This window comes from Thrips palmi, unplaced genomic scaffold (genome assembly GCF_012932325.1).
Source record: "Thrips palmi isolate BJ-2018 unplaced genomic scaffold, TpBJ-2018v1 HiC_scaffold_2, whole genome shotgun sequence".
Classification (NCBI taxonomy): domain Eukaryota; kingdom Metazoa; phylum Arthropoda; class Insecta; order Thysanoptera; family Thripidae; genus Thrips; species Thrips palmi.
In genome coordinates this window covers 2,617,239-2,683,757 of record NW_023144629.1, presented here as the reverse complement: position 1 = coordinate 2,683,757, position 66,519 = coordinate 2,617,239, and the positions used below count along the sequence as shown (strand labels likewise).

General features: G+C 54.9%; 6 protein-coding genes and 1 long non-coding RNA gene across 16 annotated transcripts; 2 read left to right on the top strand and 5 right to left on the bottom strand.

Moving 5' to 3' along the window:
• Positions 1–7,376: 7,376 nt before the first annotated feature.
• LOC117647099 (rho guanine nucleotide exchange factor 9) lies at positions 7,377–20,850 on the bottom strand. 3 transcript variants are annotated; one of them, XM_034388618.1, is made up of 18 exons: positions 20,788–20,850; positions 20,620–20,673; positions 20,137–20,182; positions 19,881–20,026; positions 19,719–19,771; positions 18,207–18,363; positions 16,350–16,426; positions 15,998–16,245; positions 15,345–15,626; positions 14,815–14,900; positions 14,029–14,489; positions 13,400–13,717; positions 13,097–13,318; positions 12,742–12,882; positions 12,371–12,514; positions 12,150–12,246; positions 10,428–10,664; positions 7,377–10,330 (listed from the first exon to the last, which is right to left on the bottom strand). In XM_034388618.1, the coding sequence occupies exons 6-18, from the start codon at positions 18,280–18,282 to the stop codon at positions 10,212–10,214; spliced, it is 2,508 nt and encodes an 835-aa protein (XP_034244509.1). In that variant the 5' UTR covers positions 18,283–18,363; positions 19,719–19,771; positions 19,881–20,026; positions 20,137–20,182; positions 20,620–20,673; positions 20,788–20,850; the 3' UTR covers positions 7,377–10,211. The 3 variants fall into 3 exon arrangements, with proteins under 3 accessions (XP_034244509.1, XP_034244510.1, XP_034244511.1); XM_034388619.1 differs by having other exon boundaries at positions 18,244–18,363; XM_034388620.1 differs by lacking the exon at positions 18,207–18,363 and having other exon boundaries at positions 20,788–20,844.
• Positions 20,851–21,860: 1,010 nt separating this feature from the next.
• LOC117647354 (chromatin modification-related protein eaf-1-like) lies at positions 21,861–32,668 on the bottom strand. The gene is made up of 14 exons (XM_034389074.1): positions 32,512–32,668; positions 30,108–30,179; positions 29,735–29,808; positions 29,411–29,476; positions 29,005–29,126; positions 28,114–28,254; positions 25,477–25,588; positions 25,096–25,281; positions 24,815–24,861; positions 24,633–24,716; positions 24,274–24,499; positions 23,230–23,468; positions 22,824–22,925; positions 21,861–22,533 (listed from the first exon to the last, which is right to left on the bottom strand). Exons 2-14 carry the CDS (start codon positions 30,160–30,162, stop codon positions 21,861–21,863), a joined length of 2,127 nt encoding a protein of 708 aa, XP_034244965.1. The 5' UTR covers positions 30,163–30,179; positions 32,512–32,668.
• Positions 32,669–35,684: 3,016 nt separating this feature from the next.
• Positions 35,685–36,867, bottom strand: LOC117646907 (low molecular weight phosphotyrosine protein phosphatase 1-like). The gene is made up of 4 exons (XM_034388225.1): positions 36,683–36,867; positions 36,174–36,361; positions 35,934–36,095; positions 35,685–35,856 (listed from the first exon to the last, which is right to left on the bottom strand). Exons 1-4 carry the CDS (start codon positions 36,714–36,716, stop codon positions 35,773–35,775), a joined length of 468 nt encoding a protein of 155 aa, XP_034244116.1. The 5' UTR covers positions 36,717–36,867; the 3' UTR covers positions 35,685–35,772.
• Positions 36,868–37,678: 811 nt separating this feature from the next.
• Positions 37,679–42,462, top strand: LOC117646906. The gene is made up of 2 exons (XR_004587812.1): positions 37,679–37,885; positions 42,152–42,462. It is a non-coding gene; the product is annotated as an uncharacterized LOC117646906 (long non-coding RNA).
• Positions 42,463–42,616: 154 nt separating this feature from the next.
• Positions 42,617–47,355, bottom strand: LOC117646742. The gene is made up of 15 exons (XM_034387897.1): positions 47,222–47,355; positions 46,731–46,783; positions 46,575–46,641; positions 46,410–46,498; positions 46,139–46,330; positions 45,930–46,065; positions 45,724–45,863; positions 44,764–45,641; positions 44,608–44,683; positions 44,408–44,528; positions 44,216–44,326; positions 43,576–44,128; positions 43,264–43,494; positions 43,011–43,178; positions 42,617–42,932 (listed from the first exon to the last, which is right to left on the bottom strand). Exons 2-15 carry the CDS (start codon positions 46,751–46,753, stop codon positions 42,790–42,792), a joined length of 2,928 nt encoding a protein of 975 aa, XP_034243788.1. The 5' UTR covers positions 46,754–46,783; positions 47,222–47,355; the 3' UTR covers positions 42,617–42,789.
• Positions 47,356–48,804: 1,449 nt separating this feature from the next.
• On the top strand, positions 48,805–53,592 carry LOC117646743. Of its 5 annotated transcripts, none has more exons than XM_034387902.1 (6): positions 48,805–48,882; positions 51,262–51,358; positions 51,707–51,821; positions 52,083–52,168; positions 52,396–52,531; positions 52,628–52,767. In XM_034387902.1, exons 2-6 carry the CDS (start codon positions 51,284–51,286, stop codon positions 52,726–52,728), a joined length of 513 nt encoding a protein of 170 aa, XP_034243793.1. In that variant the 5' UTR covers positions 48,805–48,882; positions 51,262–51,283; the 3' UTR covers positions 52,729–52,767. The 5 variants fall into 5 exon arrangements, with proteins under 5 accessions (XP_034243793.1, XP_034243792.1, XP_034243790.1 ...); XM_034387901.1 differs by lacking the exon at positions 48,805–48,882 and adding an exon at positions 49,518–49,584; XM_034387898.1 differs by lacking the exon at positions 48,805–48,882 and adding an exon at positions 50,070–51,148 and having other exon boundaries at positions 52,628–53,592.
• Positions 52,967–60,939, bottom strand: LOC117646740 (phosphoribosylformylglycinamidine synthase). 4 transcript variants are annotated; one of them, XM_034387894.1, is made up of 22 exons: positions 60,790–60,939; positions 59,485–59,769; positions 59,193–59,343; positions 58,955–59,105; positions 58,729–58,865; positions 58,527–58,639; positions 58,277–58,417; positions 58,060–58,172; positions 57,719–57,979; positions 57,558–57,631; positions 57,326–57,482; positions 57,020–57,243; positions 56,552–56,908; positions 56,345–56,470; positions 55,808–56,234; positions 55,441–55,712; positions 55,113–55,329; positions 54,856–55,032; positions 54,602–54,766; positions 54,355–54,510; positions 54,145–54,273; positions 53,854–54,035 (listed from the first exon to the last, which is right to left on the bottom strand). In XM_034387894.1, exons 2-22 carry the CDS (start codon positions 59,757–59,759, stop codon positions 53,854–53,856), a joined length of 4,005 nt encoding a protein of 1,334 aa, XP_034243785.1. In that variant the 5' UTR covers positions 59,760–59,769; positions 60,790–60,939. The 4 variants fall into 4 exon arrangements, with proteins under 4 accessions (XP_034243784.1, XP_034243785.1, XP_034243786.1 ...); XM_034387895.1 differs by lacking the exon at positions 60,790–60,939 and adding an exon at positions 60,612–60,726; XM_034387896.1 differs by lacking the exon at positions 60,790–60,939 and adding an exon at positions 59,863–59,881.
• Between the last annotated feature and the right edge of the window lie 5,580 nt (positions 60,940–66,519).

Genomic DNA, 66,519 nt, shown 5'->3' with positions numbered 1-66,519 from the left:
CGGTCGTCGTTGGGAATGAGGCGGCAGGCAGACGGAGTGATGACGGATATCTGGGCGTCGCAGCGCGGGCCGGGCGGGCCGCGGCCCTTTGCATACGGCATCTGATATATGGAGCCATTGGCACTACGCCGCGCCGCGCCGCGCCAACCCGATGCATCTCCAGGGCGTAGCTATCTTTCGGGGCCGCAAGCATCGATGGCCAAACTGCTCCTCCCTTCCCGTGGGCGCGTGCGCCGTGCCGCGCCGTGCCGTGCCGCGCCGTGCCGCGCCGTGCCGCAGACGCCCTCCCTCCCCGGTTTATCTCCCATCCTCGTTTCGCCGCTCAATTTTTCTCTATGGCCGTTCCACAGGGTCAGTGGAATGGTACCGTTTGTCATGCGAAACGGCCTTACGAGTCTACCCCACCCCCTGCCCTGCCCCCACCCCGACCCGCATCCGCGCACCCTCGGCCAGCCCAGGGCCTGGCCAGGGCCTGGGCAGGGCCAGCCAGCGGAGCAGGGGGCTAAGCGACAAGCACACACGCCGCCCTGTCCGGCCGTAGGGCCTCACTCACACTCACACACACACAACCACACACACACACACACACACACACACACAGCGCGGCCGCGGCGGTGCGGCCCCATTCAAATGCACGGGGAGACCCGTAATTCACGACCGGTGAAATATATGCAATTTTCGGCCGGAGTCGTCCCTTTTGTTTTGCCGTGGTTTCCATAACCCCGGGCAGGCGGGGGGGCAGGCAGGCAGGCGGGCGGGCAGGCGGGCGGGCAGGCGGGCGGGCAGGCGGGCAGGGGGGGGGCGGGCGGCGGCAGGGGGGGGCGGGGGCAGGCGGGCGGGCAGGCGGGCAGGCCGGGCAGGGGGCAGGCGGGCGGGCGGCGGCGGGCAGGCAGGCGGGCGGGCAGGCGGGCGGGCAGGGGGGCAGCGCGGCGGGCAGGCGGGCGGGCGGCGGGGGGGCAGGGGGCGGGCAGGGCAGGCGGGCGGGCAGGCGGGCAGGGGGGGGGAGGCAGCGCGTCGCGCAGCATTTCAACCTATCTGCGTGTGGCGTCCCTGCCATTATATGTAAAGGCATCGGAGGGAGAGAGAGAGAACGCGTTGCCGCGTCGATGCCGGGGAGGCTGGGGAGTTCGGGGACAGAGAGGGGCGCACGACCAACACGACCGTGCCTGGAGGCGCCTGCGGGGCGGCCGGCAGCCGGGCGGACCGAGCTGGCGGCACCCTGGCCGCGGAAAGCCGGGAAAGCTTGACGATTGGGCGCTCGACGCGCAGCGCGCACCTTGCCGTCGACAAGCGGGCCGTGTGTTCGCTTGCTTCGCTCCTACAACACAATAATGCGAAATTGAAAACAAGCATCGTGTTTGGTGTCACGCCTCGCACCCCCTTACACACACGTGCACTGACACACACACTACGCACACACACACACACACACACACACACACACACACACAGACTGGCGCACGCTTTCTCCTCCCCGATCCCCTAGAGAGACGTCACTTCTTCCTCGCCGCCGTCATGCTATCCGTTTTATCGGTTCCACTGTGTTCCACTGGGTGGAATAAAGACACGCCACCTTTTAGCGGGAGCGGGCCTTCCGACAGCATCCTCCCCCCCCCCCTCACACCCACACTGTGACGCGTGGCCGCGACACACACACACACACACAGTGGCCGCCGCGCCCCGCTGCACTCCCAAACGCAGTCTCCTTATCCGACTGGATGGGAAAATATGAATCATTTTCGGCCGTCATAAGCGATACTTGCCCTATGTGGGTGTGTGGGTGCGCGGGCGAGCGTCTGTGTGGGGCTGCAATCGCGTGAGTGTGATTGTGTGTGTGTGAGAGAGGGCCTAAAGGGGTGTGTGTGTGTGTGTGAGAGGGAGGCGCTCCGCTCGCTCCGTTCCAAATTGTCGTATGTTGGGCGATAAAGGCCCCGCAGAGTCTCAACGGCCTGGGCTATACCCGCCCCGCCCCGCCCCGCCCCGCCCCGCCCCGCCCCGCCACGCCGCCCCCGCAGTGCGCGATCAAACGACTGCAATATGCCCGCCATTCTGGCCTGCCTCGCCCGAAAAGGGCGTAGTGGGGCGGGGCGGGCGGGCGGGGCGGGGCGGGGCGGGGCGTGCCTCTCGGGCTGGCTGCGCCGGGCTGCGCCGTTGGCTTGTTGTCTAATGTCGTCGCGCCACCCCTTATTTTTATTCGAAACGTTCCGCAAAATAGCTGCATTACGCCCGTTGTTACCACTGCACTGCACACAAACTCACAGCGAACGCACAGCACAGCACACAGCGCCGAGAGGCACACAGACCCATGCAGTACACTTCCACTGTACTGTACGTGCGACGTACTGTACTGCGCGCGCGCACGCACACACACACACAGTCGCAGACAAGCACACGCAGCAGTCGCGGCCACACACGCGCGTGCGATTAGCTGCGCGCTTGTGTTAGTGTCCAGGAGCCCACCAAAGTCGAAGTCCCCGGGGTCTGCTTTGTGACTGGGCAATTTCAGGATCGGAATTGAGGGGACAAGGCTGCTGCGCTGTGCTGCGCCAACGCCGGGGCGCCACATCGCCCACACGTGGGGAACGTGGGGAGGGGCGATTTACAGTGCGGGGAAAGGAGTGAGAATGGTTTCCTGTGCAGTTCATATAATGCATGGTGCTCGGGGCCCTTCCTCCGGGTTGAGGGGTCGAAGGTCGCGGGATCGGATCGGGGATTCCGGGGGTTATTGGCACTTCGGAGTGGCTTCGGCGGGATTCAGGGGAGCAGAGAGAGAGAGAGAGAGAGAGAGAGAGAGAGAGAGAGAGAGAGAGACCGGGAGGGAAGCCCGAAAGGCCCGAAAGACCCAAAAGGACCGCAAGGCCCAAAAGGTCCGAAAAGCCCGAAAGGCCAAAAGGGCCAAAAGGGCCTCTAGGCCCGCGAGGCGCGGCGCAAGGGCATCCCTGGGCATCCTCTGGCAGCGACAGGCGACTAATAGGCCGAGGGGAAGAGGGACGGAGAGGGATGCACGCTGTGGGATGCGCGGTGTGGTTTAGCGCTCTCTCTCTCTCCCGCACCGCCTTCCTTTCCTCGGCTCACTTTTTCTCGGCACCCGGCCGCGTCAACTGCACCATCACTTGGCCGTCACATCTGAAGGGATTAATCAATTAGGAAGCCAGCAGGGCTAGGCCCCCCACAAGGCCGAGGATTTGGCGGGGCGGGGCGGGGCGTGGCGTGGCGGGGCGTGGCGGGGCGTGGCGGGGCGTGGCGGGGCGTGGTGGGGCGGCAGAGTGATCCGAGCAGCGGGGCGCGGGGCGTACACGCGGTTTTCACGCCACTGCCAGCTGTTCAGGTCGACCACATCAAGTTGTCAGGTTTGGGAAAAAATAATTAGTTTTTTTTTTTTGCCCCCGCTTCATCGTTCTTCTTTTTCGTTCTTCATTTTTCTTCCTCCCTTTTTTCAGAAAATAAGGATCCGGGTGGCGCGCGCGTTAGAAAATTGTGGTTTGTTGTTCGGCTGTCTTCGGCGGGCCAAGCGAGCGTCAGGCACTGCTTTTTTTTTTGACGGATGGACACTTCGGGTGTTCCGAGCCGCCGCGCCACGCCACCATCATATTGCATGGCCGACGTCATCAATCACAGCCTATCCCTTACCTTTCCCTCTCTCTCTCTCTCTCTCTCTCTCTTCTGCAGGGAAACAACTTCTTTCTTCTTTCCTCGTCTCCCTTCTACACTTTCCTCTGGCCGCCTCTTTCCCCCCGCCGTTTCTGGGCGGTTCTTCGGCATCCCTACAGCCCTTCATTACTGAGCCTCTCTCTCTCTCTCTCTCTCTCTCTCTCTCTCTCTCTCTCTCTCTCTCTCTCTCTCTCTCTCTCTCTCTCTCTCTCTCTCTCTCTCGCTCTCTCCCGTCCGTCAAGAAGACGGAAAAAGTTGCCTCCGCGTCATGTCTCATGTCCTGACGGCCGGAGGGCGAGCCTGGCGCGGCGCTTGGAGGGGCAGGCGTTGTAGGTGGCGCTGCCTGCCTGCCTGCCTGCCTGCCTGCCTGCCTGCCTGCCTGCCTGCGCCGCTGGAGGGAGCCGGGCTGAGTGCAGGCGCGGAGGGGGGCGGCGGCAAGACGAAGAAATATTATGATGATCCGTACTGTGAGACAGCGCTTGTCAAGAAGATTATCTGGAAGGAAGATAGATGAACCTGCGAGGAGAGCGGGGAGAGGGAAGGGCGGGAAAACGGGAGCTGGGCGATCAAATGATGACGGGGGTCTCGGTGTCGATCGTTATCGCGGCCAGGTGTCAATCGGCGAGTCCTCTGTCCGGGACGGTCCGGAGAGGGAGGGGGAGGGGGTGACAGTTGACAAGTGGGCGGATTGCAGCGCCCGAAATGACACGACAAGTCGCGTTGTCGCCGTTTCGCCGCGTTTTCGCGGGCACCGCTCTCCTGCGTCCACGAATCACTGTCTGTCCTCACCACTCTCCTGCCATCGGACACTCGGTGGAGCAGTGTGCTTCTCTGTTTGACTTGACGGGGTCTCCTTTCTTTGCAGTGTCCTGCCTTGCGGTGTAAATGCCCTGTTGAATCCAGCCAGACCGCGCTCGCCGGATGGTGGACCCGTGCCGCGCTCTGGCGGCGGTGGACCCAGGAAACGCGTGGAGTCTCGGCGGACGCGGGGTAGCCACGCGTGCCTCCCGGCCAGCATGGGGTATATACACTGGGAACGACAGAGCCATGGTCAGGTCTGTATTTTGGGTGAGAGAGGGTTAGCCACCCAAATTTTGGTGCGGATTTTTGGGGAGTTGTTCATTTCTCCTACCTAAATGTTCGCCTACCTGTCTATTTCGCCTACCTATATTTCGCCTACCTAATAAAAATATTGAATAAAAATATTCAATAAAATATTGCCATTTTTCGCCTACCTAATAAAAAAATTAAATAAAAATATTCAACAAAAAAAACGAAAAAATCGGCGGCAAAAAGTGGCAATACGAAAGTCTCAAGGAGACCCGCCGATCAGCTTCGGTGTTCTTATGGGAACCGGGCCTTCATCCGACGCTCCCTGCCGCGCAATTCGACAGATTAGTGGGTTCGTATTGGGCTGGCCCACCCGAAGTGCGCGCGGTTTCTGTGGTACAGTGAGAGTCCAGATTCAGAGGCCTTACCTCAGAGGGGTCACATTGGGTATTTGAACCCGCGACCCCGAGTGCCGAGTCTAGTCAACTCCTCTACCCTGACCGCTCAGCCACCGAACCAGCTTGTCGGCGACGATGTCGCAACTCCTCTTGAGCTGCCGTTCGAGAAATCTGGTCCCGAAAAAAGGGTACTTTGAGCGGTCTCGAACCCGGGACCTGCTGCTTCCCACATCATGCTCTTAACCACTGAGCCACCGGGACGCCATGGCACCCGGCCTGCCTGCGCTGGTACCCAATCTTCTCTGGATATACGTCCCCAAGCAATTGGTCGCCGAAAAAATTGTGCATACTACAGTCAGCTCTGGTTAACTGTCCCGAGTTGGCCCCTGGTTAGATGTCCCAGAGACATCCCCACCACCACCGGCCGGCGAGGGATTACCGGCTATCCCGGTCCCGGGTGGGCCCGGGGCCCTACCTACCCGGCCTCTGGTTAGCTGTCCTCGGCGCCTCCCGGTTGTCGGGACAGCTAACCAGAGCTGACTGTACCGGTCCCGAACCCGGGACCTGCCGCTTCCCACCACATGCTCTTAACCACTGAGCCACCGGGACACCATGGCACCCGCCCTGCCTGCGCTGGTACTCAATCCTCTCCAGATAGACCTCGTCAAGAAGTCAGTTGCCTCTGCCGAAAAATATGCTCATGGTACTAGTCTCGAACCCGAGACCTGCCGGTCAGGAACGCAGCACTCTAACCACTGCGCTATTAGGTTGCTACGCACAGCGCTCACCCCATCGCCGAAGTTATTATTTGTCCAGCATCAAGCAAGATGGGTGGCTATTCAAGTTTGGCGCCAGGTCAGTGGCGTGCATAGCAACCTGGTAGCGCCGTGGTTAGAGTGCTGCGTTCCTGACTGGCAGGTCTCGGGTTCGAGACCAGAACCATGAGCATATTTTTCGGCAGAGGCGACCGACTTCTTGACGAAGTCTATCAGGAGAGGATTGAGTACCAGTGCTGGCAGTGCGGCCACCACGATCCTCCGGTAGCTCAGTGGTTAAGAGCACGTTGTGGGAAGCGGCAGGTCCCGGGTTCGGGACCGGTAGTGTATACAATTTTTTCGGCGACCAATTGCTTGGGGACGTATATCCAGAAAAGATTGGGTACCGGCGCAGGCAGGGCGGGTGCCATGGCGTCCCGGTGGCTCAGTGGTTAAGAGCATGTCGTGGGAAGCGGCAGGTCCCGGGTTCGGGACCGGTAGTATACACAATTTTTTCGGCGACCAATTGCTTTGGGAGGTATATCCAGAGAAGATTGAGTACCAGCGCAGGCAGGCCGGGTGCCATGGCGTCCCGGTGGCTCAGTGGTTAAGAGCATGATGTGGGATGCAGCAGGTCCCGGGTTCGAGACCGCTCAAAGTACCATTTTTTCGGGACCAGATTTCTCGAACGGCAGCTCAAGAGGAGTTGCGACATCGCCGCCGACAAGCTGGTTCGGTGGCTGAGCGGTCAGGGTAGAGGAGTTGACTAGACTCGGCACTCGGGGTCGCGGGTTCAAATACCCAATGTGACCCCTCTGAGGTAAGGCCTCTGAATCTGGACTCTCACTGTACCACAGAAACCGCGCGCACTTCGGGTGGGCCAGCCCAATACGAACCCACTAATCTGTCGAATTGCGCGGCAGGGAGCGTCGGATGAAGGCCCGGTTCCCATAAGAACACCGAAGCTGATCGGCGGGTCTCCTTGAGACTTTCGTATTGCCACTTTTTGCCGCCGATTTTTTCGTTTTTTTGTTGAATATTTTTATTTAATTTTTTTATTAGGTAGGCGAACTATAGGTAGGCGAAAAATGGCAATATTTTATTGAATATTTTTATTCAATATTTTTATTAGGTAGGCGAAATATAGGTAGGCGAAATAGACAGGTAGGCGAACATTTAGGTAGGAGAAATGATATAGACTCGATTTTTGTAACAACCAAATTTGGGTAAGGAAGGTTTTGGGCAATGAAAATTTTTTAACCAAAATTTAGTGAGCCCTAGCCCCAAATAAAGTCTTGGGTAAGGGTATAGTTTCATCTTTCAACTTTGGGTGATGATGTATGCATACCACCCAAATATGGGAGAGGAATTTCAAGTTTGGGGAATATATCGATCCCTCAATCAAAATTTTAGTCGTGATAAGGACTGCATCATCAGTGCGGGTGTGCACCGAACTTGACTTGGCAAACGCAATTTCTTTTGTTGTTGTGCAGGATAGAGGGAGAAAATAAAAGCACACTCCTTGTTCTTCAACACCCGTTCCAAAACGAGGTCACTTTTAATTTTGCACACCTCGTTTCTATACATCAAGTATGACTACAGAATCAAAGATACATGACTTTCATAACCAGAATATCTAGAAGGTTGACTAGAATAACACCTATTATATAAGGGGAAGTATATAGGGGTGGTTTGTTTATTAGTGCCTTCAAACGGATTGACGGGAGATTCAAAGCGACCCAAACACAATTGAGAAGAGACCTGACCTTCGAGGAATTGACATTGACTATGATGACGGAAACAGTTTTTACCTCAAGGTATGACATTGAGACTACCATACCAATGAATGAATGAATGAATGAATGGGAGGTTTCTTTGCCGACACGGTCATTTCTTTTGTGGATAGGTCTACTTTGCACCTGTCTGTTTCGCTCTGTCCTCGCGTAAAAACACAGTTAGTTTTTGGACAGTTTTTATCAGCATTCCTAAGCCATTGCACTGTGCAACACGCATTCGTCACAAAGTGCCCAATTTAAGATCCTAATTTTTGGTATCACGCGAACTCGCACTTCGAACTACAGTAATGAATAGTGAGCATTAGTTTCACTTTATCGGTTATTACATCACTAAGAAGAATACACTTAAAAGTTATCACAGTTAATGTTTCATGTTTTGCGCAGTCGTTTGTCCGTGTTCACCGAGCACCTCGCCGTGGAAGTGCGCACCGTGGCTCAGTCGACTAGCTGGTAGGACCAGCATGGCAGATGGATCGGGTTCGATCCCCACCAGAGGAGGGGTCTGCTTTCGGGAGACCCTCGAGTCGTCCAGACTGGGCATTCGAGCGTTAAAAATACGGACGCATTTTACGTAGGCCATTTGAGAGAAACGACTGAAAGGAATACAGCCCCACCTAGACGTCTAAATCGAGGAGAATTGGGTGCGTCCGGTTGGCATGCCTGCATAAACATCTACAACATTGGCCTAACTTCGGCCACCGTCAAACACAGAGACGCCTTGCTAAACGTACAATTTGCTAAGTCGATACAACTATGGATAGAGAAGTGGCAATATACTTTCCCTCGGGGTTAATCATCATAATCTAGGGTAAAATGATCCTGGAGGAGCAACATCGAAAAACCAAAGTATATGGACATCAAGTCGGAGGGGGTAGAAAGGCAGCTTTTGAACGCATCTTACATAAATACATACGTATACTCCACGACAAGAGAACAAGGACATTGAGCGTTTCCTTGTTCGTTTAACAGTTTTGAATGTGAAGGGAGTCTGCTGTATCCAAGTGTGTTCCTTTTCTATCGAAAATTTCTAGCACTTAAGTTTGACATAACTCATTCTTTTCCTTACAAAAACGCACACAACAACCCTCGAAAAACTACGAATATCACTGCAACCAGTTCAGTTCTCAAGACATATTTACACTATACAAAACATTCCCAAATCATATAACACACCTGTGAAGCTGTATATGCCGTTTCCCTTCGACACTCAATTTTGAAGGGACGAAAAGACGATTGGACAAGACAGTGTTTCAAATGAGACCGAAAATTTGAGCAATACAGTAACAAAAATAAGTTGGCTTCCGTCCATAGGCGAAGGAATTTACAAGCGCGAAGTTTGCATGCGAATTAAACGCCCTAAAATCCTTATCTACTTTCCCTAGTTTGATTTTCTCAGTAGTTTTCCAGTTCCCACTTTCCTTATGTTACCAATTAACACGCAAGTGTTAGTAAAAATGTTAGTAATACTTCGTACGACGCAAAATATGGTTTCTTAGAATCACAACGGAAACCTAAACTTAACAATGTTACCACATATTTTTCCATCTCTAGTAAATTATCTTGACATGACTACAGCTACGTTAGTAGGGAATAATATACCTTATAATAGAGACAGAGAAAGACAAGGGAGACAGATAGACACAGAAAGACGGAAAGACACTTTACACGGATATCGTACACTGTACTACAATCTCGCAGGTAGGCGAGTGGGTCGAGCTTGCTTGGTTCACAGCGCCACTTGCAGCGCCACGAATCCACTGCCCCCGTCGCCAGTGACGCCTAGCCCTCACTAGTTGCCATCAAATGAGTACGCAACATTGGACTGCAAACAAGGCAACGAGAACGTGGCCCCGAGCCAGGCGGAGCCGCAGCAACCGAACCTTGGCCGAGGCCGGAGAGGAAAAAAGACGAAATCAAGGAAAGAGACGTCCCTAAACCTAGTGCATATGTACAATTCTGTGAGGTGAGCTTGACGAGGGCTAAACACAGGGGAAGGGTTGGGGACAGTCGCGAACCCGCAACAAACGAAAACGACTGGGACTTCTCACGTGCAAAGACTATCCAATGCAACACTCTTATCAACAACAACAACAACTCGAATCACAACATCACCAATAATAATAATAATAATAATAATAATAATAATAATAATAATAATAATAATAATAATAATAATAATAATAATAATAATAATAATAATAATAATCACAAGAATACGTCCCTCTCAATATCTACAAGTGAGACATGGTATACGGCAACTCCTCCCACCAATTTCAGGTGGGATACAAGCGTTCCGAACGGGTCGGTAGGTTTGCCTTTGTCGCACCTACGTGCCCGCCGATGCGTAGGCTACGCTATTTAGGTTTGGCTTGGCATTATTCGACTTGGTCAGGAGGAAAGAATCCGACACGAACGTCCTTGGTTCGGAGTTACTTACAGAAGTAATGTCAGTTTGGCAGTATGAACAACACCGCGCGAAATCGTCATCATCGTCATCATCGTCATCATCGTCATCATCATCATACGGACACCTCTTCGCCTATCCGCTGGCTGTACTCGTATCAGAACTTCTTGTACCACTTCTTGTCGTCCGCGTGGGTGCGACCCTGCGACCGACTGCGCACCCTCTCCTTGGGCGCCTTCTTGCCCTCCTTCTGCACCTTGGTCAGCAAGTGTTTCTCTGCGAACAGATACACTGTTAAAAATAATCGTAAATTACGACATTTCGTAGAACAACATATTTTGTGCACTGTGCTGCACCCCGTCCGTCGACTCACCCATCTTCATGTCCTGGCGGTCGACGCGCAGCGCGGCGAGGCGCGCGCGGTTCCTGTCGGCGGCGCTGACGACCACCCCCATGCGCCGGTCGCGGTGCACCAGCCGCCGCTCGTCCTTGAAGGCCTCCAGCCAGCGGTCCTTGACGGTCTTGTTGGGGAACTGGAAGATGATGGAGCGGTTGCGCACGCCGCATCCGACGCGCAGCCCGAACTTGACGACGCGCCCGAAGAAGGTGGCTGCAACGGACAGGGGTGGCGGTCAAGAGTCGAACAACTTCCACACTCCTCCCACACTCCTCGCTCTGTCTCTCTCGCACCCCTACGACACACTCCATCAGGCTCGGACTGGCCCCCAAAAGGCCCCAGCGGATCAGACTGCAAAAGGCCCCCGATCATCATTATGCTTTTACCCTTCATGACCAACTTTGTGAGGCTACCGCTCCCAAACTAGTTGCGGTCAATGGCCTTCCCGATACAGGGCATGAAAGAGTAGGGTCTTAAGAATACTAGGGCGTCGAGGGAAGCCTTTTACGGCGACTAGATTGGACGCAGTGGCTATCCAAAGTCAGCAAAATCAGCAAATTTCCGAGATTCGACCACTTTTTGACCAACTTGGTCGGAAAATCGTTGCGGTCAAAGCCAAAATCGTTGTGGTCAACGTCTTCCCGATACAGGGCATGAAAGAGTAGGGTCTTAAGAATACTAGGACGTCGAGGGAGGCCTTTTGCGGCGACTAGATTGGACACAGTGGCCATCCAAAGTCAGCAAAATCAGCAAATTTCCGAGATTCGACCACTTTTTGACCAACTTGGTCGGAAAATCGTTGCGGTCAAAGCCAAAATCGTTGTGGTCAACGTCTTCCCGATACAGGGCATGAAAGAGTAGGGTCTTAAGAATACTAGGACGTCGAGGGAGGCCTTTTGCGGCGACTAGATTGGACACAGTGGCCATCCAAAGTCAGCAAAATCAGCAAATTTCCGAGATTCGACCACTTTTTGACCAACTTGGTCGGAAAATCGTTGCGGTCAAAGCCAAAATCGTTGTGGTCAACGTCTTCCCGATACAGGGCATGAAAGAGTAGGGTCTTAAGAATACTAGGACGTCGAGGGAGGCCTTTTGCGGCGACTAGATTGGACACAGTGGCCATCCAAAGTCAGCAAAATCAGCAAATTTCCGAGATTCGACCACTTTTTGACCAACTTGGTCGGAAAATCGTTGCGGTCAAAGCCAAAATCGTTGTGGTCAACGTCTTCCCGATACAGGGCATGAAAGAGTAGGGTCTTAAGAATACTAGGACGTCGAGGGAGGCCTTTTGCGGCGACTAGATTGGACACAGTGGCCATCCAAAGTCAGCAAAATCAGCAAATTTCCGAGATTCGACCACTTTTTGACCAACTTGGTCGGAAAATCGTTGCGGTCAAAGCCAAAATCGTTGTGGTCAACGTCTTCCCGATACAGGGCATGAAAGAGTAGGGTCTTAAGAATACTAGGGCGTCGAGGGAGGCCGTTGGCCGCAATTAGATCGGACGCAGCGGCCGCCCAAAATCAGCGAAAACGGCTACTTTCGTCCTATATATACTAGGACTCTTTGACCAACTTTATGACGTTACTGGTCCCAAACCCGAAAGGCCCCGGCAGATTTTTCTGCCTGTCTGCCCTGGTCAGTCCGAGCCTGCACTCCATGAGTGCGAGAGAGACAGAGCGTTCAGGACGCAAACTCACCCCCGGAGACGTCCTCCACTTCGCACATCTGCAGGATGAGGCGGCCGCGGTACTGCAGCACGCAGCGCGTCATCACCAGCCCGCGCTTCGGCACTTGCTGGAATAAGAAACAAACCGTTTAGACGATCCGGTAACAAAAACGGGCCTACAACAACAACAACCACAACCACACATTTTTTTCTCTCTCTCTAACAACAACAACAATGCACGGGGTTTAGTACCTCGAAGAACGTTCTCTTCCTCTTGCAAATGATGATCTGGTTGTCGAACATGTAGAGCCGCCTATGAAGGAAGTGTCCCGGGACGACTTGCACCACCGAGCCTTGATATATCAACAGGGAGCTGTCGTCTATCAGGTCTCGACCCTAAAATTAAATTTAAAATATGTTAGTTTTTGTTGAAAAAAATGTTATAAAAGACGTATCTGGTTTTGCACTGAAAAAAAAAAGAGTTCTGAATCCGAGAGCATTTTTGTCTCACTTCGAAAGATGCTCTCGGAATATCTGAGAGCATTTGATCAATGTGGTACAAATGTTCTCCGATTTGGAACTCTTTTTTTTTTCTCGTGTGCTGCTGGTTGATGTTGCCTCACCTCCCAGTCCAGAACGCCCGCCTGGAACATGGACATCTTGACCAGCCCCTCGGTCCTGCGCTTGCACTCGTTGACGTGGGTGGCCATGCCCCTCATGGAGATGACCGCATCGCGTAGGCTGCTGTAGTCGGGGTGCCTCAGCTGCGGGGACGAGGAATGGAGGGTTAGTTCACAAATCTTGGAAGGAACGTTTCGACTCTGTAAAACCAAGTGCGGAGAACCCCGCGCTTGAAATGTGCAGGTGTTGAATTTGCAGCCTCCACAAAGGAAATGCAGAGGTGTGAAATTTGCAGTCTCCACATAGAGGTGTGAAATATAGCCCAGGCCACGACGACGACCGCGCCACTGTACTCACGTTGGTGTACTTGTAGAGCTCGTTGAGCTGCAGCGGGTACTTGCAGATGCGCTGCACGGGCGTGAGCAGGTAGCCGTCCAGCGAGATGGGCTGCATGCCGCGACGCACGCGGCACTCCTCGAAGAACTTGGCGTACACGTCGTGGGACAGCAGGTCCTGCAGCATCACGTTGGCCTGCGTGTGTCCGTTGCAGTACTCCACGTAGATGCGGAAGCCCTCCACCTGCAGCAGCACGGGGAATTTCAAAAATCGGTACACTGTGAAAGAAAGTGACGAGAAATCCACATTCAGGCCTTGACTCACGTGTCGCATGAACACCTCGCCGACGAGCCCGTTCTCCAGGGCCGTCCAGTCCATGATGGCCTCCAGGTCCTTGAGGAAGACGGTCTGGAAGTTGAGGATGTCCTCCAGGTTGCCGAACACGGCGCGGACGTGCACCTGGTTGAAGAGCCCGTTGGCCTCGGCGGGCTTCATGAAGCCCTCGTAGAGGTCGCGCAGCGTCTTGACGAACTCGCGCTCCGAGTTGATGATCTCCTCCACCACGCAGCAGCGCATGTGCGCCTGGTGGCTCTCGTCCGCCTCCTGCTCGGGGAGCAGGTAGTGGTCCTGGCCGATGCGGACCTGCACAAGGGGAGTCAGAAAACAAACCACGCGAGAAAAGTCTGGCTCGAGTGGGCCGAGCAAACGCCCGCAGACAACGGGGCGGGCCGTGCCGCGCGACTGGCGTGTCCGTTGGGTTGCCTGCCTACCCTCCATTACCATTGCCATTAAGGGCCCCCACCCCTGTTCCATTGCTACCCAACGGACCCGGCCCCGTTTCACCAGCCGAGAGATTCAGAAGAGCGCTTCGTCGCTCTGTCTCTCTCGCACCCTTCCGGGCAGCCCCATGAGTGCGAGAGAGACAGAGCGACGAAAGGCCCTTCTCCACTCACCCGCACGGCGGCCATGGGGAAGCGGCCCAGCTCCTCGTCGCCGCGGCCCTGGTTGCGGATGCCCCACCACCAGTTGTGCTCCTCGGTGTTGGTGATGACGATGGTGTCGCCGGCCTTGAACTGCAGCCCCTCGGGCTCCAGGCCGGGGTTGTCCCACACGGCCTCGGACACGATCTGGCGGCCGCGCGCCAGGTTGCGGTCCACCCAGTGGCGGAGGTCCTCGCCGCTCAGCGCGGGCGTCGTGATGTCCATCTCGTCCGAGTTGACGGCCTTGAGCTTCTTCTGGTGGGTCTTCTGCTTGGGCTTGGCCGGCGGGGCGGCCTGCTGCGCGGGCTGCTGGATCTTGACGTGCTTCTTCTTCTTGGCCTCCTCGTCCGTGTCGCTGTCCGAGCGGTTGCGGTAGAACTCGATGTTCCGCGGCGGCTCCACCTCGTCCTCGCTCTGCGTCACGCTGCTGGGGTCTGGCGGGAGAGGGACGTGTCAGCACACTCATTCCGAGTCGTTTTCGTCGCTCTGTCTCTCTCGCACTCATGGGGCGTCCCGTAAGGGTGCGAGAGAGACAGAGCGACGAAAACGAATCTCGGATTCTATGTCAACCTTCAGATTCGACCATGTTCACCCAAAAATGCAGTTCCTTGAAGATCATGTACTTGCATGGCCATGAAACGAAGTTACTTGAATGTTTCAAGTAAATTTTCCTGGTTCAAGGAACGGCCTTTTGGGTGGGCTCTGCTTTGTTCAGTTTCCAGGGTCGAGCAACAAGGCCTCTCATTCGATGCCACTTACGAGTGCTCTCCTTGTACATGTACTGCGAGGCGTCGTTCACGCGGGGTTCGGAACTCGCCCGACGAATCACCACCTCCTTGCGAGCTCTGGAATCACAAGGAAGAAAATTAACCTGGTGCTCACGCTGTCGTTGTTTCAAACCAGCACACTTAAGAGTCTTTTTCGCGAGGGGGCAAAAACTCGGGATTTTCGTGTACACATGATTCGGAAAACGCAATGATTGCGCATGGTTTTAATTGATTTCATGGCTGATTTTGCCTTATTTCGCGACGCACCAGGGTGATGTTGAGCGTGATTGCGTGTGATTGTGTTCGGAAAGAAATGATTTCGGACTGATTTGGCCTGGTTTCGTGTGATTCTGCCTAATTTCGGTCGATTTTAGTGATTTTGGCTGATTTCAGATTGCTTGATTTCACGTGATTCTCAATGATTCGCGTGTGATTTCGGGGGCCGTGTACACATGATTGCGCGAGTTTTTGCCCCCTCGCTTTTTCGTCTGCTGCAGCGCGGTGCGGTGGGCAAGAACCTACCCCAAGAAGACCCGGGCGGCTTCCCTGGCGTTGGCCTCCGCCTGCGCTTTGGCTTCGGCCTCCTTGGCGGCTTTCTCGGCCTTCTCGGCCTTCTCGACGCGCGCCTTCGCCTTGTCGAGCTTGGCCTTGTCGCTCTTGGCCTTGTCCGCTTTGGACTTCTTGTCCTTGCGCGGCTTGAGCGTGCGCATCGAACCCGGTTCCAGTTTTTCGATTTTGTCTGCCGTTGGTGCGGCGGGCGGCCGCTCCTTGGCGGTGTCGGCCCACTGCACGTTGTTGCCGAGTCTGCGCAGGAAAGAAAGACGGAAACACTGAGTTACTCGATTCAATGAAGAAAACTGCGATAAGACACACATTGGGAACGCAAAGACCCTCTGCAACCGCCCTTGGCAACGCCCTTGGATCGAGCCTGGGGCTTGAGTGAACCTGAAGACCGGCGCCAGCGGCCAAAAGTCTAGACGCGTTTTGGGCTCAAAGGTCACTAAGCAGGACTCGAACCTAGCTAGCGACCCCACCAATGGATTCCTCGTTGGAAGAGCAATCCATTGATGGACGTTCGGTTCGAGTCCCACTCAGCTACTCTGAGCTCAAAACGCGTCCGGGATTCAGGCCGCCTCCACCGGTCTTCTGGCCCACTGTGGCGGGGCCGTCCTTACCGAGTGGTGCCTTCGATGGCCTCCTTGCAGATTTTGCAGGAGCTGTCCACGCAGCACGTCTCCGAGCAGCAGGAGGACGCCGACGACTCCCTCCTGGCCGGGGTGGGCGTTGGCGGCAGCGGCGGTGGCGGCGGTGCGGGCTGGTTCGGGGCGGGGCCCTCCGTGGCCAGCTTCTGCGCGTAGCGCTGCTGGCAACCCTTCTGGTTGTCCTTCTGGCACGGGCAGTCCTTCTCCTTGCACTTGGGTCCCTGTCAAAGGTCAGCTTTGAGACTCCCTCGGGCGCAGGGTATCGCCAGGTCACAAAATGAAACTGTAACATCTCCAACAAACTTGTACAGAAGTGAGTACAGACCTTGTGGATGCTGTCCTTCCGCACGACCATGGACAGGCTCTTCTTCACCTTACTCAGGATGGACTCGCTCGAGGACCCTGCGGGCAAGGACGGCTTACAGTGCACTGGACAGCAGGAGACGCGCAGGGTGTCTGAGGGAGAGGGATGGAAGCGAGAAAGGGAAAGCATACAGGGAACACGGACGAGCGACTAGTGGCTGACAAACCAAGGGAAAGAACTTACGACTTTTTTGTGCATTCAAGCAAACATTATTTTAACTGTCTTTTTATGTATGCTCTGCAAACGCAGGGAGGTTTGTCAAAAAAGGAAAGAATCTTCCCCTTGGCTGTGGGTGGCATGCAGGGAATGTTCTAGCTATGAACGGGAGGCACTTCGCAAGCGCGCCAAAAGCCATGCCAGCGTGGAAGCACACGAACACACCCCCATGCAGTCACTAACGTGTTCATTACTTCATGAGCATGAAAAAGCACAAGCTGGATGAGTATTTTTTTATGTTTCCCCCGCGAAGAGAAAAGAATGAACGCGGCATCACACGCGACACTTTTAATTTTCGGAAATTAAGTTTCCGAAACGAAAGCTCGACCAGCGTGTCCACCGTTTTGCCTGCACACCCAAATCGATATCTCGAATCGATATCTCGTTCCAGCCGAGATTCCCCCTTGAGCTGCAAGCCCCTAACTAGGCTGGACGGGACTCACTGCCAAAAAGAAGACGGGCACGTCGTCTCAAAACAACAAGATTTTTTATTTATTTTTTAATCGAAGTAAATCAGTGAAATAAGTTCAGATCAGAAAGCGAAAACTACGAGCGCTGCGAGGGCGCAGGGATACAGACGTGCCCTACGTAATGTTAGCAGTTTTCCTTTTTGTCGGGAGAACGCAGCGAGGAGCAGGAATTGAGCACGACATTCAAGTTAGTTAGTTAGACGAAACAAAAACAAAGAGAAAAGCACGCTACAGGTAAAAGTGTGACAATCAGCAACCAGCTCCACTCCACACAAAGACAACGAACGGAAGGGGTCGCTCCTCTGCTCCTGACTGAAGTGGGCCGAAAGACGCGACTCTTCGGAGAGATTTGCGATTTTCGCCACCACAGGGCGCTTCGAAGAGCCACGCGCGTTTCGGATGCCGTCCCGCGCACCCAGAGAAAGGTCTGCTCCTCAGGTGAACCGGGAGGGACGGCCAATTTGGAAGTTTGAGACAAGTGGCGCCGAAGGGGTTTGTGAAGCGTCCCGGCTAACAGCGTCCGGGACCAAGTTTCACACTAAATGTTTATGCAGCATTGTGTACGTGTGTAACTTGCACGAATTCGTGCTTACGTGGAATTTGCATCATATTACGCGTAAAAATGCTTAATTTTAAGCAAATTTGAGCACAATTTTATGCAAAACGTCACACACACGGTGAAACCGGTTCCTGGTTTTCCCAGAAACTCCCTGGAAGTCGCCTATGCCTTTACCATAGGCTTCCTGGGAAAACCAGGAACTGTTTTTACTGTGCAGGTTTGAAAACATGCAACACCACGTACAAAATTGTACATAAACGTTTAGCGTGTTCTCTCAGTTTTGAGCTTCCCACAGGTGTCGTCTACCTGTACGGCCAAATGGGCTGGCACGAAATTCGGACCGCTTTTTTTTTCACCTTCTCTCTTTGAATTTCTAGTGAAACAGAGAATTTTGTGTCTCAATAAAATACTATTTCGATAACACAGAAAGATTGATTTTACAAAGAGCAAAGTTTAGGAGCGCTAAAAAGATCCGATTGGTAAACATCGTTTTAAAATGTGACAATCATAAAATTTTTCATTATTTTTTTTTAGAATTTTGAGTCTTTGCCGCTTCTTTGTGAGGAGCCCTACCGTTGCCTGCCATCGTGCCACACCAAGTGAACCGTACTTTGTGCAAGGCGCTGCATCGGGTCGGTGCGGTCCTCATCGTCCTCGAGTAGGCCCTGGCCCCGGCCTACTGCACCGCCCTCCTCCAACCACCGACGTCAAAATTGCCATGTGTTGTTCTCTACGCACACAACAAATCACCACCACCACATGAAGTTCGGACCGAACAAGCAAATTGGTTTATTTAAAGCTGTTTCTTGTTTAATCACACACAGTTTGTTACTCGGTTGGCTCTAAGATTTTTCGGTTGAAATTATCTCTTCCAGATTGATTGATTAGTTAGTAAGTAGGTTAGGATCCCGAAGGATTTAATGCGGATGACCCCACCCCTGGACACCAGGTCCTTCAGATCGCTTCAGCGAAAAACTTGGAAAAGAATGTGCAGAAAGTCGAAAAATAGAAGCTAACAACACGTGGGAGGATGTTGAAAAGAGAGTACGACAAAACGACGTGTGATTACAACGAAAATGAGAAAAGTACGGAAAACGCATGAGGAATGTGCCTCAAGTGCGGTGCGTTTGCCCTGCTAGAAATGGGTGCCCACGCCGTTGCCGATCCATCATACACTCACAAAAATTGGACTAGAAATTAAACTAGAGGAAACTCGGACCGCCATACAAAACAGTAATATGGCATTCCCTCTGCAAAGAAAAACTTCATACAATAATTACTGCGACTTTTCCAAGAAGAATACAAAAAATTTCGTGATTTTTTTTTTTCGTGGGGATTTTTTTAAAAATTGATGTTGATTTTGTGAGTGTAGGTCGAAGAAAGATGGACTCCGAACGGCAGCTTCGGTGCAGGTGCGGGCGGGGCTCTAGCGACAGCCAATGAATTTTGCACTGCACGCGCCGACACGACGACGTGCACACGCACACACACACGCGCACGTGCACGCACACACACACGCGCGCCAACACGCGCACACACTTTCACAGGGCGGGGCGCCTCGCATGCCATGCCATGCGGACAGTTTTGGCGGGAAAATGCGTCCCGATTCGGAGGCGTTTCCGGTCCGGAGCGGACCGGGCGTAGGAGAGCCAGAAAGAGACAGACAGGGCAAGGAATAATTTAACAAAATGTTCAAGATAGAGGTAAAAACTCCGCAGAAAGGCGATAGGCGTATTCCCGCCTTTATGGGTTGATCACGAAAAAGAAGTGAAATGGGAGAAAGAGACTTCAAAGACAGCCTGCTGGCCTGTCGACCAAATCGAACCGTCATTTGACTTGCGGGCGAGCGACGAAGTCGAGTTTGAACCAAGTTACATAGTTTTGGTTGAAACAAAAAAAAATATACAGGGCAGCAGGGGATTTGAACTGCAAAGCTACCTGGCCCTCCGCGAGAGTGTGTCGGATGCCCAACCCGGCCGTCCCCAAAGTCAGTGCTCTACTTCTTCGTCCACCGGCTCGGCGCGCGTCGCTCGCGGGAAGCCACATGACTACGGACACGACCGCACTCCGAGTGCCACAACTCACCCACTGCCTCGGCCCGCGCCGGCCGGAACAGCTGCGTCACATCCTTGCTGAAGCTGCGGGGAACACATTTCTTATTTTCGACAGTGACAGTTTGGTCGAGAACAGTGCAGTTGGAACATCACGCGCTGCAAACCTCACTGTCTACTTAGTGCACAGACTCACCGCCGCGGCTCGCGCAAGGGGTTCTCCGGCGCGTCTAAAAAACCCGTGCTGAGGGACAGGTTGCCGTGGTAGGCGTACTCGGGGTCATAATGGAAGCCGCCGTACGAGTGGTGCTGCACGCGCGGCGTGCCGATGTCGTGGATCGGCTGCAAACAAACAAATAAACACAATAAAATTTTTTTAATTTTTTTTTTTTTCAAGAGGGCAATTTGAAGTTTTAAACCAATTTGAACGCTGAATGCCGTAAGCAACTCACCGTTGCAGGGGCCGTTCGTGCTCGAGACAGATCCGGGCTCCAGGTTCTGCAAAAGGAATCAGCTGTTGAGCTGTGTTTGCCCACGCAACATGGAAGCCCGAACACCGGCGAAAATAACACTTTCCGCCAACACTCACACACACTCACTCACACACGGACACTCACTAAAACACGCGTCGGGTAGCTGCAAACCGCGAGTGCAGAAAGTTAGAACCGCAGTGAAGACGAGTGCAGCAGCGACGACCCGAATGCAACGGCCAGCGCGCACACTGTGAGTGAACTGTGAGGGCGACAGCGGCACGGCACGGCACCCTCCCCACGCACAGCACGCGGAGCTAACCGTCTACCCCCACTACTTCCTTTCCCAACGGTCGCGTGAGCCCAATGAATGGGCGGGGGAGGGGCAGGGGGAGAGGGAAAGGGGAGGGGGGGACACCATGCAAGCACGCGCGCACACATACATACACACACACACACACTCACCCTTGAGCTTGGGCGTCCAGAAGGTTGCCTTCGGAGCGACGAGGCAGATGAGCACTGTCACAAGCAAATTTAGAAATAAGTAAACAAAGCTCTGTTTCCGAGAGCGCTCCGGTGGCGCCGCGCGTTGAAGTCGCCGGCCGACGCTTTTGTTTTTGTTGCTGGCCTCACCTGTACGAGTAGGGGATGTGTTGTTGTTGTTGCTGCTGCCGCGGGGTGCGGGGCGCCGTGGCGTAGTGCGGCTGGTGCTGCTGGAGTTGCTGCTGCTGCTGCGGCTGCCAGACAGCCTGGGGGCCGCCGGCCTGCAGCCCGGCCGGCAGACTGCCCTGGTAGCCCTGGAGGCCCTGGAGGCCGCCCTGAAAGCCACCGGGAAGCGTGTTGTGCTGCATCGGTGGCGGCATGCCTTGCAGGTTCCCCTGCAGGTTCCCCTGGAAGTTGTTGGCCTGGAAGGCGGCGTCCTGGTGCTGGAAGCCGCCCGGGTAGCTGGCGCGCAGCTGCTCGCACTGGTTGCTGATGAGGTGGTCGTTGAAGAACTCGTTGTTGTTGGGGCCCGGCCGGTACGCCACCAGCCCGCCGTCCGACGTGGCGCCCAGGTCCTCGTGGTACACCGTGCCGCCGAACTGCACGTTGCCGACGGACCCGTACGTCACCACCCCGGACCTGCGGACAGGGAAAAGGGGGTCACGGAACAGCGGGAAACAAAATGGCACAAGAGTCTAGTGACTAGAGTTACGGACAAATGTGACATCACATTCAAACGAACGTGACAAAATTCACATTCTAACGAATGTGACTTCGTTGAATAACAGAGTGGTTTGGATTCGAACCTGTCCCTGCGGGCCGGCACGGTGACCAGGTCGAGCGCGTTGCCCTGGGCGTGGGCGGCCACCATGGCGATGGCCTCCTCCTTGTTGCGCGGCATGTACTCGTTGGGGCCGGGCACGCCGGGCTGGTCGGGCCGGCGGCCCTCCAGCAGCGCGCGCGCCGCGTTCCGCTGGCTGTTGCTGCCGCGGAGGAAGTCGTGGACCTGGCGCGCGTCCTGCAGCGCGTCCTGCAGGGCGTCCTCGTGGAGGTCCGTCAGGTCGCACGGCGCCGCCATCTTGGGCTTGGTCTTGCCTGGCGGCGCAGCGAAAAGACCAATATCAGTTTGCGTCTCGTTTTCGTTGAGTGCACTCTTAAAACCTTACGAAGTATTTTGAGCAAACTTAGTACAAGCTAATTTACTTCACTACCTAACCTAACATCTATGGTGTGCCACACTTTAAAATGATTGCTCTGCACTTTCGAACGAGACGGTACTTACGGCCGCTCCGGGGCAGTGACGTGGACTCCCGGGTGGGCGCGGGCCTGCGCACGGCGTGCACGGAGGCCTGCTGCGCCGAGGTGGGGTGCTTGGGCGGCCGGTGGTAGGGCTGCTGGGCCGGGGGCTGCGAGCCGGGCTGCGACGTGCCGCCGCTGGACTGGCGCGGCATGCTGCTGGACTTGCCCACGGGGGTCTCCATGGCGACGCGTTGCAGCTCCTCCTGGAACTTGGCCAGCAGCTGCTCCTGCTGCCGGTCCTGCAGGAACTCGCGGTCGAACTGCATCTGGTAGTGGCGCTGCATGTTGGCCTTGGACTCCTTGAAGGGCTTGCGCGCGCCGTCCGTCTGCGGCGGCGGCAGTCCCTTCGGCGGCAGCGGCGGCGGCTGGTTGTGACCTTGCTGTTGACCTTGAGGGTGACCTTGCGGGTGGCCTTGAGGGTGACCTTGAGGGTGACCTTGAGGATGGCCTTGCGGGTGACCTTGAGGGTGACCTTGAGGATGGCCTTGCGGGTGGCCTTGCTGCAGGCCCTGCTGCCCGGCCGGCACCTGCTGCAGCGACCGCGACCTGGGCACGCGGCCACTGCGGCCCCCGGAGCTGTAGGCCGGGGCACGGCGCCTGCACAAAGATTGTACGTTTCTGTTACGTCCACCCATCAATTTGCAAACAAAGACAAAGCAAGTAAAATTAATTTGGAAAATCCAGGAAAGTGGCTTTTGGAGCTCTGTTGGGCATTTCCGGGACTTGTCATTCAAATCGATTCTTATGTACTATAACTGGTAGAGACTCATTCAAAATAGAAACATTGGAAATTTTAGAATTTTCCGAAGATCGGATGCAATTTTTATTTCTGTTCAAAAAATTTTCTGGGAATTTTCAAGAATTTTGCAAACAGAGCGTGTACTCACGGGAAGTTGTTGTACTCGTCGCTGTCCGACGAAGTGTCGTAGGGCTGCAGCCTGGTGCGACCGTAGTGGCTGGCGTTGGGCGCACGGCCTCCGCGGCGACCCCTGCAGGCACAGCAAGCACAGTCACTGTCAGCGTGTTGCCCAGACCAGGCCGGCAGCAGCCACCATCGCACTCTTCACGGAACACCCCGTGATACTGGCGCAGGCGGCCAAAAATCTAAACGCGTTTTGTGCTCCAGAGTCGCTAAACAGGACTCGAATCGAGCGTGTGACCCCACCAATGGATTCCTCGTTCAGAGAGCAATCCATTGGTGGGGTCACACGTTCGGTTCGAGTCATATTTAGCGACTCTGGAGCTCAAAACGCGCCGCCTGGCCCACTGTACGACGGAGACAGATGGCCTCACCCTTTCTGCAACTGCTCCTCCTCCTCGTCGTCGTCCGTGTAGATGGGGCCCTTCTCCGACAGGCGGTCCCTGCTGCTGCTCTTGTCGCGGCTCCGCGGCTGCTTGGGCTGCTTCGGCTGCTTGACCGCCGGCTGCTGCTGCTGCTTTACTGGCTGCTGCTGCTTTGGCTGCTGCTTCACTGGCGGCTGCATCTGCTTCGGCTGCTGCGACTGCTGCAGCTGCTGCAGCGGCACGCGCGTCTGGAAGGACAAGACCGTCAAGCTGGATGCGTCGCCCGCCGCACAGACCAGCGCAGGTGGCCGAAACTCCAGACGCGTTTTGGAGCCCCAGAGTCGCTTAACAGGACTCGAACCGATCTTGTGACCCCACCAATGGCTTCCTCGTTCGGAGAGCAATCCATTGGTGGGGTCACACGTTCGGTTCGAGTCCCATTTAGCGACGCTGGAGCTCAAAACGCGTTCGGGATTTTGACCGCCTCCACCGGTCTTCTGGCAGACTCATTCCGAGAGTCGTTCGTCGCTCTGTCCGTCCCTCACTCATCGGGCGTCCCTTATAGACAGACAGCGACGAAAACGACTGTCGTGTGTTTTACTAGTGGCCCAGCCCGCTCACCATCTCCCTGGCCGCGGTGCTGCGTCGGCGGCCGACGCTGCCGGTGGGCGCGTCGGCGTCCAGGTCCGGCACGGCGCGCCGCACCCTGCCGCGAGGCACCGCCCCCTCCGAGTTCCGGCGACGCATGTCGTACGAACCCTGCCGCCGCCACCACCATCACCAAGTTAGTGCGTTAGCCAACATGCCACTCTACAAACTCAAGAGTATTTGAAAAATTTCGAAAAACTCTAGATGCGTTTTGACCCCAGAGTCACTAAATGGGACTCGAACCGCACGTAGTGTGACCCCACCAATGGATTGCTCTCCGAACGAGGAATCCATTGGTGGGATCACACGTTCGGTTCGAGGTCTGTTTAACGACTCTGGAGCTCAAAACGCGTCTAGAGTTTTGGCCGCCTCCACCGGTCTTCTGGCCCACTGTGCGCCACTCACCACTTCGCGCTCCAGGAAGCCGTGGTCGCTGCTGGGCTCGTCGTGGTCCTGGACGGCGTCCCGGAAGCCCGCCGGCGGCGAGATGACGCGGTCGTCGGCCGCCCACTCGGCCGACATGAGGTCGCGCGGCACGGGCAGCAGCACGCCGTCGGCGCCCCACACGTCGGCGTACCGGTCCGCGCGGTCCGCGCGCCGGTTCTCCCGGTGGCCCGCGTCCGCCGCGGCACTGCGCAACGGGGAAGGGAGGGTCACTTCACTGGGAAAATTTGGGTGGTCGGAGTGCGAGGGGTCGGAATCAGTCTGCTGGGAGAAGGCAGCGGCAGCAAGAATATCGGTTGCATTGCTTTGCTTGCACTCACCGAGTGGCGTGGGACTGCTGCGCCGTGCGGCCCGTCCGGCCCCGGGAGGAACTTCGACTCCTGCTCCTGCCCCTCTGGGTCGTCCTGGAAGCATTCGTTGGCGGTCAAGGTCAAGTGGAGGGAGGAGGGGAGGAGCAATTAGCGAAGCATAGAGGCACTTTCACGAAACTCGGTCTGCTTACCTTTCAAGCTCGCGACCCGAGTCCTCGTCGCCGGAGGGAGCGGACACCTGCAGGGCATGGGCACGAGAACAGCGAGAGTCAACACCTTCACTCCGAAAAGTAACAAGACCCAGGGATGCCAAATAAAAAGGCACCTCCATATTATGGTGGTGCAGCTGACTTCATAACACACCATTGAGAATTCACTGTACTTTATAGATATTTTGACGAATTTCGTTTGTATTATGGAGAAAATCTCCACCCGCTGCAGCCGTTCACCGTCAGACAGTGTGTTCGCCTACCTGCATCCAGCCGGCCTTGCACAGGAAGACGCCGGTCTCGGTGCCGCCGACCCAGCTGACGGGGCTGAGCTCGCGGTCGGACTCTTTGTTGGTCCTGGACCTGGACCGCGACCTGCTCCTCCTGGCGGTGCTGTCGGCCGAGAAGCTCCTGGGCGGGCCCTCGCCGCCGCTGGAGGCGCCGCTTTTCTTGGCGGCCGGGGGCGGCGCGGCCACGACGGCGGCCTTGGTGGGGGCGGGCGCGGCGCGCGGCGCGGCGGCAGAGGCGTCACGCCGCGACTCGTGTCTGCCGGCCGCCTTGACGGCCTGCTTGGCGGGGCCCTGGCGTGCCCCGCGGCCGCCCCGCCGCGCCGCCGCCTTGCCCTCCGGGGCGCGGCCGCCCGCCCGTCGCGGGAACGAACTGGAGTAGGTGCGCGCGTCCACGGGGCTCGGCGACCGCGACGCCAGAGCCGCCACCCCCAGGGGGCCCACCTGGATCTTGGGCAGCGGGTGGCCCCTGCAACCAACAGCACCCGCATCACTGCCTGGAGATAGAGATCAAGTGATTCCAATTCAGGGCCTACAGTTCGATTTGATTCCATTCCATTTCAAAACATTCGCTCGTCCCCAAGCCTGCCGCCTAGTCCAGCTCGCCCAACGTGGCAGACGCCTGCAAAGTGCGGCTGGGCCAGCCCGCGGCGCACCGGTGCCCGGCAGGCCTGCCTACCCCACAGTCCTACAATGAGCCCCACTTAAGGACTCTAGCGCTGCTTCGCCACCCACGCAGTGTTGCCACATAAGAATGCAAAAATTCCCCCTACGCATACCAGTGTTGAAAGGGTTGCCAATCGCGTGCCTGCCTACTAGGCAACTTGTCGAAAGGAAAGCTGAGGTTTGTCTCCAGGCTGAGGTTGGCAACCCTGTGGACCCCGGCGCATGGTGGGAATTTTCCCCACTTATGTTGGCAACAACATGCCGAGAGCCCCCGCAGTATATCCGGATCACGCGAGGCGGTAAATCCCAAAGTTAGCTTCGGTTTGTTCTGCTCCATTCAATTGTTGGCTCCAAGAACACGCGGGAAATCTCTCTCCGCGCGCGCGCCTATAATGCGAGACACACAATCCCGCCACTTTGCTCTCTCTCTCTCTCTCTCTCTCTCTCTCTCTCTCTCTCTCTCTCTCTCTCTCTCTCTCTCTCTCTCTCTCTCTCTCTCTCTCTCTCTCTCTGTTTCTTTCTCCGTCCCTTCATTTCTTTCTCCGGACTGTCCGACGCGTCCCGCGCCCACGTCCTGCCCACGCCCAATATGGTGGGTCGGATCTCGGGCGGAGGGGGAGGGGGGGAGGGGGAACGTTGCGTTGGACTAGCGGTCGCGGCCAGGGGCATATGAGAGGTCCCCTGCATATCGCATACGTACTCACACAGAGACGCACACACGTACACACATTCCCGGGCAGACTGACACACAGACACACACACAGACACACACACACACACACACACACACACACACACACACGTGAGGTCGCATCATTAATTCGGACTGGCTCTGTCCATCTTTGTTCGCAGTGGCGGTCTACGCTGACCGAAACGGCTCGCCTTGTAAAAAGAAAGCCCTCGGGCTGCTCACTGTGTGAGAGCACTGTGTGAGAGCTGTGAGAGCGCTCAGAGAGAGAGAGAGAGAGAGAGAGAGAGAGAGAGAGAGAGAGAGAGAGAGAAGAGTTATGTGTCTAAGTCTGTGTTTGTGTGTGTGTGTGTGTGTGTGTGTGATATCATCTATCGATTAAACTAATACAGTCTCAGAAAATCGGCGACCGACTTTGTTTTGGTTCGATGTCCAAACAGTGTCGTCGATCCGATCGGTTCTGGCTGGCCCACTGTGGGGTGGCCCGGCGGTTCAATCGAACAGATCGCCTCGATACGCATCTCACCACGCATGGCGCGCTTCTTCCTCAACCACAGAGAAAAATACTCGAAAACGCATTGTTTATTTCCGTATTTTAATGCTGGTTCACACTGGTAAAACTAAAGCGTAGAACGAGGCTTCAAGAATCCTTCAAGCGTACAACTACGCTTCGAGGCAATTCCCCCTATGCATTTAGACAGGAGGAAAGGTACGGAGAGCTCTTGGTGGCTTCAAGAAGGGCGTAATACTACGCCTCAATTTTACCAGAGCATTTTTGTGAGAAAACAGTAAATATTGGGTAGGTTGGGGGCTTGGCTAAATTAGTGGTGCCCTGGCCTGGAGTTCAATGAATCCTTTAACCGGATTCATTTGACAGCGCACGAAGCATCATGATGCCTTGACATGGCTATGTTTATACGCATATTTCTGATTTGTTGTGTTTTGCTTTTGTATTTCTCATCAGCCCTGGTTTTTTTTATGTGCTGTCTGGATTTTTTTTCCTGGAATTTTGGAGAGCGGCGCCCCAGTCCACTCGGCGCTGTCAGCGGAGTTCCTTTTTCGGACCGGAGCGGCAACAGCAACACCGACCAGTGTGCCGGGCCGCGGCGGGCTGCCGGGTCTCGCCTCTAGCGCCTCTAGCCTCGCACGCCCACGGCGCCGCCACACTGCCACACGCAGCACGCACTCCGGGTCCTCGCCGCGCCTCTTGGTGTTGGGCCGCCGAACGGCGCGCCAGCAGACGGAGTCGTTTTCGTCGCTCTGTCCCTCTCGCACTCATGGGGCGTCCCGTGCAGGTGCAAGAGAGACAGAGCGAGACTCTCGGAATGAGTCTATCCGGCCGGTGTGGCGGGAGACACCGGGGAGAACGACGACCGATGGCGCCGCGGTTTGGTTGGGGACCGTGTCTCATAAAGCTCTAAGTGGTGCTTGTTATCTGGCAGTGTAGTGCCGGGTCTCTAAGGACGTGCACGTCGGGAAGGGAAGGGAAGTTCAGGCCAGCCACGCTGACGCCCTCGGTGGCATTCGAACGGTCTTCGAGACGTCAGCAGACTGACCGCCATGTGTGCGAGAAGGACTCACGAAATGAGTCTGGCGTGACGCCGCAGCTGATCCGGCGTGGAGCGTTGCAGTGCGCTCACCTGTACGACTGCATGCTGTGCGTGGACTCGACGCCGGAGTCGCCCGCCGTCTCGCAGAAGGTGCTCGGCCCGACGGAGACGCCGTCCTCGTCGAAGAGCTCCTCGCCGATCTCGCTCTCGCAGCTCAGCAGGAAGTCGCTGCTGTAGTGGTCGCTGACGCTGCCCCGGCCGGCGGGGTGCGCGCCGCCCTGGCCGTGGCCGTGGCCGTGGCCGTGGCCCTGCGCGGGCCCCGCTGGGCCTTGCCCCCCAGGGGTCTGCAAGCGGCGGACGGCCTCGGTGTACACGCGGTAGCTGTCGAGGTCGCCGCGCAGCCCGGGGACGAGGTCGGGCACGGCGAGGTCGCGCGACACGGACGCTAGCAGGTCCAGGTCCTCGAGACTGCGGCCCTGCTCGCCCAGCCCGCCCACGTAGCGCAGGACTCGGCGGCGGGCGTCCTCCCGCCCGAGCGACCGCTGCGACACTGGCGGTCCTCCCGGCACTCCCGGCCCGGCCGGCGCGCCGACGGGGGCCGCGCCGCCATGGCCCCGCGTGCCGCCCCGCGCCCCGCGGCCCCGCGCGCCGTGCGCCCCACGGGGGGCCTCGTCCACCTGCGCGACCTGCGTCTGCTGCTTCCGCGGCACGGGGAAGGGCAGAGTCTGCGTCTCACGGTAGGTGCGCGGCGCCGGCACCGGGTAGCCGTCGTCGCCGACGCCCCCCGACGCCTCCGGACAGTCCGGCGGGCAGCCCGTGCAGCCCGGCGGGCAGGCGCCGCGGCAGTCTGGTGGGCAGCCCGGGGCGCAGCCTAGAGGGCCTGCAGCGGGGGCGCCTCGCGCGGCGCGGTGCTGGCCGTCGCCGACACCCTGGCGACCCTGGCGACCCTGGCCACCCTGGCCGGGCCCGCCGATCAGGAACTCTACGGACGCGGCGCGCCGCCCGGTCACGCCCGCCCCCGGCGCCGCCCAACCGCCCCCCGACGCCCGCCCCCGCGCCCCCGCACTCGGCACCGCGTGCTGCTTGGCTGGACGTCGCTCCACCTGCAACACAGCACGGTCGTCAGGACGGACGTCAACAAACTTGAAGCCACCGAACCGAGATCAGTAGTCAGTTAGATCTCTAGATGAAATCTTCAGTCGTGTCAACACTCATGGTCCTCTTTTAGTGGATTCTTAACTGATTTCTTGGCTTTTTAATTTAATAGTTTAATATCCAGAAAAGAGTTAACTCTTTTATGTTTATTTTACTAATTTAAGAAGCATTTTAACTATGGCAATTTGAACCCCTATTCGGTGCCAGAATCTCTCAACCGCAAGTCACTCACTGTCTTTGAAGCCGATCCATTCTGGTCTTTCTCAATCCAGCCCCCCTCCGGCACCCTCTGTGGTTTCTGCAAACGAAAAAAAAAACACCGCTTATTTTTACCATCATCATCGACGCTGTTAGGCCTCCACAGACAAGAAGCGTATTAGAACGTCAACCACAAAAAAGGGGGAATCATCTGATAGTGCACTGGTGAAACTGGAGTTTTACGCTTCATTCAAGCAGACAACTACGCTCGACGAAGCATAACCACTAAGCTTGAAGAGAGGCGTAAAAGTAGGCTTCAGTTCTACCAGTGGGGTGCGCGTCTTCCCGCGCGACAAACCTGGGCTTTCCGTTGGCGCTGTTGTAGATCAAAGTCCTGGAGAATGTTGTTCTGCTGATGGCTCGTCAGCCAACCTGCACACAAAGAAAGGCCCAAGTCGGTAAAGGCAACCCAAGGAACAGCAGAACACTACACCCCAAAAAGGGCGACGAGGAATGGCTCGTCTACTAGTGTGGCAGCACTGCCCCGGGGCGGCGGGGTGTCGGTCGGGGCTCCCCGGCGCCGCCGCCCGCCGACTGCAGCATAGGCAACCCGCCGAGTCCGTCGCCCCCGCGGGCTGCCTACCCCGAAGCTCGCAGGCGCCTTTCTTGTTGTTTTTTTGTTTTTCTTTGTTGGTTATTGTCGTTAGTTTTTTTCTGTCCTTGTGACTCACCACATGGAGCGGGTGCGGGAGCGCCGTTGTGTCGTTCGGGACATCCGCGGATCATCGGCACCCTTAAGTGGCCTGCAAAAAAAAAAGCAACAACAAAATAGAATCAGCGCGCAGCACCACTCAAAACAACAACAACAACAACATGTCGCCGCGCATTTACATTCACAAAGCAAAATCTCGTGCAGCAAAAAAGAGAGGTGCCTTAATGCATTCTGGGAGGCTGGCCGTGTTTCAGCCCGCCGGCCCCCTCTGCCTGTCCTTGTCGCTCTCGCAGCGCAGCCCGGCCGCGGTGCGCGAGGCCTGCCAGCCTGCCAGGCAGCGCCAGTCCAATCGATTTCGGGAGGTGGAGGGGCGGGGGAGGGGCTGCGGCCGGGGAGGGGGCGGAGGGGAGGGGGCGGGGCACCCGGAAGTCGGCGGGGAGGGGGCGCGGGAGTTGAAGGAGCGCGCATCTCACTCCAAATCCTCAGCTTCCGAAGACTTATTTTCGATTCGTTACTTCTTTGCGCTCTGCCGGGCTCTGCGCCCCTCTGCGCGCGGGCCGGGCGGTGCACTGTGTAACTCGTTCCGAATTCGCGGAGCAACAGTGGAGCGAGTAGCGAGGCTGTCGAGGGGTGCGAAAAACGGACGGCCGTGTTGCTGCACAGTGGGCCAGAAGACCGGTGGAGGCGGAAAAATTATTGGCCTGTTTTGAGCTCAAGAGTCGCTAAATGGGACTCGAACCGAACGTGACCCCACCAATGGATTGCTCGTTTGGAGAGCAATCCATTGGTGGGGTCACTCGTTCGGTTCGACTCCAATTAGCGACTCTGGAGCTCAAAACGCGCCCAGAGTTTTGGCCGCCTCCACCGGTCTTCTGGCCCACTGTGTGCTGGCTTGCTTCGCTTGCTGGCCGAGGAATGCTAAGCACTTCGCCCCGAGTATTGGCAGCTTCAGGAAAAGGCATTTTCCGCGCCGGGGATAAATTTGCAAGCGGGCTCTCTCTGGGGTTCGTTCGGAATAAGAAACGCAGCTTTAACCAGTGTCACGGAGTGCCGACGGTGGAGGCCCCTTGCGCCCTGCCAAATAATTTACAGCGACCTCGTGTCCACTTTGCCGGAGCGTCGACCGCGAAACGGGAGTCACACGTTCGGTTTGAGGTCCTGCTTAGCTACTCTGGAGCTCGAAACGCGTCTAGAGTTTCGGCCACCAGCGACGGTCTTCTGGCCCACTGTGCCGGACTCTTCATTCGCCCTCGAGACGCTCAGAGTCGGCAATCTGAGATTTTTGTTTGGCGGGCACATCCGGTGACATTTTTATCCGGTTTTCATCCATCATCGCTCGGGTCGGCGAGGATGCGAATGCCCGCCCGAACTACCCCGAAGTAATGTCAATGTCGCTGGCGGAAAGCAGCCTCGGCGCCGCACAGCGCCCCCGGCTGTTTACCGCGGACGAAACGCGAACTAGGGCCGCAGACAAGACCCGCTGATTATGATGGCCACGGTCTGGCTTTCCCTCGGCCGCGGCCTAACAACGCTCTCCGTCTCTCTCGCACTCACGGGGCGTCCCGTCAAGGTGCGAGAGAGACAGTCGCTGCTCCCTGGCAGCCGCGCAGCCGGTGGCCGCTGAAACATTAATCGTCTCCGCTGTTCATTTCCGATCGACAGACAGGCGGACAGGTTGGCTACACTGGCAGGGCCTGGCAGTGCAGTGGCGCGGACGGCCGACTCAATGGGATGGTTTATTCACAACAAAGTGTGTGTTGTGTTTCGACAGTTGTCGCCCTTCCGCCCGCGGGGGATTCTTTCCTTCGGCGTGCGCGTCTTGCAGACACTCCGGCTCCAGCACCGCACTGCTACACTTGTCAGGGGGTGATCGACCGGACTGTGTCTTCATGTCCCACTGCCCCTCCCCACCCCCACCCCGCCCCGCGCACACATGCACTTACACACACACACACACACACGCACGCACGCACGCGCGGTCGCGGAGATGAGCGCTTGTCGGCGGAGGCCTCGACGGCCGCGACCGGCCGAGGCCGTGCTGGACGCAGCCAAGAAGGGCGGCAAGGCTGCAGGGGCCAGGGAGGCTGGCGCGGTGAGGTTAGGGCGCCCTGGCGGTCCTGGTGGCCCTGGCAGGCAGGCTGCCGTAGAGCCGCGTAGCGCGGACCACTCCCGGACCACTCCCCCCAGCGGGCCGAGAGGGCGGAGAGGGCCGCCCTCTACGCTACGCCCAGCTCGGCGCACAGCTGCGGCGCGGGGCCGCCTGGGCCTCGTCCAGCCTCGGCTGCACACTCATTCCGAGACTCGTTCTGTCTCTCTCGCACCTACACGGGACGCCCAGTGAGTGCGAGACGGGCAGAGCGACGGAAACGACTCTCGGAACGAGTGCGCAGGGTTTGGCGTGGCGCGGCGTCGCTTGCACTCACCGCAGGGTCGCAGCCAGCAGCCACCATCACCACCTGGAGCTCGGCCTCCCCGACCACCGTCTCGGCGTGTCCACGACGTCCATGACGGCACGATGCACTGGCACACTGGTACGCACGAGCGCGGCGAGCACGCCAACGGCGAGTACGGCTCTGCCAGGGCGGCGGGGCGGCAGGGCGGCAGCGCCTCACGCTGGGGGCGTGGGGCGCCTAGTTGAGGGGGTGGCGGGCCTGCGGGCCGGGCGCGCAACGGGCACAGCGGGGAGGGGGAGGGGGCGCCCACCCCTCGCTCGCCGTGCTCGGCTCCAGCAGGGGCGGGGGAGGCTGCGCAGCTACCCTCTCTCCGTGCCGGGGGCGTGGCGGTGGTGGGGGGCACCGAGGATCGCCACCATCCTGCTGCGCTCATCCAGGGGGCCGTGTGGCGAAGCAGGCGAAGTAGGGCCCGGCCTCGGCGCGCTCGGCGCCACGGCCTCGGACCCCGCCCGGGCCGGCCCGGCCTCTGCGCGCCTCTGCCCGTGGCGGTGGCGGCGTGGATCATCTCGGCCGTGTGATCCTCGGCCAGCAAAAGCCGAGGCTGCGGGTGCGGAGGTTGCCGCCCTGGCGCCCCCGCGCCGCGAACCCCGCCGCGCCCCGCCACGCCCCGCCACGCCCGCCACGCCCCGCCACGCCCCGCCACGCCCCGCCACGCCCCGCCGCGCCCCGCCACGCCCCGCCACGCCCTGCTTGGCACCGCGAGGAGGGGCGGGGTGCTCGCCCCGCCGGCCCTGCCCCGTCGCAGCCATCCAGGCCGGTCCTGGGGGAAGTGAGGGGCGGCCGAGACGCGGTGGAGACGTTGCGCAGATTTGATGACAGGCGGGTGGCGGCATTGGCATGGAAAGTGCGTGCGTTTCCGGGCTGCACAGGGCGCGCAGTGGGCGAGAAGACCGGTGGAGGCGGCTGAAACTCTAGACGCGTTTTGAGCTCCAGAGTCGCTAAATGGGACTCGAACCGAACGTGTGACCCCACCAATGGATTGCTCTCCGAACGAGGAATCCATTGGTGGGGTCACACGCTCGGTCCGAGTCTCATCTAGCGACCCTGGAGCTAACGCGTCTAGAGTTTTGTGCGGCCTCCACCGGCCTTCTGGCCCACTGTGGGGCGACCCCCTGTCAGCCACCTCCGGCCCGGGTGCCCCCACTTCGTCGATCGGTGCATCACCGATATTTTCACCGGATTTTCACGCGGTGGCGAAAGGCTGCCCATCGAGACCCGTGTTGTGCTTGCGCTGCTTTCGCTGCTCGTGCCGCGACGGGGCGCCTGCCGACTGATTCCGAAAAATCGTTTCGTCGCTCTGTCTCTCTCGCACTCCAGGGGCGTCCCCTGAGGGTGCGAGAGAGACGGAGCGACGAAACGGTCCTCCGGAGTCGGGAGGCTGGAGAGCCGCAAAGTGCCGAAGCGGCTCTTGGCTTGAGGGCGCTCGGCGCTTGAGAGTCGGATGAGCGGCGCTTGCGAGGCGGAGGGCCTTGTTGCCTTGTCGCGGCACGGCGGCGGCACGGCGGCGGCGCGGCGGCGGCGCACACAGTGGATTCGCCAGAGGACCGGTGGCGGCGGTCAAAATCCCGGACGCGTTTTGAGCTCCAGAGTCGCTAAGTGGGACTCGAACTGAACGTGTGACCCCACCAAAGGATTGCTCTAGGAATGAGGAATCCATTGGTGGGGTCACACGCTTCGTTCTAGTCCCGTTTCGCGACTCTGGAGCTCAAAACGCGTCTCGAGTTTTGCGGCAGGGCAGCAGGGCGGCATGCCGTCGGCAGCCAAGGGCAGCCGCCACTCGGAACCCACGAAAAAACGGTTCCGGCAAAAACGGGCGTTGCGACGTTCAACGGCCAACTCCCACCCACCCACCCCTCCGCCTGGCCGGCCATGGTCAGCCGACCGATTCCGTGGGGTCGTTTTCGTCGCTCTGTCTCTCTCGCACTCATGGGGCGTCCCCTGTAGGTGCGAGAGAGACAGGGCGACGAAAGCGACCCTCTGAATCAGTCTCTGCTGTGTGATGGTGGCTTCCGAAGCCCTCGTCCTCCTGGCAGGAGAGGGCAGGACAGCAAGACAGCCGCCGCTCGCGATGCCTTGTTTGTTGTTTGATTGCCAGTGATTGGGGCCGCCGGGTTATCGCGGGGGAGACGCTTTTGTGCCGGGTTAATGATGCGGAGGCGGGGGGAGGGGGAGGGGGCTGGAAGGGTGGCGTCAAGGGGAGGGGGGGGGCGCTCCGCAAGCGCACTCAACTGACGCCAAGATGATGCCCTGCATTGGCAATCCGCCAAAGTTCTCCGCCTCCGCCAGTGCCTCTGCGGCACGGCCGGCCACGGCACTGTACTGTACATTCGCTCAGACCTGAGCCAGCGGCGACCCTTTGCTATGCAGGCCTTTTCTTGGTGCCATCATGAGTGTGGAAAACAGCCTCCAGACAACGAGCGAAACAAAGGGTCGAACCCTTATAACGCACCGGAACAGCACTCGGACAATGAGGCCCCCGGTGGGGTTCGGCTGTTTAACTTTTCCTTTGGTCGCCGCTGGCTCAGGTCTGAGCGAATGCACAGTAAGGCGAGCGTGGGGTATGGCCAGCCAGGCCAGCCTCCCACCGCTGTCGTCAATACCCCACGCAGGTTCGCCTCGCAGGGATGCTTTACCCCGTGACAGTGAGGCTATATCAAGTTAAGGAAATTTTCAGTTCACAATTCACAGATAGGGTGAGGGGTGAGGCGGGGAGTCATCACAATTCACAGTTCCCCACCTCACCCCTCACCCTATCTGTGAATTGTAAACTGTGAATTTCCTAAACTTGATCGCACTTTTCAGAATATTGAGTCACAATCGTTTATACTTGACTAAGCCTACTCAGCCATACAGAGAATCTGGACTTGCGATCAAGCAAATGTGGCATTGAATTCAAACAGCTGTGATACGATTCCCATTCTAACAAATATGAGATCACTTACATTGAGTCGGAGTTCGGCTTGCTGGGCGTATCAGTCTCTTTTCCCATGCAATTACAATGTTATGGTAGCGCTGTGAAGTTATGGAACAGTGCGTGACAATTCTACAGCTGGTTGCACAAGTGAGGCATCTCAGAGTGTATATGAATTTCCAACATTGATGTGTTCACACTATCTGGTGAGGGTGAGGTAGGTACATATGCATTTGCAACAGAAAGTAGAAGCTGTTTATTAAAAGTAGAGAGCCAAAATAGAATTTGTATCAAATTGGAATGTACCGTGTATGGACAGGTCAAGCAGCGTGTTTATCCAGGAACGCAGCGCAGGACCTCATGCACTGTTGGTAGCACTTCTCGAACCCAGCATCACCATCGTCCTGCAATGATGAATTATTGGTTATTGGAAGTGTAACTGTATGAACTGCAGTTATGTGAGAGGACAATGCATACTTACATAGTAGGGGTCACGAATAATTCTATCATTTTCTGGATCAAAAGAACCAAGTAGAAGCAATTCAGCCTTTGAACTTTTGGGTGCTTTATGTTGAAGAGCAGACATATTTTCATCATCCATACCAAAGATATAATCAAACTTTTCAAAATCTCCTTTGGTTATCTGCATGGAAAGAAATACACTCATGAGGCAACATCATCACTATGGAACTAAGTTACAGACACGGAGAATGGCTCTTACTTGTCGAGCCCTATTATTGTAAGGGACTTTGTGCTTTTTCAAAGTCGAGAGAGCTCTCGGGTCGGGTGAGTTTCCTACATGCCAAGATCCTAAAGCTGCGCTGTCAACACTCCAGGTTTCGTCGAGGCCCCTCTCCTTGATCAATTTAGCAAACACTGCCTCAGCTATAGGTGAGCGGCAAATATTGCCTACAAACAAAGAACAAAACAATTTGTACAGTGTCTAATTTCAGACATTTAAACATAATATCAGAGACACAGCATAATTTTTTTCGCTATTAAGCAGCCTGTATTGATTTAATTTCATCAGTCACAACAAAAAGTAGAGGTCGCTGTTTAAAAAGTGAAACACCGTATGTTGAAATTTGTTAATAGTGAAGCGTATTTTAAAATTTAAAACTTTATTCAAAGCAACTCAGTTCAAAAATGCAGCCAACAAAGTTCACTCGAAACTGAGGACACTTAATAACCTAAAATGCTCAGCAGCTTGACATATATACACGTTATTACCGAGGCAAATGCACAGTATCTTCTTCTCGGACATTAGATTGTCGTCAATCGCGGGTCCTTTTTACAGGTAAAAATACCGTCAATCTATGACAACTGATTACACGTGTTCTGCTGCTTGATAAAAACTGGGCATTCACAAAATAAAAGATACCTTTCTAGCAGACGACACATCTCTCACACTACGCCTGCAGTATGAAAAGTTCAACATGAGGCACGAGGGAGGCGGCTCTAGGCGAGGCTAGCGACGCAAAGCTGAGAAATCCACAAAGCAAAGCAGAACAAGCAGAAGCAAACAGCCCTCAAAGCAAAACGAGTTAAATTTGCGTGCTAGACACTTCAATTCCAATCTTACGTGTATTTAATTCATGATTAGCTTGCTAAGTTCTAGCCTTTCCCCATAAAAATTTGCTTTTGTCCATTATGTTGAGGGAGAGAAAAAGGAAATAATCAAACAAATACTGAAAAAATGTTTTCCTCGTAAAACCAACAGGCTCCTATTTTTGCCATGCGGAGGCCGATAGAGAACCCCAATGGAAGTCTTGATTTCACCCCCGGGAACGCGGGTGACGACAGGTTGACAGGGTGGTGCGTGTCGTTGTTGACGGTGACGCCCTGGAGCTGACAGAGGACATGTGTCCTTTACCCCCACTACTCGCCGAAATCATAACAGCAGACCGATTCCGAGAACCGATGTCGTCGCTCTGTCTCTCTCGCACCTATAGGGGAAGCCCCACGAGTGCGAGAGAGACAGAGCGACGAAAACGAATCAGTCAGCAGGGGTTGGTGGCATCGAGAGGCATCCCGAGAGGAGGCGCCCGGCGCGTGCGGGGGCGTGCGAGGGGAGGGGAGAGGGGGGTTGCAGGGCGAGGGGGAGGGGAGGGGCAGGCCGCCGCGTAGCCGCGTCCAGGCGCCGAGGGACGCCCTGGGCTGCCCGGGCCCGGGGACCGGTCCCGGTGGCGAGACGGTCCGAGGTGGCGGCCAGTCACGTCCCGCGCCGTGTCCAGGATAGCCCCTCGCTTCGCCCTCGCCAGCGCCCTTCCGCCAGCCTCGCCGAGGTTCGCCGCCGCCATGCCCGCCCCCGCGTCCGAGGCCGGCAGCCTCATCATGACCTACCTGATCCTCATCTTCCTGCTCGTCGCCCTCTGGGTCCTCTACGCGGGCCTGCTCTGAACGCGACGTGGCGCCAAGGCCAAGGTACCGAAGGTACGCCCCGGCAAGGCCTTCCAGTCGTACGGAAGTCGCTCTGTCTCCCTCGCACCCATAGGGGACGCTGGCAGAATTGTTCAAAACGGTCGAAAATGCCTTTGAAAACTCGTGTTTTAGGCCGACTTTAAGCAGCAACTGCGTCTGATCAGAAGCGGTATTTCGTCCTCCCTCAGCGGGCATTTGGTCTTTGGACCTTCCTTTAGCATGCCTTTGTTACGGAGTGCGATTATCGGCCTTAGTTTCGGAGCAGTATTGTCTCAAAGTGGATCAAAATGGCATTCAAAGGCATTTTTGACTGTTTTCATCAACTTTGAGACAATACTGCTCCGAAACTAAGGCCGATAATCGCACTCCGTAACAAAGGCATGTTAAAGGAAGGTCCAAAGACCAAATGCCCGTTGAGGGAGGATGAAATACCGCCTCGGATCAGACGCAAAGGCTGCTTAAAGTCGGCCCAAAACACGATTTTTCAAAGACATTTGTGACCGTTTTGATCAACTTTACGGCAATACTGCTCCCAAACTAAGGCAGATAATCACACTCCGTAACAAAGGCATGCTAAAGGAGGGGTCGCGTGGGGTCGCGAAATTTTTCCTGGGGGTCGCGGAAATTTTTTGTTGCAAATTTGGGGTCGCGAACCGAAAAAGGTTGGGAACAGCTGACTTAAGGTCAGACGGAACCATTCGACGAGCAGCCTGGGTTGCCTACCGGCACCTCGCTCGGGGCGAGGCACTGTAACCTCGCCCCAGGCAATGCCAACGGACTGCTCGAGCTTCGCGCTTCGCCCCGCACTCGAAAAGCACTCAGAATAGAACATCATAGGGAATACGCCATCCGATGCCGGCCGAGGCCGTCTTCAAGGAGAAGCCTCTCCTGTGAGGTCGGTCTGTCTGTCTGTCTGTCTGTCTGTCTGAGTGTTCCTGCCACTCCTGTCTGTCCGCCTGCCTGTCTGCATCATGACAAGCATGACAATCCGCCGACAAATTGATAGAGTAGCTTAATCAAAAACGCGTGTTGGCGCCCGAGTCCCGAGCCCCCTGGCTCTGGCTGCCCCTCGCCGACATGAGCGATCCCATTGAGGTGGACAGTGGGGTGGGGTGGGGGTGCGGCTCAGCACGCTAGAGTAGCCGCCGAGCCGCGGCGTGTAAAAGGGGTGGGGAGGCGGAGGGGGCGAGGGCCGTTTAAACACATCCGCACAATGGCGGGGTGGCCGTTTTGAATGGACCTGAAAACAACGCGCGGAAAAAGGGGGGGTGCCTGTTGGCCTGCACACTGATTCCGACCACCGCGCTCAACGCTCCGTCTCTCTCGCACTCGTGGGGCGTGCCGGGGAGGTGCGAGAGAGACAGAGCGACAGGAATCAGTGCGCCGTTCCCCGCTGTACGGCGGCGCGCCTGCTGGGGCTTCCCTGGCAGGCCGCCCGGTAGCAAGCGAAGCAAGCCGAGCGGACGCCAGGGCGAACCGCATCGGATAAAGCAACAGCCGAAAAACGCGCCGCGGAACCACACAGGCCGCCCAGGTCGCGTAGAGAGGCTCAAGATGACAGATGGCCACGGCCAGGAGCGCTTGGCGGGCCGCGGGCGATCTTGTTGCCGATTTCTGAATGGGACCAGCTGACTGATTCCGAGGGCCGCTTTCGTCGCTCTGTCTCTCTCGCCCTCGTGGGGCGCCCCTTGCAGGTGCGAGAGAGACAGAGCGACGAAAGCGACTTTCGGAATGAGTCCCATGCGGCGCGCCCCGTCGGCCAACGGGGAGGATTTTATTGGGGGAAGGACGTGGTTGTGCGCTGAGTCGGCACGCGACGCTGATTTAACAGAGTAGTTCGGTTTTGAAAGCGGTTCTCTTCGACTTGATTTTAACAGTGGGAGCATTTTGAAACAGGAAAACGGTGTTTTCTCACTTCGACGGCGAGCGACCCGCGCGATGGGGGTCTCGGAGTGCCGCGACTCGACAGCGATCGACGCGAATTATAAATAAGCGTCGCCACGTAAAAATATCCCAAGAATCCTCAGCAAAATAAGAAGCCCTCCCCCCTCTTCCGCGCGCACACACACACACACACACACGTGTTAATGTGTGTATGAGAGAGTGAGGGTGTGTGAGTGGTGTGTGTACGTGGGAGTGAGAGGGCCGACCGCGCGGCAAAACACGCTTTGCGAGTGCCGCGGTCCCGCGGTCCCGCCCCTTGCTTGTCCGTCAGGGCGGGCTTTATAAGCAGCCCGCAAGCTGCCAAAAAGTACACTTTTCTCGAGCGGAAAAATTCCTCCGCTCCGCCAGCCCTCTGCCACAGTGGGCTAGAAGACCGGCGCAGCCGGCCAAAATTCTTTGACGCGTTTTGAGCTCCAGAGTCGCTAAGTGGGACTAGAACCGAACGTGTGACCCCACCAATGGATTGCTCTCCGAACGAGGAATCTATTGGTGGGGCCACACGTTCCGCTCGAGACCCATGTAGCGACACTGGAGCTCTAAACGCGTCTAGAATTGTGGCCACCTGCACCGGTCTTCTGGCCCACTGTGCCCTGTCACCTGACTCCATCGCAGAGCCCCCGCCGAACACTTAAGTCCGCGCTCCCAAATTAGAGGTTCTGTTAGTTTTGTTGATGGAAGGGAGGGGGCGTACAGTGTACCGGGGCCCTTCAGTGCACCGCCCCGGCGCGAGGCAGCCCGACAACGTCCCTCTGATTGCTGCAAAACGGCGTGGCGCGTGGCGTCCGCCGCGTCCGCCGCGTCCGCGAGGCGTTCAAGTAGGGCGTGTGGCCGATGGGCGCGCTGGCGGCGTCTATTTAAAGACGTCCCTCCGCGGGCTCGGTCCGAACGGAGCACCGCGTCGCTCTGTCTCCCTCGCGCGCTGACGGGGCGCCCCACGAGTGCGAGAGAGACAGAGCGACGGACCGCTGCTGGGACTGTTTGCTGACCAGCTTGACCGCCGAGACGAGGTAGCAGGGCAGGGATGCGGCGTGGCAGGTTGGAAGGCCGTCGCCGCCCGGCACTACGGCCCCGTCGAGTCCCAGCAAACTGATTCCGAGAGTCGTTCTCGTCGCGCTGTCTCTCTCGCACTCATGGGGCGTCCCCTGTAGGTGCGAGAGCGACAGAGCGACGAAAACGACTCTCGGAATCAGTCTGCTGGGGCTAGGATCCACCTAGCAAATGCCAAACGCAAGTACGCAAACTGCTCTCATAAATCTCCCCTCCCCTCCCCCGGCCCTGGCCATGCCCTGGCCGCGCGCTTTTGGCCGCTCCACCATTGGATTCCGCACCGCTAGTGCCGGCCGGGTGCCCACCCGCCCTCTGACGAGATGCCTCTACGCCGGCCAGCCCGATTCCGAAAGTGCTACGTCGTTCCACCCAACCCTCTCGCGCCGGCAACCCCACCGGGACCGGGACGCCATGTCTTGGCCTTGTCAACGCGTGGTGCATTGTCCGACCGGTCACCGGCGAGCCAGAGGCCTTTAGCGCCTTGCAGTACTTGCAGTGGGGGGATGTACTCCTTCACCCTGACTGGCCATACTGTGAGTGGGAGTCGTAGCCGCTTGAGGTTCTTCTCCGCCGGGATAAAGTGTCACCTTAGTAAGGACGGCCATGTCTCGTTTTGCAGTGCAGGCGGGCATGTGTCGGGCCCGAAATGGCATATGATCATGTGTGGTCTAGCCCTTAATGGTAATGGTAATGAGGGGATAGGCCGCCCGGCGCGCAGGCGTGTGCGGCGGTACGGCCTACTCTCCGCGTTGCAGGCGCTTCGGCTCGCCCTAGCGGACGGGACTCGCAACAAAGCCAAGCCGCCCCGCCTGGCCCCGCCCCAGCTGGCTCACACGGTGGACCAGAAGACCGGTGCAGGCGGTCAAACTCACAGACGCGTTCAGAGCTCCACGGTTGCTGAATGGGGCTCGGACCGAACGTGTGACCCGATCAATGGATTCCTCGTTCTGAGAGCAATTTATTGGTGGGGTCACGCGCTCGGTTGGAGCAGGCGCGGATACAGGGGGAGAGGGGGGTAATGGGGTTTTTGCCCCCCCCTAGATAGCTGCCTGAAAGGTAGGCAAAAAGTGCCACTTTGCCCCTGTAAGTTGGCAAAAAGTGTCCCCCCCTAGGCCACCCCTGGATCCGCCACTGGGTTAGAATCCCATTAGCGACTGTGGAGCTCAAAACCATCAAAACGCGTCTGAAGTTTTGGCAGCCGGTCTTCTGGCCCACTGTGCGGTCCCACCAGCCTTGGTGCTTGTGTCAGCAGCGTTCCCGAAACTCTTTGTTTCTGCTCCATTCCAGATGCCAGCAATCAGCTCTGGGGAAGGGCAAGGGCCCACTCAAGCCGACGCCTACACTGCCGAGGACACTCCCACGGGTCCGCACATCCACATCCCGAACCTACCTCAAAGGGGATGCCAGCGAGATCTCCCGACAAACTACTTAATTTATGAACTTGGAAGCATTTCAAAGGAGTAATTGTAATGGGCTGCTCCTGTGAAGAAGCTGGAGTGAAAATGTCTCTGATGAAATCAGGGAAGTGTGTACTGCTTTAATATATTTTGTAAAGAAAATTAGTAAATAAATGATTTTAAGCAATGCCAAGATCCTTGTATGATGGTGTCCTGCTTATTTCAAGGGAGGGAGGCACAATTGGACAAAAACACGTCATACAATCAGTCATTTTATTCTTCTTAGTGATACATAAGAGAAACAATATTTAGTCTTCTAGGTAAGTATAAACCACCATACCGTAAAAAAACGAACTTAAAACCAGAAAACTATGTAATAAACTAAAAACTTCACCATTGTTTCAGTAACATGATAGTTAGTATAATTGATTGATAGTTTAAGAGAAAAACTAAATGAAAATAAGATTCCAGACACATAAACCTAGTCAGTCAAAAAATCTAAAATGCTGAACAAGATTTCAACATCAATTAGTCAAGAGCATTTTTTATCTCTGGAATATCGAGAGTGCAGGACCCATCTTCTTTTTTAACAACAGTTGCCTCAACTATCCACTCATCTTTGAACATCGACTGAACCTTGGCTCTGTGGGATTCCTTTAGTTCAAAAGGTTCTGCAAACAAAAGTTAAAATGAAACAAAAGTAAAGGTATTGGAACAGCCACATTAGGAGCAACATGCAAAATCTGTACCTGCCAACACGCATGGGGACGATAAAGCTGGATATTTCAGAAACTCTTCAGTGAAAGGGCGGAAATTGGGGAATGGGATTATATCACTATTCCCATACTCCAAGAACAATATGTTAAATTTGTCATCGCCTGCGGGCTCAAGGCAAACAGCTCGATACCAGGCATCATCTAAGAAAAGAACACAAAAGTAAACTATAATTAGAAAATAAGATATTAAATTAAGAGTTCAAGAAGTGAAATGTGACATGCTTACCTGACCACTTTGCAATACATAATTCGTTTGCTTGCGGTCGGAAGGGCTGAGCATTTACAGCATAGGCTTCAAGCTTTGGACCCAATTCTGCGGCTAACTCAATGGCTTCCATATCAACAGGACAGGCCATGAAGAAGCCGAAATCTTTGTGAAAGTGGTTGAGCAGGACCGGACACTTAGTGCCCACAGCTGGGAATTCCACATACTTCACTTCCGAAAGAGAGAAGAAACCTAAAACATACAAAACATCATAAACTTCAGAGCTCGTACTTTAGGCTGAGCATGCTACAGAGGTAGCTGTACTATACTAACGCTGAGCCGGAGCAGTAACGACTTGAGCAGGGGCAGCTACAACCGGGGCTGGAGCCGGAGCCACTTCAACCGGAGCAGCTGCTACCGGGGCTGGAGACGGGGCGACTTCAACCGGGGCAGCTACAACCGGAGCTGGGGCCGGGGTGGCTACAACCGGGACTGGAGCCGGGGTGGCTACAACTGGGGCTGGAGCCGGAGCGACCACAACCGGGGAAGGGGCAGGTACTGGCGCCGCGACGACTGGAGGAGTGGGCTCAGCTTGAAGCGGAGCCGGAGCAGGTACGGGCTCGGATGCCACGGGGGCAGGAGCGGGCACAACTGGAGGTAAATATACAACTGGGACTGGGGTAGGGGCAGCAACCACTGGGATTGGGATGGGGGCGGGTGCAGCAGCAGCAGCAGCAGCAGCAGCCACAACTGGAGCAGATGGTGGTGTTGTTGCTGTTGATGGGGAGCTCGACAGCTTGCCCATGGCTTTCAGCACTTTGACGTTAACACTGTCTCCGTTCTTCTCATATAATGTCACACCTGCAGCGGCATCACCTTCAAACTCCTACACAAAATAATTAAAGATGACTTAGCATCATGATAGCTACAGAAGGTTGCAGAGGACAAAATAATGCAAGGCTAAGATGCATACCACTGTGAGAAATGACTCGTCACAAAAGTAAGAATTTAAAATAGTAAGGGCTGCGTTAGAAAACGCACCAGTCACATCCTTGAGGACAACTTTCACAGCCATGCAGGGAACCTGAGAAAAGCATAAGAATTTTTTCAACCATGGTGCAGTTGATTTTTAAAAACATATTACCTACTGGAGCATTAAACTTACCTCAGCTAACCCCTTGGTTAAAGGAATCATGGCACCATTCGACACACCGGATTCTGAATTTCCAAAATCCACAAAATGAACTACGTACACGCCATCACGTATTCTACTCTCAACCACAGCTCTGAAAGAAGCAGATAACATCACCGAAACGCTAAGACAAATTTAATAAGCATGAAAAAATACTGAACAAAATAACAAACCTGTAGAAATTTTTATCAGCACTATATTTGGCTCCTAAAAATTCATGTTTTTTGGGCCCCCTTTGAAGACTCTGAACTAAGGAACAGAGAACATGGAGTCAGTGTTAGTAATAATAATAATTAATTTGACAATAAATTTAATTTAACAAAACCAACCTAAACCACCTTGGGCTTTCAGCTCATTTGTCACCATGACTAATTGATTCAAATCCCTTGTTGACTGCAAATAAATGCAATCCTCGCCTACATGCGAGATTAACACTTCGCTGCCACTAATTAGGCTGACAGATTTTGGTTTACAGAACTTTTCTTCAGGCACATCTGATGAAACTGCAGGTACACTTGGACTTTCAGCTTTAGGAGAGTTAAGTTTCAAATTCTTCAGTAAGTTAGCAGCAGTGTTGGATGATTTGATGGGGCTCACAGTTCCTGAAGCAGAGTCTTGCTGAACGGCAGAACTTTCTGGCATGCTTCTGGGGCTTCTCACATTTTCATTCATGGACGATTTGGAAGTGGAAGCAGCAGCATTGGGACTCCTATCAGAATCATCACTTCTATTTCTGGCAAAGTTCCTTCCTTGGCTGGCCCCAGAAGCAGCAGCATTGGGACTCCTATCAGAATCATCACTTCTATTTCTAGCAAAGTTCCTTCCTTGGCTGGCCCCAAAGCCTCGACCTTGACGAACATCTTGCCTCATTCCATCACCTCTTCTTTCATCTCTCTGTTCAGGTCGAAAAGATGCGCCAGATGACCCCCTATCAGACATACGTTGGTCGAATCGTCGCTCATTGCCACCACTGCGGTTCTGGCTTGAGGATTGAGTGCGTTCATCCTTCTCATCCTTCACACCATTACTTGCTAGTGGCTTCGCCTGTTCTCCAGAAGCTTCAGGGCTACTGCGATTTCTCCCAGTGGCAAACTGCTTACCAATTGGGGAACGTCTACCCTCTCTTGGGCTAACTTGCTGTGGCACTTGACAAGCATTAAATTCAATCCCTGTTACATGGCGCTTGCCCGCAAAGATCAAAGGTGGCCTGTAAAATAGGTAGGATGAAGACCACTGTTCACTTCTAAACATACCAAAGAAATTATTGGAATAAAATAAACATTACTTACAGCCCAGTATTGCATTCAGTCTGATGAGTGGGCCAGTTCTGTGTCTGACATTCCCTCGAACAATAAAAGATGCCACACCTTCCACATACATAGGAGGTCAGCTTCTTACACAAAGAGCAGTTACCTTTGAGTACAGGAACCTGAGAGAGACAGCAATGTTAACGCCATGATCAAAAGTGAGGACACAACAATGTTGAGATACTTACATCTTCCTCAAGAGACTCTCCAGCTACCGGAGGAGGTGGAGAAATAATACTGCGGGAGCCGTCTGTATTAGCCACCACCTTCACATTGGCACTTGGGCCTTGGGCCAGCAAGAATGGTTTGTGTACTTGAACGGGCCTGGAACAAAGTCTTCATTAACACCTCAGAGGCAATACAAATACCCACGCTCTTGGTCAAAAAATAACCAGACCTGGATGGACGGCCAACCGGCAGAGAGGCTCCTGACATCATCATGCCCATAGATGGTCCCATGGGTCCCATCGATCCCATAGGTCCCATGTGGTGTGCTGCACCCATCATGTGGTGCCCATTCATCATTGAGGCTCCCAGCGGCTGAGGATTTGCCGCTTGGATGAAGAATCTCTCAGCTTCAGCAGCACCCCTGCACAACAATGACGAAGAAAATTAGGAGAGGCAAAAGCAAGGGATGCAGGCAAGTAGCATGAGAAGTCGAGACCAACCGAATAGTTGCAAAGAGGACACCAGCACCTCCTGGTTGGATTTCAACATCAATTACGTCAAAATTAGAGAAAAATTCAAATACGTCATCCTGGACAGACAATGAAACACCAGTTAGTAACACAAGCAGGGAAACATAACCCTAGAGAAGAGCAATGTACACGAACTTCAGTGACATCTTCATTCAGGTTGTGGGGAGGTATCCACAAGCACTTCCCACTCCGCTGGCACAAACTGCAAATGAAACAAAAACGACATTACTTTACTGAATCAAAACAAATCGAAAAACACAAGCAGGCGACATAAGCAGGTGCAGGACTTACAAATCTTCGCCACCGGCGTACATGTTGACGCGCCCGACCACACCGAACTGCAGCTGCAAACGAACGAGAAGTGTCACGAGAGGGAAGCGAGCGTCAAAACGGCCAAGCAGAGCCGGAGCCGAACTCTACTCGGGCAGAGCAGGGCAACGCACGCCGAGGGAGGCTCAGGCACGTCGCTCCACGCTCAACAAAGAGGTTAGCCACAGCCAGTGCAGTGGCCAGGAAAAGGAATTCAAGTCGCGATATACTCATACATGATCAGAATGGGTCCAAATCGACAAAATCTATAGCGGATTGCTAGAAAGGAATAGAGAGCCTAGTGATCAAAAGGCGTCCCTTGAAGCTACAGGCACTACGGGCAGACTAGGCTCTAGGCAAGGCCGGGGCTAGCTGCGTTGCCTAGTCTACGTCCCGAATATATATATAAAAAAAATGTGACGGCATCAACGAGACTGGCAACATAATTGGACTGAAAATTCACTACTGCTCACCTCACTCGAGTCAAATGGGTTCTCAGACCGGCTTCCTCTCTCTCGCTTACCTTTCACAAACACACTGCCTTTCACTCTCACCCACTCCAAAAACAACTGACGGCGACGGACGACGGGCTCAACAAATTTGGCATTCCACCCGATGGTGGCGCTGCGCTGCGGCGGGCGAGCGAGGAAACTGGAGACAAAAGACGTCGCGGTGCTTCGGCCCGGCGGCGACATGAAATTCAAAGCGCGGCGGAAAACCTGCGGAAAACCATTACCTGTGGCGGATCCAGAGGCGGGGGGGGGGGGGGGGTGCAAAGCACTTTTGGCTTACTTACAGGGGCAAAGCATGTTTTTTTCTCTACATTGCAGGCGGATATCTCGTGGTCATGGTTGAGGCCCTATGGGCGGGGCAAGAGACCCATCCGTTCCTGCGGCTGCGGAAAATCGGGGTCCTCAGTCCACCTGGGTCACAGAGGAGCGAGATCACTCTCTCGAGAGTGGGGCGGGGGCAGGTCAATGACTGTCCTAATCTTGGTGATGTAATCCGTGTATTCGCTCGCTCAGCCGCACATTTTCGTCATCATGCAGTTCTGGTTCATTCCCGCCGTCACCGCCGTCCAGCCGCCGGATTCCAGAGGACTGGTTTCGTCGCTCTGTCTCCCTCCCTCTCCAAGGGGAAGGCCCACGAGTGCAACGGAGACAGGCCGACGACACTATCAGGCTGCTGGGCTCGTCTCGTCGGCGCGTGGCTGGCAGCCGCTGGCTTGCCCAGGGCTTGCACCGTGTCCGGTGTCATGTGCGCACCAGGCGTCACTTGCAACGCTGCAGACTGAGAGTCGTTGTCGTCCCTCTCGCACTCATGGGGCGTCCCGCACAGGTGCGAGAGAGACGGAACGACGACTCTCGGATCAGTCGCTGCGAGTCGACGCGCTGCTAACCGCGAGGTCGCGACCACTGGAGGGCTTCTCCCGAACAGAAAAGCGAATGAACCGGAAATATGAACAAGTGAACGAACGCAACACGGAGAACGACCGGACTCGCGAAGGGCGGCACGATCTAGCGGAATCGGGCGAATCGTCGAGTGAAGTGAACAGCGGGCTAACTCATTCGTCGCGAGCAAACGGGCGAACCACGGTTAAATGAGTGATCGCGAACATCCAGCGAGCGAAAGTCCATCGTTCATCCTCTTCCGATCACGGACTGTATTCCTTCATCGTTGATAAGCATAGCGACCATTCCTTCACCCTGCCCGTTCGTTCGCTCTGTCTGTTCATTCCCTGCGTTCGCTCAGTTTGCTCGCGGTGTCCCGGCCGTTCGAACATCGCGCCATCACGCGCTCCCTTGTTCACTCATCCGGTGTATCGTTCACCGGAGCCGTTCCCTCGCTGGCTGATTCGCTCGAATTCCGGTTCACTGGCGAACACCGTTCGGGAGAAGCCCTCCTGGACTCACTGGACACTGGACGCGGCGGAGTGGGGCGGAGCAAGTCACAGTGGGCCAGAAGACCGGTGGAGGCGGCCAAAACTCTAGACGCGTTTTGAGCTCCAGAGTCGCTAAACAGGCCTCTGCGTGTCAGTCCTTCCTGAATCGCCGAGGCAGTGCGCTGCCCGTGCGTGGCGGGGAGTCCGAGGGGAGTCCGTCTCGTCGAGCATCGAGCAGTCTCGAGGTGTCAGGTGGGACTGGCGCGGCATGCCGACGTCGGCAGTGCATCGCATCGGCGGAAACAGCAGACTCATTCCGAAAGTCGTTTTCGTCGCTCTGTCTCTCTCGCACTCATGTGGCGCCCCGCATGGGTGCGAGAGGGACAGAGCGACGAGACGACACTCGGAATCAGTCTGCAGGCGACCCAAGGCGTCCCAAGAACACCATCACGATCAGCAGGAAACGCCGGCCGGCACCGCCACGCTGGAAAGTTGTTCAGAATGAGGGAGGGCCGCGGCGATTGGGGCGACCCCGGCTGATGGAGGGGGCCCCGATCTCCCCGTTCAGGAGACCAGCAGCAGGGCAGGGGACGCGCAGGGCACGTAGAGAGGATCCCCCTCCTTTCCCGTGCATCTGAGTGACTGGACGGACGCCCCTCGCCCCTCGCCCCGCGGCCGCGGCGTGGCCCGGCGCGGCGGGGCGCGGCTGGACGATGGCCGTCGGGGCCCCAGCACTGGCGGAGTGGCGGGCCTCCAGAGACGCCGGGCCGGGCTGGGCTCGCCGCCGCCGCCGCAGTGAGTCCCAGACGGACGCCGCGGACGTCCGCGCCACGCTCCGCCTGGCTCCGCCCCCCCCCTGGCCGCGGACCGCCGCGACGCGCCGGCGACGCCCGCACCTCCACGACCAGCTGCAGCGCACGGCGAGCCGCACGCGAGCCGCACGGGACATTGGCGGTAAGCCGACCGCGCCCACGCGGCCGTGACAGTGACAGTGTGCCGCCGTGGCGGCGAGGGCAACGCCGGCGGTGCGCGCCCGCGAGGCGCATTCGCATTGCCTGCCGCTCCCCGCGGGGCCGCCGCTCCGGCCGCGGCCGGAGTCTGTTGAGCCCGCGCGGCCCGCACCACCGGCCGAGGCATCCGCGCGCCGGTCTTCCTCCGACTCCGGCCGCCATGGGACGCGCCTCGAGTGCGAGCGAGACGCAGCGACGGCGGCTACCTGTGGAGTCAAGCGGCGGGGAAGTTCGACCGCGCGCCGCGCCGGCGGTGGACTTGGCGCCACACACGTGCGCGCCGAGCCTCGAGTCCTTCGAGTCACTCGCTCGCGCAGCTCGCGCGTCGAGGCACCCCGCGGCTCGGCCACGACGGCGTGCTCGGCGTAGGCCGCGCGTCGTCTCTAATTGCCGCAGGAATGCCCGGCCGTGGCGTGCCCTGCCGTGCCGTGCCCTGCCGTGCCGTGGTGTTCCCCCTGCCGCAGACGTCGGACGGCGCCCTGCCCTGCATTCAGGCTAATTCGACCCACTCCATTGTCGAGGCGACCTGCAGACCGATTCCGAGAGTCGTTTTCGTCGCGGTGTCTCTCTCGCACTCACGGAGCGTCCCGTATAGGGGCGAGAGAGGCAGAGCGACGAACACGACTCTCGGAGTCCGTCTGCTGGAGTACGGTGGCAACAATACGACCCCACTCGCATCGCGTTGCCACGGCGACGGCTCAACTGAACTGCAATTGTTTTGATGGTGGAGTGTCGAGTACGATGGTGAGCCTTCGCGACTTGCGGCCCAGCCAGGTACTGCTGCTTTCCTTTGGTGGCGCCCTGTCTCTCTCGCACTCATGGGGCGTTTCGAAGGGGTGTGAGAGAGACGTACAGGTGCTCCTGCTGGTCGTTCACCCCCCAGAGCGCAGCAGGGCCTTCGGCAGCCGTCGCCGTCAACGTGCTAATTGTCAACGTGGTCGCCGACGTCGCCAACGTCGCGAGGGAGGAGGGCGGCCGTCGGGTAGCGACTCGGTGTCACCGCGAACGCGAAGCACGCGAAGGCACCGGGTCAAAGCAGTTGGCCCCGTGTCCGTCTGCCTTAGCGGCCCCATGGCCCTCGCCTCGACTAGGGCGATCGCAGACTGGGCCGCCGCCAGGACGGAGGAGAGGAGGCCCGGGGCCCACTCTGCCCTCCGCGACGGCGGGGAGCGTGGTGTTCCGTGCGCCGCTGCTTATCCAATTTACTCAATCAGTTCGAAAACCCCCTCCGCAGACTGATTCCGAGAGTCGTTTGCGTCGCTCTGTCTCCCTCGCACTCATTGGGCGTCCCTTATGTGCGAGATGAGAGCACGACGAAAGCGACTCTCGGAATCAGTCTGCAGTTCTCAGTCTCAACGACACCGCGCACCCACATTCCACCTCCTCGGCGTCCTCGACGGCGTCGTCGACGGCCACTCCGTTCTATTGCCACCACAATGCACTTGGGTCACTAAACCGGCAGTTTCCTCCACCCAGCGTTGGCCGAGTGCATCATCGTCTTGCTTTGTGTGTGTGTGGGGGGGGGTCTTAAAAGTGTCTCCCTGCTATCCCAGGGTCGAATTAGGGTAATCTTAACATTTTTGGCAGTGTGTAATCCCGTCTGCCCCATCTCTTCCCTCAGGTCGACGACGTCGGCGGTCAAGATGCCCATCCTCGAAAAGGGGTGCCTTTGCTGCGCCTTGGACACCTGCGTCAAGGTCCAGGGCTTCATCCTCACGGTCAGTAGCGATGGCCCATCATCTCCTCTTCCCCACTGGTGGAACTAAAGCGGAGCTCCACGCTCATGCTACTACACTTGAAGGCCTTTACGCCCTTCTTGAAGTGTACTACTACGCTTCAAGGCACTTCCCTCCCAAGCCTAGGAGGAAAGGAGCGGATGAGATCTTGTACGTTTGAGGAAGGGAAGAAGGGCGTACGGACAGTGCGCTTCACAAAGAGTGCCCCGTTACGCCTTCGTTCTACCGGTGTCGTTGCCTCTCTGGCTCCGCCTCGTTCTTGACTGTCGTTGCCTCTCGCGCCATCTCCGTCTAACCCTCACGCCCGCCTCGGCGGCCCCGGCCTTCCAGGGCGCCTTCGTGGTGATCGCCGTCGTGGACCTCGTCATGCTGTCCGTGTGGCTCATCCCCCTGGAGCAGAACCTCTCGCCGCAGTCGGACGACTTCGACAGGCGAGCGATCAGCAGCAAGTATAGCTCACTATTCCTCCGCCGGTCGAGCAGAGCGAGCAGAGCGATTCCGAACGGCTGGTGCTTTCCCGCTCTGTCTCTCTCGCGCCCGTAACGGGCCGCCCCATGAGTGCGACAGAGACGGAGCGACGACAGCAGTGTTCGGAATCAGCCCGCAGTCCATGCCCGGGTAGCGCCTGCCCGTCCTGCGAGTATCGCACAATGCCCTACTTTGACTTGAGTGTAACACGCGGGCCTGTGTGTGTGTGTGCTCGCAGCCACCAAGGTGGTGTGCATCGCGCTGCTGTTCTGCCTCGTCCTCTGGGTCGTGCTGGGAGTCCTGCTGCTGTACGGAGTCTATAAGGTGAGTTTCCTCGCGTTACGGTGAGCACTGAGCGCCTGCAGGCTGCAGGGTGGGCCGTCCCGTCAAACTAGCATGCATCTCGGTTGCCTACCCACCAGGCTGTATCCCCCGAAGGTATAATGTAGGGCTCTATGCTTCCCCGGGCCGATAGCAGCTCATTCTCTGAAGCAATCGGTTCCGAAACGGCAAACTGTGTTTCACTCGTCGCGTTTCTACGCGTTTTCTAGAAACGGCGAGCGCTGATGTGGCCCTACATGGTGGTGGGCGTCATGAACCTCCTCATCACCACCGGGCTGCTGGTGTTCTACGCCTCCTCGGTCAACGCGCAAATAGCCAACATGTTTATTTTGATTGTTATTCTCGGTCAGTTGAAGGGCGACGTTGAAAAGTGTGGTTGCGTTCGAAACCCGATCACCTTTTTTAATTTTGAACTTTGTTTTGTTTTTGCCAAATTTACAGCGTTGCAGCTCTGGCTCATACTTCATGTGGTTAGTCTCTATCAGAAATTTGGGATTGAAGAGCGGGCCTACGAGCAGCAGCAGCAACAGCAAGAGGAGTGACAGCCATATGTAGGTTTAAGATTCGAGTACCATTGAGTTGCAGTGGGTGCCAACTTCCCCCAAACAATCTGTGATATCCCCAGGTCCCTTCCATGAGCTCAAAGTTATGACTCAACCATGTACATAATGCCAGACTGTTTCTATTTTGCATGTTATCTATTACACAATTTTAATAGGTTTAATAATGCTGTTTTACTGAGCAGAAGAGGTGAGAAGGGAAAGAGTATTCAAACAAATGTTTTGTAAGAAAGTACTTATTTATAACAAAAAATACTTAGCATCTTGTTTTACATTGATAATTGTGTTTGTACTACTTTTCATATCATATCAGCATGCTCCTACAGAAATTGTAACAAAGACTCTTCTAATCAAATAACAAATGACTCCTTAAAAAACAGTCAGGAATCATCCTGAGGAGAAAAATATATTTGTAGAACATCCAAACCTCATTGAATAAAAAAGAGATTAAAAAAATAGTCGTTTTTATAAAAAGGATAACAAGACTCATACAGATAAAAAAAACCCATACACTGTTAGTTGTGGCATATAACAACAGTACATCAAAGATGGATACAACAGCAGAAAGTTCCATCCATCTAACGCAAAAGGTTATTTGGATAACTGTTTTTGATGAATAATTCAGAAAAGAAGGGGTGACATTTAGGCACCATTGACTACACCATAACTATTTTGTGTTCTTAGGGCCAAATTATTAATAAAGCTTTCCTGAAGTTCATAGGTAGAAATCCTGGAAGCCCCAAGGCAGTGTTATTACCCTAAGTATCACAGAAATTTTATGGCTTCTCTAAAAACAACAGTTGCATCATTAGTTGCTCACAATACTGAACAAGGGTAGTAACAGATCTCAAGGTTCGGCTTTTGGAACAAAAATGAACAGTAATTACATATATCACCTGATTATGATGGAAGTCACCTAATCAATCACAGACAACACGATACTCTATGACATCTTTAAAATGAATCAACTCCTCTCCTCAATTCAAAGACTGCACATTTCTGTCTGTGATATTGAGTTATCAAAACAAAAACATATAGTGAAGGCTACCTTAATAGATTAGAAAATTGAGAACAGTTTGAAATAGATTCCGAAATTATGAGTTTTGCTCAAGCATTGTCAACACACCAAGTATACGCATTGTGGAACATGCGCATCCAAGGTGACGTCTGAACTTTAGTGCTCCAGTCAGATGGTGCCCAAGGCCACTGCCACATCTGTGTGCAGCGTTCAGGGTGGGGCATCATGGCAAGATGTCTGCCATCCATAGAGCAGATACCTGCAATGGCACCTGAAAGAAACAAAAACATAAATGTTCATATCGTTCCATAAAACGAAAAGTTCAAAAGTAATAAATTACAAGGAAAGTTAAAAAAAAATATTTTAAAAAATTGACTTACTTATGCTTCCATTTGGATTCAAGGGATACTCCACTGCCATTTCACCATCTTCAGAGACGTACCGCAGGGCCACACAGGATCCAGCTTCAAGTTTTTGAAGCATGCTGTTCTCTCTCATGGTGAATTTACCTGTTGAATAATGTTAAATTTAATAAAATATTTAATTGAAAGTCCTAGATGTCTGCATCTTCCTTTAAGACATTAATTTACCTTCTCCATGAGCCACCCACACTCCCAGCACACTGTCACTCATGCCTTGAAGCATCAAGGCCTTGGACTTCTCAATGCGCACACTGCTGAATCGGCACTCAAAGCGTTCCGACTCATTGTGATCGAGGACAATATCAGGGACATCATCAGCTTCGGCTGTGAACAAATGACATACCAGTCATTTTAAATTAATCTCAATCTGAAGACCTTTTTAAAAAAAATTAAAACAAGAAATAAAGAAACTGACCAATTGACTTGACTCCAATCCAACCCAACAAGCTCATGAGCTGGCAACCGTTGCACACACCCAAACTGAAGGTATCTTTTCGCATGGCAAAGGCCTTGAACTGGTCACGAAGTCTTGCATGGAAAAGTAGACTAGCTGCCCAGCCTTTAGCAGAGCCAAGAACATCTACATAGCAAAACAGACACACAAATAAGGTGAGTCAATTTAAGAAAAACAGATAATCACTTCACAAGTAGAATGAAAGAAAAACACACCAGCATAGCTGAAGCCACCAGGGAAAATGACACCTCGGAAGGAATCAATAGTGATTTGTCCATCCAGAAGGTCCTGCATAGTCAGGTCCCACACCTCAAAACCAGCCATATAGAGAGAAGCTGACATCTCTCTGTCACCATTGGAACCTTCCTCTCTGATCACTGCCACTCTAGGAGCTGAGAAAATTATTTAAAATTAGTAAGAAACTGCTTGGAAGATGCCATTAAAATTTTAATTTTAAGGAAAACTCATTTACCAGATGCTAAGCTTTTCTGTGGCTTGGGCACCACATTGGCATCAAAGGACAGTTTGTATTTGGGTACACGTCTTCTACTCAAACCCTCAAATTCTTGGCGAGCACACATGGGGTTAGTCTGGCGACACTCAAGCTGGTAGCTGGTGTACTCCCACTCACTGAAGAGAGATGAAACATCTCCATTCAGGACAACAGTTCCCTTGATTTTCATTTGAATCTGTTAGAACATAAACAATGTTATAAATTTAGTGGAACCAAGACCCATTACAATCAGTCCCTCCTAAAACTAAACAAAAGTAAAAGAAAACCCTTATATGATGGAATATACCTTAGATTCCATTCCAAGACCTGTAGAGTGGCCGATGGTATGGCAAGGCACTTGGGCATCTCTGAAGGTCTGTCGTACATGTGAAACATGCTCCTGAGAGACTTCCAAAACCCAACCCAATTCTTCGGCAAATAGAACCTCAAGAGGATCAGCTCCTTCTTCAGCATGGTCAATGTTGATAAGAAGGCCACTCAAGCCAGCAAATGCCATTTCCAAGAGGCAGGTTGCCAAACCACCGTCACTAACATCATGACCAGCAAGAAGAACATTTTCTGAAAGACATAACGAAAGCAGTAATTAATAACTACCTTTAAATAACTAAAGAAGGTTTAATCATTCCTGAGTGTAGAAATTTAATTCTCTGTACCTTTGATGAGTTTCTGGGTTGCTGTAAAGGCCCGAGAAAGAAGTTTGCAGTCATCAAGGTCCGGGGGACAGTCTCCCAGTTGTTTGAAGCATTGGGCCAATGCTGAGCCACCAAGTCGCATTTTTCCACCTGACAGATCAACAAGCAAGAGGCACCCCTTCTGTCCCATTGCCGGGCTTTTCAAGTCTGGAGTGATTTTTTTACGGATGTCTGGGCAAGGAGCGTACGTTGATACAACCAGCGTGCCTGGTGCCTTTACAGTGTCTGAACCCACACGGGCTGCCATACTCAAGGAGTCTTTACCGCCATCAATGGCGATTCCCAGTTCACACATACACTTGCACATGGCTTGGCAAGCCTCATAAAGTGCTGTGCCTTCTCCAGGAAGTTTGGCTGCCCACATCCAGTTTCCACTGCACTTTACATCCTATAAAGTAAACAGAAAGTATTTAGTCGGATATAAATTGCATAAATCTACTTCATGTAAAAAGTACGGACATCCTGAATAAATTATTTTAAAGAAAGGTAGAGTTGTACCTTGATGTCGCTGATGGCAGCAAACACAAGGTTGGTAAGAGATTCAGCAACTGCCATTCGAGCTCCAGCCTTGGCGTTAATTAAACCCTTGATGGGTTGTTCACCAATTGCTGTAGCCACACCTTCCTAAGAACAGAACAAAAATCAATTGGTGAAAATAATTCTGCATATTTAATGTTAGATACATTAGAAGGTAAACACACATACTGTGTTAAACATTGAAATAGCAGTAACAGCAACATCTGCCAGAGGTGTATGCAGAGGTCCAACACACTGCTGCTGAGCAATGAGACCAGTCACACAACGATCCACTTTGTTGGTGAGGAAACGTTTGCTGCAGACTGTTGGCAGGCGCAAAACCAGTTCCAATGCAGCTTTGACATCGAGGCTAGCAGGGAGGGACAAGGATCTGGTAATGAGGGGCTTCCTGTCGAGGTGGAACTCTTTTTGTGGCATTTTACCCAACACCAACTCCAGCTCCAAATCCACAGGGTGACGCTGATTGCCTTCATTGCCGTTCAAATACTTCTCGTCACTGGTGTCATCTTCCTCAGACAAAATGACCTACAAGATAAAAATGACAAGAGAAGTTGAAAAGTGGATTGTTTTAAAAAGTCTAAACAACAACAAAAACACAAAATAAAAATAATAAAAACAAAGGAAAGGGGTACATACTTTTCCAGTGCCAGTGACAGTTCCCACAAAATTCACAGGGCAACGCTCACGTTCACCAATTTGCTTTAATACAGGAACATCCTCCTGTTTGCAAAGGAGAGCATCGTTCTCTTGGTATTCTGCACCCCATAATTCCAGAGTTGAGATTGTTGGATCACCCAGCTGGAAGCGTTTTGTGAAGATCACTGCTCCTTCTGGCTCAACAAGCTCCTTTAAAACATTACCTATGAAAAAACAAAAGCAATTTTAAAAAACTGTACTTTGAGGTCAGAGGAAATTCTCCCACAAAATCTAAGAACAACATACCATTTCCACCTGCACCTTGATCATGGATGGTGAGAATAGGATTTTTTTCACCCATTTCTAAGCAGGCCCTAATCACTCGATTGAGTTTCTGTTCCATTTCCGCATCTCCACGTTGCACAGCGCCAAAGTCTAGGTCCTCAGCATTGTCTCCTTGAACCTAATTGAAGAAAATAATGTTATTTTGATGGTAAAACTTCATTGAAGGTACAGATAAAATTTTTGAGAGTCATACCTCAACTGAGCTAGCAGCGCCACCACCAACACCAATCCTGTAAATAGGGCCCCCCAGCTTAACAACCTGCATACCTACAAAAAATTGTTTTGAATAGTTTACATGAGACTGACAGAATGAAACACAGCATGGGTTAACAGTATCAATATAGTGTTAAGTACCTTTAGCAGGCTTCAACTTTTCAGTCATGTTGTGGTCAATTGTACCAACACCTCCACTAAACATAATAGGTTTGATCCACTCTCTTCTTTCACCAGAAGAATCAGTGAGACCAAATGATCTGGTAAAACCACAGATTAACGGCTCTCCAAATTTGTTTCCGTAGTCTGAAGCACCATTACTAGCCTCCACCAAAATATCTAATGGCAAAGCAAAGTTGCTTGGATACTTGTAACTCTTCTCTTCCCATTGTAAATCATAGCCTGGAAGAAAAATACACTTTGTAATATATGAAACAAATTTGCTTGAAACAATCAAACACATTTTTGAAATTTCAGTTTACCTTGAATGTTCAAGTTTCCAACAGAGTAGCCAGCGGTTCCAGCAATGCAATGCCCACCTCTGCCAACAGCATGGACATCTCGCAGCCTGCCACCAGTACCAGTAGTAGCTCCACTAGAAGGATAAAAAATTTAAATTAGTGATAAATCCCTTTTATTTTTGTCAAACCCAAAATGCTGGCTTTAAAATCTTTGAGGCTTGTAAAAATGGTAATCTACCTGAAAGGTGCCACTCCAGTTGGGAAGTTGTGAGTCTCAGCGGTGAAAATAAGATGGCTTTTAGATTTGGATGTTTTAAAAGCACTAGGCTTTCCAGGGTTCTGGGGGCGGAAGTTTTGAACCTCAAATCCTTCAATAGCACTGGAAGCAAGAAATATGTTACAGAATAAAAAGTAAACAAAATCAAATACTAATGGATAAAAATAATGATAATAATCTTACATTAGCCAATGTATTCATAAAGACTTACCTGCTGTTGTCACTAAACTTGATGACATTGTTCGGATTTGATGAGGATTGTGTCTGAATAATCATGTCAAACAGGGATTCTTTCTGCTTCTCTCCATCAATGACCATGGCACCCTAAAGAGGAGGAAGAAAAGATGATAAAAATAACGTCCTTTCAAAATTTAAAAAAAAAATAAATTAAAAAATAGTGAATTAAAACATACCTTGAAAAACCAGTGTCTGCTGTGCTCACTGTTTGACTGTGCAAGATCAAAGCACTCCACACTAGTAGGGTTACGCTTCAGCTTATCTCGGAACAGGTTTGTGTAGAAGTCGAGATCCCAGTTATCAAACGCCAAACCTGAAATCAATAGAGAACATTAAGCATGTGAACCTCTACATATTTGATGGAAAAGACCTTGATCAAAACAGCTTTTAAGTTAGACTGACCAAGTTTGGAATTGACTTCCTCCAATGCGGGCCTCCCCTTCTTCATCACATCTACCTCAAACCATGGGGCAGGAGCCACACCCAAATCAAATGACTCCAGAGGCCTCTCGTAACGACACTGAGTCATCTTGTCATGGAGCACAGCAGCTAGCTGAAAAATGATTGCAGAATGTACAATCTATCCAGACTACCTCAGACTAATTTTTCCGAGCATAGAACAGTAGTTTAATCTCCATACCTGATTCGGAAGATCCTTTGGTTGATTGAGTCCATTTTGCTCCCAGTCAATCAGGTAGCGCACTGATACTTCCACCCGTGAGATATTTGTCAGGCCAACTTTCTGACAAATGGAAACAGCATTGCTCGAAAAAGCAGTTGAAAAGTTGAGCCTGAAAGAATTAGCATTTCAGGTAAGTTACTTTAGAACACAAAATATTATGATCTGGAAAAAAATTGTAAACTCCACAAGTGGTATTGAACTACAGCTTCAAACAAAAATTATATTAGAAAAAAAAAATTCTATGACATACCTGGGCCCAATTTCAATCATAAGGCTTCCATGAGAATGACCTACAAGATGAGGTTCTGATGTCAGCTGCTCAGGGTGCAAGGGGTTTCCCAGAATCCATCGCAGGGCACGGAGATCATCCTCAGAGAGGCTTCCTTTAACTTCCAGGTTGTAACATAATTCTGTCCTTAGGCCACTCACAACAGGAGACACCTGCTTTAGAAGCTTGACCTTTGAGGCAACACTGCCCACATTAAGGCCGGGATGCTGATACAGCCTTAAGACGTGAGTATCCATGGTTTTTATCCTGCAACGACCAAAACGGCTAATATAGTCCCACCCTATAGCAACAGGCAAACAGATGTGGTCAACTAAAATCCCAGAAACACAGTTGTCACACCGTCAATCCCAAAAGAAGCAGTGGGTGGCTATGTCTCAACATGGGGCAGACATCCAAGGGTTATCTGCTCCGCAAGTAAATATCGAGATTACACATCGCCTGACCTTTGACCCTCAAAGGGAGGCCGGCCAACAACATAATATCCACAGAAAACAGGCAACGAATGGAGTCTCCCAAACAAGATGTGATGAAAGTTAATATTACGTCACACATTTGATTAATTTTGCCTTGCACATGTATTCTTACACCAGACCTTCCTTGATCTATTAAAAGCTACATGATGACAAATCAAGCCTTGACTGCATCATGGCAGGAGGATAAGTCTGACAGAAAGGCCAAGTACTATCACTGTCCTTGTGGCTTGCACTGGACAGAAATTTAACAAAAATGATAAAACTAAGTTAATTGGTGAATAGCAAGATAAATCACGCTTAATGAGAATTATCAAAGAAGGGAATCTAAGCGGAAAGAGCCACAACATGGACCATCAACCCAGCCATGAAGCTTGAAGCAGTTCCAAGAGATTGACAGGCGCCTTTTATCAGATTATCATCAATGTTACATCACAGTTCCAGCAGGAGAGCCGTTTAAATCCTTTTAAATCCCTTTAAATCCTAGACCCATCCTGACAGGAACCTCCAGGCCGAAACGCCACGTTAATTCAACAGGTCATGTCAAATCAATAATCGCAGCGGGCAAAATTAATCCGGTCTTCCGAAGTACCAGGAGAAGTTAAAATCACAAACTACCTGCAGAACGTGATCGTTTCTGCCAGACCACAGCAGATCTTACATAACGAAACTGGGCACGGATGGGCTGCAAACAAGCCGACTTTAACTACCGGTGTCGAAACGAGAGAACACCCCTCTAAAGATTAACCTTGCCTCCAGTGACGAGCACACAGAAACGTAAATTGAGCAGACTCACTATCAACTCAGGTGGACGCAGGTGGTTGCTTGTTTACACCCGAACTCGCCGGGTCCCCGATCGGTTCTGTTCTGCTGCTGCTCGGCTCGTGACTGCTTCGGTCCATGTGCTCGCGCTCGGCTCGGCGCTCGGGAGCGGGAGCACGCTTCCCGGACAGTGTTGCCGGAGTCTGGCCGCTAGATGGCGCCGGCACGAGAGAGGAGTGGTCGAAGAGTTGTCTATCTTTCAGGCGCGCAGACAGATGAAATAAAAAATAGCAGCTCAATTTGAAAGAAGCGGTAAGGATTTCTTCCAAATTTACTCCAGCCGTGACGTCATGCTTCAATTTTAGCCCAGACATGGAGGGGGGGGGGGCATTCCACGCCGTCCCTTCTGGTTTGCCCCGGGGAGCGCGCGGGTCTGGTAGTACCGCGAAAGGATTACCGACGGTCCGGGGTCCGGAGGGTTTCCAGCAGACTGATTCCGAGAGTCGTTTTCGCCGCTCTGTCTCTCTCACACCCATGGGGCGTCCCGTTTTGGTGCGCGAGAAACAGCGACGAAAACGACTCAAGGCTGTTCCCCCGAGCGAAGTTCGTCCGAGCTCGCCGCACCTAGAGCCCTAGATCTAGGACTCCAGCCGTACAGCCGTAGTCTCCGTAGCCGCACTGGCGTGCGCAAGAGAGAGGGGGGGGGGTGTCCTGAAGCCTCTTTGCAACTAGTGCACAGCCACCTGGAAGGTGGGCAAATCGTGATACATGCCGCCTCAAGATAGGTAAAATGTGTGACTTGACCCCCTTTCAAAATTTCTGCGCTCGCCACTGCCAACATGCACGGACGCTCAACTCGGTGACTCAGGATCGAGTGGGCAACCACTCTAGAAATCTTGTGTCCCCTTAGCGCTAGAAATCTGAAATCATGCCCCCCAAAAGGCAAAAAAAAAGCTAATTTTGGGCGGAATATCGGTTAAAATCTTGAGAAATCCGACGAAATCTTTGGCCTTTAGAAATATTTTGTCCCCAAACATCCAATGTGGTTGCCTGTTTTCAGGCGGCGGGCTGTCGCTGCCGCGGACACACGGCAGAAAAAAAATGAAGCGCGAGCCAAATTAAACAAAACAGAAACAAAGAGCGACGACAATTTAGCGAATCCGTGATGCAGCTCGTCAGACACGAGCTCAGCGCTCGGACACTTAAAATTTGTTTAATCCCCACGGTTAAAAAAAAGTCGGGAAACGGGAGCGAAATACGTGGGAGGGGGAAGGGGGGGGGGGGTAAGAGGATGGGGAAGATGCGCTGGTGGGAACAAAGGACAGAGGAAAAGGGTTGCAGAAAGAGAGGATGGGAGAGAATGATGGGTGCAAAGCGAGAGCGGCTGTGGAACGGAGAGAGAGAGAGGGAGAGAGAGAGAGGGAGAGAGAGAGAGAGAGAGAGAGAGAGAGAGAGAGAGAGAGAGAGAGAGAGAGAGAGAGAGAGAGAAGGGGGGAGGGAAGAGAGAAGGGGGGAGGAGACAGAGAGAGGCTGGGAGTAAAGGGCAAGGGTGACGGAGAGGAGCGAGAGTGTAGGTCGGGATAAATGGGTGGGAGTGACGGGCAGGAGTAGTAAAGGGTGGGTGAATGGCCCAAGGGAGGGGAGCGGCGCGCCTGTCGACGTGACGCTGGTGCGCGGCGCTGCGCGGCGGGTGGCGGGTGCAAGAAGCAATGCAAGGCTCGGTGGCGGACTGCAGACTGATTCCGAAGGATCGTCTATCCTTCGCTCTCGCACCCCCTGCGCAACGCCGCCCGAGTGCGACAGAGACAGAGCGACGAGGCGACCCTCCGGAACGAGGTGGCTGGCTGGCGGGCGGCGCGGTGCAGTCGGAGTGGCGACAGCGCGCGGCGCAGCGCCTGGCGTCGCACTTGCCCATTTTATTGTCGGAGTAAAAAGATTTCATTAGAGGAAGGGCTGCAGCCCTGCAGCCAGGGTGGTGAGCGGCCCTCGCTCTGTCTCTCTCGCACCTGTGCGGCACGCCCCGTGGGTGCGAGAGAGACAGAGCGACGAGAACGACTCGGCGGGGATGGAATCGAGTCCAGGAAAGCTGCTTCCAGGTTCCAGCTTTCAGGGCGCAGAGAGGTTTCGTCGCTATGCGCCATGCGCCCCTCCCCTCCCCTCCCCCGGCCTCTCGCCTTATCACCTGCCCCGTGATTGGCCGCCCCGAACAAGCGACGTGCTTTTTGCCGCTCCTCCTTCCTCTTTCCTCCTTCCTCTTTCCCGTTCCCCCTTTCTCCTTTCCTCACTTCCCCTTCCTGCTGCATGCACCATTTATAACACGTTTTGCGTACTATTTGACAAATACAAATATAATACACCCACTGGATTATCAGTCACCGAGCAGTCCCAGTCGAGGGAGGGAATCTGTAGGTGTAAATCGTGGGCTAAGGTGTCCGGTGTTCGAAACGGACACCTTCCTACGTCGACGCATGGGGAAAGTAGGCAAAAGTATTCCCAACGTGCGCTCGTTGGCGTGATTCGGAAACCGCAAACGTTGGGAATACTAGTAGTTGGGAAGAACCTGTCAATACCCCATGCGCGGAGCGGGGCTGGTCCGCGAGGCCGTCAGTCTCTGGGGCGCGGAGTATTGGCGCGGGGTATTGACGGGAGCCTCACCGGGTAGGCAGCCCCTCGCACACGGGGAATCTATTGGTGGGGTCACACGTTCGGTCCGAGTCCTGTTTATCGACTCTGGAGCTCAAAACGCGTCTAGAGTTTTGGCCGCTTCCACCGGTCTTCTGGCCCACTGTGCGTGGTCACAGGCCAACATCCCCCCTTCGGTGGCAACGTTGGGCGCTAGATGTGGTCACTTCATACCCGTCGCACATTTTATTCCCAGTGTAGGGCCGAGCGAGACGTCCCAGGTGGAGGACCGAGAAGAAAGATGGGATCGAAAAAGGCGCGGTGAGGCGGGGCGGGGCGGGGCGGGGCGGGGCGGGGCGGGGCACAGAGGTTAGCACTAATCCGGGGGGCTTGCGTTCGTGGCACCGAGGTGCAAGCCGCGCCGGGCCAATAGGGTCCCCGCACAGCGCAACGCGCAAAGCAGGGGGGCTTCCGACCCTAATTTCAACCTGTGTCGACCGTTCCGCCTCTCGTCTTCTTATACACACTTTGGGCCGTGGCGGAGGCTGTAGCGGAGGCTGTGGCTGTTGCTGTAGCCTGGCAGGGCGAGGCAAGGGCAAGGGGTTTCCACGGCAATCGCTTTCTTGGATTACACTGCATGCATGGCGGGCCGTGTCGGGCTCTGGCTGCGCTGCCTCGCTGCCAGGCTTCGGGCCGGGCTATCCCCGCAAGGCACGTGCAGCTCTGCATGCACGGCGGGCCGTGTCGGGCTCTGGCTGCGCTGCCTCGCTGCCAGGCTTCGGGCCGGGCTATCCCGCAAGGCACGTGCAGCTCTGCATGCACGGCGGGCCGTGTCGGGCTCGGCTGCGCTGCCTGCTGCCAGGCTTCGGGCCGGGCTATCCCCGCAAGGCACGTGCAGCTCTGCATGCACGGCGGGCCGTGTCGGGCTCTGGCTGCGCTGCCTCGCTGCCAGGCTTCGGGCCGGGCTATCCCCGCAAGGCACGTGCAGCTCTGCATGCACGGCGGGCCGTGTCGGGCTCTGGCTGCGCTGCCTCGCTGCCAGGCTTCGGGCCGGCTATCCCCGCAAGGCACGTGCAGCTCTGCATGACGGCGGGCCGTGTCGGGCTCGGGCTGCGCTGCCTCGCTGCCAGGCTTCGGGCCGGGCTATCCCCGCAAGGCACGTGCAGCTCTGCATGCACGGCGGGCCGTGTCGGGCTCTGGCTGCGCTGCCTCGCTGCCAGGCTTCGGGCCGGGCTATCCCCGCAAGGCACGGCAGTCTGCATGCACGCGGGCCGTGTCGCTCTGGCTGCGCTGCCCGCTGCCAGGCTTCGGCCCGGGCTTCCCCAAGGCACGTGCAGCTACTGCATGAATGTGACAGAGCCTGTACCTTGCCCTGCCTCGCTGCCGGCTCCCCTACCTTCGGACTGGTCTGATACTTGCTCGGCTTTGTGAAGGCTGAGGCGGAGCGCTAGCGCCGTCCAGTGGCGGTGCGGTTCCTCTGTGACCCCCCCCCCCCCCCTTTCCCACTCCCCGCCCCTTTCTCACGGACAAAATAAGGCACGCATGAAAAAAAGACAACGGCATTTTAATGGAACTCACTTATCCAAATATGGTTTCCTTTCCCGACGCGTGTTTTAGCGGTGGAGCGACAAGAACGGAGAGCGCTAAAAGCATCGCATTCGCGCGCCTCGAGAGCTGTTAGAAGTAGAAGCCCTCATCCAGTCGGCGATGGGTATCGCCTGCAACCTGCAGCAGTAAATGAACTGAAGTCTCTAAACCACGGAATTGTTTGGAGTGTTGTGTGACGCAGGGGCGAGCTCGGCCGTCCGAGCGCAGCGCGGTGCCGCGGGTTGCCTACCCAGCCGACTGCAGGCGCTAGCCAGCCCGCAGGTACATCGCGATGGCACACTGCGGGGCAGGAGACCGGCGCAAGCGGCCAAATTTCTAGACACGTTTTGAGCTCCAGAGTCGCTAAATGGGACTCGAACGGAGCGTGTGACCCCACCAATGGATTGCTCGTTCGGAGAGCAATCCATTGGTGGGGTCACACGCTTGGGTTGAGTCCTGTTGAGTGACTCTGGAGCTCTGCACGCGTTTTGGCCGCCTGCGCCGGTCTCCTGGCCCAGCATACGACACTATAGTTCCCTGCCCTCCTTCCTGGCAGTGTAGAGCGACATTGATCGGACAGGAAAGTTTCCCTCTTCCTTTGGGCCTTGTCGTAGTAATCCCATTGACAAGCCTCGACAAAGGCAGCGAGCCCTTGGCCGAGTCCGCGGCCTGGAGGGCCTGGAAGGCCTGCCAAGGAAGGTCTCAAATATCGTTGTTCGAATCCGAAATGTGGAATCCGAATCCGGAGTCCGGCCAGTCCGGCCAGTCCGGGCGGGATCGAGGGGTTTTGTGTGATTCTTTGATGGCGGCGAGGAGGAGGGGGAGCCGGAGAAAAGGCGTGGGGACCGTCCGTTAATTGCGTGTCACTACACTCTTAACTATGTAGCGAGGAGGGGGCGGGGATGAAAAGGCAGGGACCGTCCCACAGTGGGCCAGAAAACCGGCGGAGGCGGCCAAAACTCTAGACGCGTTTTGAGCTCAAAAGTCGCTAAATGGGACTCTAATTGAACGAGTGACCCCACCAGTGAATTGCTCTCTGAACGAGGAATCCATTGGTGGGGTCACACGTTCGGTTCGAGTCCTGATTAACGACTCTGGAGCTAAAAAAGTTTTGGCCGCCTGCACCGGTCTTTCTGGCCCACTGTGCGTCCGTCACATCTCGTGGAGGGATAAAGAGGGGGAGGCAGAGTCGGAGGAAAGGCACTCTTTTGTTAGCGTGAGACATTATGGTTCACGCTAAATAGTGTGCCCCACACTTGGATTCACAGTGTGGGAGTGGAAAAGGGTGGTGGGGACACTGTGCGCTGCAGGCAGAGAGGGAGGAGGCAGGCAGGGAGAGAGGGAGGCAGGGAGTAGGGAGTGGCCAGGTGGTCCAAATCTCTGGAGGATCCCTTCAACCGGACAGCCCGGCAGCCAGGCACACTGCCAGGCTATAGCGCCGCCCGTCCGCTTCAAATCGCGTACATGCCGACCGGCCCCCAGGCGAGTACGGCGTTCTGCCCCGGTGTGTGTGTGTGTGTGTGTGTGTGTGTGTGTGTGTGTGTGTGTGTGTGTG

Bases quoted from the DNA above. Each gene is read 5' to 3' on its own strand.
- LOC117647099 (XM_034388618.1), bottom strand. From the start codon at position 18,282: ATGAGGACCGCACCGACCCGATGCAGCGCCTTGCACAAAGTACGGTTC. The intron at 14,490-14,814 runs GTAAGTGGCATC...CTCTCCCGCCAG, and splicing joins CATGTACAAGGAGAGCACTC to ACCCCAGCAGCGTGACGCAG. The intron at 10,665-12,149 runs GTGAGTTTGCGT...TGTCCGTTGCAG, and splicing joins AGTGGAGGACGTCTCCGGGG to CCACCTTCTTCGGGCGCGTC.
- LOC117647354 (XM_034389074.1), bottom strand. From the start codon at position 30,162: ATGATCCGCGGATGTCCCGAACGACACAACGGCGCTCCCGCACCCGCT. The intron at 29,477-29,734 runs GTTTGTCGCGCG...TTTCGTTTGCAG, and splicing joins AGCGCCAACGGAAAGCCCAG to AAACCACAGAGGGTGCCGGA. The intron at 28,255-29,004 runs GTTCCTGATCGG...CGACCACTACAG, and splicing joins CGGCGCGCCGCGTCCGTAGA to CAGCGACTTCCTGCTGAGCT.
- LOC117646907 (XM_034388225.1), bottom strand. From the start codon at position 36,716: ATGTCCGAGAAGAAGATACTGTGCATTTGCCTCG. The intron at 36,362-36,682 runs GTAATAACGTGT...CTTTGTTTGTAG, and splicing joins GATACTGTGCATTTGCCTCG to GCAATATTTGCCGCTCACCT. The intron at 35,857-35,933 runs GTAAGTATGCAT...TCATCATTGCAG, and splicing joins TTATTCGTGACCCCTACTAT to GACGATGGTGATGCTGGGTT.
- LOC117646742 (XM_034387897.1), bottom strand. From the start codon at position 46,753: ATGTACGCCGGTGGCGAAGATTT. The intron at 46,642-46,730 runs GTAAGTCCTGCA...TTTCATTTGCAG, and splicing joins TACGCCGGTGGCGAAGATTT to TTTGTGCCAGCGGAGTGGGA. The intron at 43,495-43,575 runs GTTAGTATAGTA...TGTATGTTTTAG, and splicing joins CGTTACTGCTCCGGCTCAGC to GTTTCTTCTCTCTTTCGGAA.
- LOC117646743 (XM_034387898.1), top strand. From the start codon at position 50,934: ATGTGCGAGATGAGAGCACGACGAAAGCGACTCTCGGAATCAGTCTGC. The intron at 51,149-51,261 runs GTGTGTGTGGGG...CTCTTCCCTCAG, and splicing joins GCATCATCGTCTTGCTTTGT to GTCGACGACGTCGGCGGTCA. The intron at 52,532-52,627 runs GTCAGTTGAAGG...CCAAATTTACAG, and splicing joins TATTTTGATTGTTATTCTCG to CGTTGCAGCTCTGGCTCATA.
- LOC117646740 (XM_034387894.1), bottom strand. From the start codon at position 59,759: ATGGATACTCACGTCTTAAGGCTGTATCAGCATCCCGGCCTTAATGTG. The intron at 57,244-57,325 runs GTATGTTGTTCT...GTTTTTTCATAG, and splicing joins TCAAGGTGCAGGTGGAAATG to GTAATGTTTTAAAGGAGCTT. The intron at 54,511-54,601 runs GTCAGTTTCTTT...ATTTGTTCACAG, and splicing joins GATTGGAGTCAAGTCAATTG to CCGAAGCTGATGATGTCCCT.